The 72,089-nt window shown below is 30.2% G+C and overlaps 4 protein-coding genes across 11 annotated transcripts; 1 reads left to right on the top strand and 3 right to left on the bottom strand.

Annotated features, from left to right (window-relative positions):
• Window positions 1–3,752: 3,752 nt before the first annotated feature.
• LOC129290419 (uncharacterized) lies at window positions 3,753–7,979 on the top strand. 4 transcript variants are annotated; one of them, XM_054927191.1, is made up of 8 exons: window positions 3,753–3,892; window positions 3,999–4,227; window positions 4,481–4,877; window positions 5,653–5,787; window positions 5,967–6,126; window positions 6,515–6,668; window positions 6,747–6,863; window positions 7,587–7,979. In XM_054927191.1, the coding sequence occupies exons 1-8, from the start codon at window positions 3,759–3,761 to the stop codon at window positions 7,779–7,781; spliced, it is 1,521 nt and encodes a 506-aa protein (XP_054783166.1). In that variant the 5' UTR covers window positions 3,753–3,758; the 3' UTR covers window positions 7,782–7,979. The 4 variants fall into 4 exon arrangements, with proteins under 4 accessions (XP_054783166.1, XP_054783163.1, XP_054783155.1 ...); XM_054927188.1 differs by having other exon boundaries at window positions 3,996–4,227; window positions 4,484–4,877; XM_054927180.1 differs by having other exon boundaries at window positions 3,996–4,227.
• Window positions 7,980–11,768: 3,789 nt separating this feature from the next.
• On the bottom strand, window positions 11,769–13,092 carry LOC129309046 (caffeoylshikimate esterase-like). Its single transcript, XM_054950390.1, has one exon. It carries the CDS (start codon window positions 13,029–13,031, stop codon window positions 12,018–12,020), a length of 1,014 nt encoding a protein of 337 aa, XP_054806365.1. The 5' UTR covers window positions 13,032–13,092; the 3' UTR covers window positions 11,769–12,017.
• Window positions 13,093–34,343: 21,251 nt separating this feature from the next.
• LOC129315925 (aquaporin PIP2-2) lies at window positions 34,344–37,232 on the bottom strand. Its single transcript, XM_054960092.1, has 4 exons — window positions 36,787–37,232; window positions 36,165–36,460; window positions 34,738–34,878; window positions 34,344–34,617 (listed from the first exon to the last, which is right to left on the bottom strand). Exons 1-4 carry the CDS (start codon window positions 37,091–37,093, stop codon window positions 34,498–34,500), a joined length of 864 nt encoding a protein of 287 aa, XP_054816067.1. The 5' UTR covers window positions 37,094–37,232; the 3' UTR covers window positions 34,344–34,497.
• Window positions 37,233–62,126: 24,894 nt separating this feature from the next.
• Window positions 62,127–70,611, bottom strand: LOC129317312 (mRNA-decapping enzyme subunit 2). Of its 5 annotated transcripts, XR_008594973.1 has the most exons (11): window positions 70,457–70,611; window positions 70,249–70,353; window positions 69,647–69,798; window positions 68,775–68,902; window positions 67,307–67,402; window positions 66,784–66,936; window positions 65,892–65,995; window positions 65,736–65,803; window positions 62,984–63,170; window positions 62,811–62,912; window positions 62,127–62,371 (listed from the first exon to the last, which is right to left on the bottom strand). XR_008594973.1 is itself a non-coding variant. In XM_054961679.1 (10 exons), exons 1-9 carry the CDS (start codon window positions 70,588–70,590, stop codon window positions 62,986–62,988), a joined length of 1,125 nt encoding a protein of 374 aa, XP_054817654.1. In that variant the 5' UTR covers window positions 70,591–70,611; the 3' UTR covers window positions 62,127–62,371; window positions 62,984–62,985. The 5 variants fall into 5 exon arrangements, 3 of the variants coding, with proteins under 3 accessions (XP_054817654.1, XP_054817644.1, XP_054817638.1); XR_008594972.1 differs by having other exon boundaries at window positions 62,811–63,170; XM_054961679.1 differs by lacking the exon at window positions 62,811–62,912.
• Between the last annotated feature and the right edge of the window lie 1,478 nt (window positions 70,612–72,089).

The raw sequence follows: 72,089 nt of genomic DNA, 5'->3' as shown, positions 1-72,089 counted from the left end.
TTATTTGATTCTTCTTAACTCAAGAAATAATGATCAAGATACTGAAAATCTGCTTGCTCGTTAAATCAATCGAAATATTAGTTTGAGGATTAATTATTAAAATCATGATAGAATCGTGATTAGATCGGTTAGGAACAAGATATTTTATTAAATTAATCAAAACACTAATTTAACAGTTTAACAGTTTGCTAGTTTAATTAATTAGATTAATCTAATTTTAATACTATGGTAATAACATCAAGCATTTTTTTTTTAAAAAAAAAAAAGAAGAAGACGTGCCGATGATGCAAAGAAGGAAATGACTTTTGTGATTCAAATCCACTCGTAGAGAATAAGATAACATGGATAAAGTCCCAAGATGTGTATGTCATCCTATATTATTTAATATTTATAACCCTTAGTGACGATCATGTTGTCTTTTTCTTTAATTTCTTAATTAATTTAAGCTGGTTTGTGTGAAGAATAACATAAATAATTTTCAAGTTAAAAAACGAAAGACGTGAGAAACATTAAAAAGCGTGCACTAGTATAAAAAGAGTTTTTTTACACGGAATAAAATTAATTATCAAAACTGATTTTGTGACGTGTAGATAAAATCAATATAAAAAGCTTATTGATTTTTACAACAATTATATAATTGGTGTAGAAATTGATTATTCTACACCAATTGGTTAACTAGTTTAGATAAGTGTTTAAGAATGAAAATAAAGTTTGTTCTTCAAAAAAATTAATATCTACACCAATCGCACAACTACTTATATATATATATATATATATAATTAAGATTAAAATATATTTTTAACTTTCTAACTTTATAAAAGATTTTGCCTTGGTTATTTAGTTTTCTAAAGTGTATTTTTATGGTTAGTTTCATCATAAAAAAATTTTGCATCAAAATTTTAATTATTGACAAAACATTATTTAATGTTAACCTATTAAGTTTAATTTTTTAAAATAATAATAATTGACACAAAAAAATATTTATTTGAAACTAAGGATTAAATGAATAAAAATACATTTTATAAAATTAAGAGAAAAAAATTAAAATTTTATATAAAATTAAGGAATAAAAATATGGCTCATTTTTTAAATAGTGCTTCATATTTTTAGTCTTAGCATTTATGAGTCATAGTGCTTTATCTCTCAGTCAAGTTGTTATGCTGCGTCTTTTTATTTTCGTTATTCTTTTTTATTTACTATTTTGTGTGTTAATCTTAAGTTTGTATGTCTTGTTCGGTCCGTAGGTATCTTAGGATTTTATGTACTAGTCATTTTATTTTAATATTAATTTGACTTATGTTAAAAAAAAAGAGAGAGATAAAGGCCAGTTAAATGGATGTTTCCAAAAGCAATTAGTATTGGTTGGTTCTCATAGAACGTTGCGTAGCAAAGCGTAAAAGACGCAGTATCTCAAGCACGCGCTTGTGTAATGACAATATTAAATACCATATTATCATCATCATCTATATATTGTACAAAAATTCTTTTAAATAATAGTATTCATATTCATAATCTATGAATGACGAAACTCATTTTTCTTTCTTTCGTGTTTTTGTTTTGGGCCTAAACGAAACTCATTTTTCACACAAGACCCACATATATTAATGCAGATTAAAGCGTTCGTATGTAGTGTCATTCAATATAAAATTTCAAGTTGTATTGCTAGCAGGGGAGTTTATGGAACCTCACGGTCTGGTTCCAAAAAGTCATCCTTTTTTATTATGAATCAGGATGAATTGGATGTTCCGCCGTCCGACAATATCAGAAAAAGATATGAATAATAATATTTATTAAAATTTTAAATTATATAATTTATGAAATTTAAACTCAGAATAATATAATTATATAAGTTACAATAATTTAAAATTAATTATTGAATTACATCAATCACATCTATAAATATATAGTATATTATAATAGTAATTATAAGTGATCTTTAGGTTAAAAGACCAACAACAATTAGCACACCAAGCATAACATCGGATCATTATTTTTCTACTTTAGTTGAGATATGTCAAGCTAATTATTCTTTCAAAAATAAAGCAAAAAATATGATGTAAATAAAAGTTATTAAATAAATATATATAAAAATAAACTGTATTAATATAATTAATATATTATAAAAAATATATTATGTTTTTTACTCTATGTCATTAAAATTATTAATATAAAAAATTTAATTTTAAATAAGAATTGCATTTATTGAAATCATAATTGATATAATTAATATAAATAAAAATTATATTAATATAATTAATATATTTAATATATATTAATAAAAATATATATATATATATATATATGTAATATTCGGAACAGGACGGGATGTTTGATGATTATTTCGTGTCCCGTCTCGTCCAAAACATTTTCTCAACCTGTTTCGTAAAATCTCATCCTAATTATCTTCAAATTGGGATGAGATTTGTTTTGATATAATCAAAACAAAAATAAGGCATATCAAGATTGATAAAAACTGAACACTTCTAACTGCTGGGCATTGTTATGGGGGTAGATTTGAAATGAACAAGTGGTGGTCAAAATTAAAAGAAACTCAGAGAGGATAAGCAGGAGGACCAGTGGACCACCACAAATGGACTCGAGATGGCTTCTAGTTGAAGCATACTGCTTTTATTGGTGATCTTTTGCTGTCAGTCATTAATTGGGCTCAGTCTGATGAACTTTGATCTCGCTGTTGACGTGGCCCAAGAGTCCACTACTGCGGACAAGGCTTGATGTTGAAAAGCCCAATGTGTTTAGCCAGACCTTTAGTTGCCAGTTGTTAAGCCCACTTATAATAGGGCTTCATTGCCCAAATCCGCTTGATTCTTTTAGAATAATTTTTGGATTTAATGGATCTAATATAATAGGCAAAAGTTTGAATTTCTATTAAAAAATATGTTCACATTTAATATATGATAACACTTTCAATAAATTTATTTTTAATAAAAGGATATTTGTATGTAACCAAAAGAAAAAAAATTGAAATGCTTTTCACTAGGGGAACTTATTTAAAAAATATCGTTTTCCATTGGCAAAATTATTTTTTATTTTAGACTAATTTTTTTTTCATTTTGGTAATTAATAATTTAAATATCAATTTCTCTTTCTTCTGAGCTCTGATATCATATCCCAAGTATTGAGCCTAGAGTAATTTCATTAGCAGCTTGCAGAAATCATTTTTGAGGGTGTCTATTGTCAAGAATTTAATTGTTATGCATTCTTAAGAGGAGCTCAAGATTTCTAATTACATTTGAATAACCCCCTTGCCCATTGCTCCAAACGCTGTTGGAAATATCAATATCTCTTCATTTATGCACAAAAACATATAGATATAAGAGCATATTAAAAAAAAATTTGCTGACAAGAGAAGCTTATTGAAGTTCATTTTACTTTATGCTCTGATAAATATGAGAAAATAAAGGAGGAAAACTCAGATTTGCATCATAAAAATTTTTTGGGTCATGTACTATACAAAAAGTCACATGCTTCTTTTTCTTTATTTATTTACAGTAGTAGGTAATTTTGAAGCCACTGACAAAATATGTGGCATAAAATAAAATAAAGATTTTTTTTTAAAAAAAAAATATGGCATCGCCCGGTCATGAAATCCTTACAGGGAGGACAATCTTTTTCCGTTGACAAAGGAGCGCATGTCAGGGACCACCATTTCCAAAACATTTGGGGTCACATTATTTTATATTATAACTTGTTTTATTATAATAAAATATAATTCTTTGACTCCCTTCCTCTCTTTTCCCATGGATTCACATTATTTCATGCCATCTTCGCCTTGCTCCCTGCATCCTGGAATACATACACATCCAAATGCAAATTCAGCACCGGCAGTGCTAAACCCACCGAGAATCACACCAATTGGCTTGAAAATAAGCAAGTATGACCATTTCTCAAATCTAAACCTCTTCTTCCTTCTCTTATTTTCCCTTTACCTGTTTCACTTTCATTTCATGAGTTCTTACAATTCCTCCTCCTACCAGTAGCTACTTTAGTTGTTTATGCTATCACCACCACCAGAAGAAGCGAAAGTCATTGTTCAGGAAGGATCCTTTTGGTAGACAGACTAGGAAATGGGGTTATCATCAATTGGATAACAATCGAAGTGAGACAGGCGACAGCAAGAAGGGTAGCCTTGCTGGTGCTATTGCTCTTGTCATTGGGACTAGTATCGGTTCTGGAATCCTCGCACTTCCCCAGAAAGCTTCCCCAGCCGTACGCACTTCTTTCTTCTCCTTACTACACTTGAGCTACAAAAGAACAATTGTTTGTGCCAAAACCTTTTAAGACACGTAGATAGTTAGATGTAATACTCAGATAGTCAAATTCAGAAAACACGCTTACGCCAAATCAACCACAGACACTTCTTTTTTCAGTAAAATGTTGTGACTCTGTCTGCAAAGAATTTTGCCTTTTGCCCTTCTGATATCAGTTATTGAATGTTGGGGTGTTTAATGTATAATAAAAGCAGGGATTTGTTCCAAGTTCAGTATCAATAATAGTATGTTGGGCTTTTCTCCTCATTGAAGCACTTTTACTCGTTGAAATCAATGTGGCTATTCTGAGGAAGAGGAAGAGGAAGAGGAAGAGAGATGAGGAATTGGAGGTCATTTCTATTAGAACAATGGCCCAAGAAACACTTGGGGAATGGGGTGGCGCTTTGGCCACTGTCACTAATGTTGTATTGGGATATAGTTGCATGGCTGCTTATTGTTCCAAATCTGGAGATCTCCTTTTTCAATGGATTAATTTCCCAGCACCTGTCTCAGGCTGTCTATTCACTGCTCTCTTCACAATGCTCATCTCCATTGGGGGAACTCAAGCTACTGATCGAGTTAACCAATGGCTTACAGCTTCCATGATTGGTATATTCATATTAGAACTGTTTTTGTAATATAAGAACTTACATGGTAATATTTCCACACCCTTAGATTTGTCTACTGATATTCATCTGTCAGATAAAAAACACATCTCAAGATAAAAGTGAAAATTCATGGGTTAAAAACTCAACGTCTAGGAATATGTTGAAATAAATTATGGGTGGGGGTGCAGCTTAGAATAGCTTGTTGAGATTAATCCAGAAAGAGTTCTGTTTTGACTGAAAAGTACAAGCGCAACAGATTTATCGTGAGGATAATATGCCTGCAGATTGGCTTGCCAATTATAATCTTGTACAGGATTTTGGAGTAGTCAAACTTAGGGATCCTCCTCATGCACTCAAAGAACAATTATATAGGTGTTTCAATCCCACATTCTATTTTGATTCAATAAAGAGTTTGGGTTCTGTCCCCTTTTTTCATCCAAAAGAAAAAAGAGAAAAAAAGAAACTCAACTTCCTAAGAAGTTGAACTTTTCACAGCAACAACTTTTTCAAATATCAAAGTAACATGTTAATGCTGATACTTTCTTATTTCTTCATCGGCTGTTTTAATAACCTGGGTTTCTTATAGTTCTTTTACTTGTTTGGTGGTTTTAGTTATGTCGAGCTCCTGCACTGCAACCTACTCGCCCACGTAAAAGAATGTCCAATTATTAGTTTGATTGCTTTATTCATTATTCATCATTGAGAATGTTAACTAAAATGTCATTATGAGTAACACTTTCAATGTTTAACTATGTGTAGAATGATTCTGTAAACAGGTCTCTTATTGGCTATTGAAGTACTAGCAGTTGAGTTTGGTGGATGGTCTGGAATAGGCGGCAGTGACTGGGCAAAAGTACCAGCAGCGATGCCTGTCATTATCTTTTCTCTAGTGTATCATGATATAACACCTGGTAAAGATGAAAACTTTTAGTTTGGAATTTCATATGGACATAGTCACGAGAGAAAATACAGTGTTTAAGTGCAACTTGAAGTCTTGTGTTGTGTCTAATATGAATTTCAACAACAATGACTTTGTTTTTTAAGTACCCATGTTTCATGGCTTGAAATCCATACTTATATATCCTTGCAGTTCTTTGTGCTTATTTGGAAGGTGATTTGGATCGTATAAGAGCTTCAATATTTTTGGGTAGTCTAGTGCCACTGATGGCATTACTTATTTGGGATGCAATTGCCGTTGGTTTGGCAGCAGAAGTAGAACAAATAGTTGATCCTATTGAGCTGTTATTCAGGTATTCATCCCTTGCAGAATCATTTTGGAAGACTTAGTGCATGATATTAGTTGCAAGTAATGGTTAAAACCACATGTTGGTCCTCAAAAACTGATCCCACGTATGATTTTAAGGAGTTTGTCTGGCGTCAATTTAATACCTCTGTGAGAATGAGATTGAAACAGAATTATACTTGTGACTTTGTGAGTTGTGAATATTACTATAATACAAACAAATCCTTGAAGGATATCAAAGCTAAAAGGATGGTGCAACTCATTAGTCTTAAATAACAGGAGACAAGAAAAGGCACAGAATTTTTTCCCTTCGCACCCTTCTGGCATTTACTCTCCCGATATTCATTGCAGTGAAAAAAACATGAAATGATAAGTGATAAGTTTGAATGATTTAGGGTGAAATGGAGTGGTGTTTCAGTTCTGGTCGGGGCATTCTCACTTCTAGCAGTTGGGACTTCACTTATTGGTACCCTCCTCAGTTTCTCAGAGTTCTTCAAGGAGCAGCTTAAAAATCTAGTTTGGCTTTCTCCTCCAACACAGGAATTAAATGTAAATTCCATGCCTTTAATAACTTGATTAGATAGATAATCTCGTATGATTACTAAATGATTAGAGCTGTTTTGACAGGGTGGTTGGTGGGGAAGGAATAAAATGAGCATCGTGGCTATGACAATTGTAGTTGCTCCTTCTCTGTTTGTCTCAGCAACTTTTCCAGATGCATTCTCTGCTGCTACAGATATTGCTGTAAGTTGGGAAAGATGGTATTCCTTTGGGAACTAATCATCAAAATTTTCTTGAAATGAGATTGCTCTGAAAACTAAGAAGCATGCATGTACATTAAATTAAGCACAGGCGACATAAATATCATGACATGATGAAATATAGTGTTCTAGTTGATTGGAAAAGTTAAATCTATCTGGCACTTTTTGAACACACGATTTATTCTCTTGAAGCGTACATATTTTAAGCTTTGAAAGCAGAAAGCATATTTGCCCCCCCTGTATGAGGGACCCTTTTCAATTTGGTCATCCACAGGAAGAAGAAACTAAATCAGTCCTTAGCTGTAAAATAACTTCACTCAATTCAATCTTTATATTAACATTTCACTTCCAAAATTTGACAAAAGAAGTGATCATATGTACTATTACTGATAATACTGATACCGTGTAATCCGTAAGTGCACATACCTTCTATTATGGTGGCCTGCTGCAAAGTTTATGATATATATATATATATATATTGATATATCAATTACTTTAATATAGATAAGTTCTTTAATTAAAAAATAACTCTGCGCATTTACCAATTACAGATCACCATCAGCAGCTCATATCACTCACTCTATTAGTTTTGGGAGCAGAATTATTGTTGAAATACAATTAATTGTAGTCAAATTTTGTCACATTCCATAAAAGAGTTTCTATAATTTTTTTTTATATCGGTCACTGATAGTTGATGGTGAACTAGGGAGGCTACTGCATGACAGTGCTGTATGGAGTTCTTCCACCAGCAATGGCATGGACAATGCAGAAGAGGGAATATGAGGGTTCTGGTGCAAAATCATTATCAGAAGCTTGGCCAGCTCTTATTATGGTCTCTTTATTTGCTTGTGGCATTGTGGTGGATCAAATCCTGCAAGATACCCAAGCCCTGCACTTGTAAATTCCTTCACATTGTATATTTAACTCTCACTCTCTGAACAATATACTCTTGAGGACATTAGTTTCCATGTAGATCATTTTCTACATCCATTGCCTCACAAAATGTAACATTGTGAGATTAATGCCATTTTTGGTAGGTTGGAATTGTAGAGATGGAAATGGAATTGGGATAAAAATCTGAATAAAGTGATGTTTGGTAGATATGAATCATAATTCCTGAGAATCTTGATTCCATAAAAATAGGCTAAATTGGATTCTTTGTTTAAAGACATGGAATCAAGGGCAATTCCATATAATTGTGACTTTTAAGACACTTTTACCCTCATAAAAATTTTAAAAAGACAATTTTGCCCTAAAAACATATAACCCTAACCACACCCAGAAATGACCATTAGACGTGGCAGACCGAGCAAAGACGAGAGAGCAGTGGGAAGATCAACGACGAGAAGGACGACGGACGACGACCGATGCAATCTAGAAATTAAAATGTGAAAATTAATATTTTATTTATATACTAAACATATGATGAAATTAAAATGTTTTTTTGTAAAATATTTTACTTATATATAATATTTATCATCTATATAATATTTCATTTAATATATAAAATACATAAGGAAATTGAAACACAATTAAGGTTTTATTATGTTTTATTTTAATTTTTATATAGGGGTATTTTTGTCTTTTAAGTATAATTCTATTTTCATATCTTACGTACCAAACAAAAATAATGTAAGGATTTTATCTAATTTTTTTGACGTACCAAACATATTTTTATAATTCAATTCTATTTCAATTTTAATTTCAATTTCAATTTCAATTTCGATAACGATTTTATCAAAAACTATTTAATCATATCAAATGAGGCCTAAATTTCTAATAAGGGTGAGATTAATTTACTTGTAGTTCTGTGCTAAACTGAAGTACACCAAGCCTGAACTAGACAAACCATAAAGAATATTTTTCAATGTGGTATTGCTAAGAGAAAGATGGTAGCCAAACTTTAGAATAATACGTGTGCGTGTCTATTGCAAACATTAACTTTATACATCCTTGATACTTCACTTTAATATTGTCTCCTTTCATTGTTTTCGTTGAAATTTACGGATACACCCTTGATGGCAATCAGATTATTATGTCAAAACAATTAGTTGATTTGACAATATTTAGGTAATAATGAGTTAATCAAAACCTGAAATTAATAAATGATTGATTTTTGATTGAATTCCAAATATAAAAAATATTTCTCTGCAATTATGATGATTATTTCAATAAGTTATTTACTCCATAGTGAGGCATTTTAATGTTAATTAGATTTTTTTTTTCATTGTGGCCTTCCCTTCATTATAAATAGAGGAAGGTGGTTAGAGGAAGAACTTACTTTAAAGCAAATAAGTTATTTTCTTTTTTCTTTGATGCCTTTGTTATACATCATAGTTTGAACTCTAATAATCTAAACTCGTGTGGATAATCGGTTAAATTTTGTTATATCTAAATTTGATAAAACTCTGACTCAACTCTGTTATTTAGTATATTATTTTTGTTTAATATTTCTTCACTTTGCTCTCAAGCTTGCAATTAGGGGAGAGAAGTAGCATGGGTTTCGAGAAATTTGGAAAGTCACTAAATTGTAAGATTTGCTTCATATTTGATGTGCTACCGAAACACTTCCAAAGAAATGAAAGGATTCTCATGCCTTTATTATTCATCACAGAAACGTGGCATTTCAGATTTACATAGGCGTTTAATTTTTACCGTATTGTTTCAAGCTTTTATGTTTCTCATGATATTTTAGTTAGGCTTCTTTTGGGAAGGATTCTCCCTTGCTCCCTTCCTCCTGGTTTTTATCCTGCCCTCGCAAGGGTAGAATTTTTTTTTCTTTTATTACTCACATGTCCATGTGAGGGCAAAAGAGAACCTGCTCTCAGCTTCCTTTGTTTGTTTCATCAAAATATGATCTATTATTATTTTGAAATCATGGTGACTATAAAGAATAAACTTGACTCTAACGGCATTTGGAATCTTGGCTTCAAACAGAAACTAGGATATACCTCAAGCACCGAAGCTGAACTATTAGCAATACCTGCTGGCCTCCAACAATGGCGTGGGATACTCTCAAGTCCATATGTATTCTGACTCCCTTGAGTCCTTCAACCTCATTTTTCGAGATGGGAATCAACATCACCCATTATGGAATCTGATTCAAGAGATTCGACCCAAGATTGCTGATCTTCCAGACTTGAAGCTGTATCAAATCCAACGTGAGGCGATTTGTTGTGCAGATTTATAGCCAATAGTGCTCATAGGGCTACCAATGTTATTACTGTTTTTGATTATCATTCCTGAATGTGCTGCTCAATATCAGCATGACAGGGGGCATGCTCACTAACTGTCCCCTCTTTTGTAATCAAGCTTTGCTTGCCTTTCTCAATTCAAAAATAAATAAATAAACATAGAAATTTGCCATTTACTTTTTTTAAAAAAAAATAAATACTGAAGCCTACATTAACAACTATAAAGAACAAACTGGGAAATTTGCCTTTGCTAACAACATTCACGTCTAAACACATTCAAGTCTTTGACCTCACTTTCAGCTTCACCAGTCTTGTGGCCCCACAAACGAGAGTCACTAAAAGACAAATCTAACATAATTTTTCTTATTCTTTTAACTTAAAAAAATATTGTTTCAGACTTAGCAAAGAAAGGAAAAAAAAAAATAATATATATATATATATATAATCTAACTTTGATTACCCATTGAAAACACTTAATCGAAGTGGTTAATGTCCAATTTGAAATAAGGGAAGAATTTTTTATGAAAGTGAGAAATAATAAATATGATTATATGGTACTAAAAGTGAGATAAAATTTTATTCTAAGTGAGAGAGATGAAATTAAACATGTGTTTAGTTTTCAGTTTACATTTAATAAATATATATTTAAAAAATTTATTTATTTATTAAATTTAATAAAAATATATTTAAAATATAGTTTGAATATATTTTTGAGAGTTATCCAAATACATTTTAAGTTGTCATGAAGTTGGGTTCCTCAAAATTTTGGATTTTTATCAAGGTACGTAAAATTGGACTGGTCATTGAACCGGTCATGGCACTGGGTCACGGGTTAGTGGTTCAATTAGGGTTGAACCGGTGGCAAACCGGTCATAATTAAAATAATATAATTTAAATAAATAGACATTAATTATAAAAAACATTCAACCAAATACAACCACTCAAAAGTCTAATAATAATAAAATACAACACTTTAAATATCTATCATTATAATTACAACTCTTCAATCTCAAAAGTCTAGAGAAGAGATGGAGATAGAGCTAGAGAAGAGACGGAGATTGAGTTGGAAAAGAGACAGAGAGTCAGAGACTAAGCTGGAGAAGAGATGGAGATAGCAGAGACAGAGATAGAGCTGAAGAAGAGACGGAGATAGAGCTGGGACCTGGAAAAGAGACGCTGATTAGGTTAGGGCGAGAAAGGAGAGACACAGATGAAAAGCCGAACTAAATGCTGTTTGAAAATTTGGATTGAACTTAGCGTGCTCTACCTCTAATTTCTCATTTTTTGACTTTAGTTTCACTTTTTTTTTTGTTATCTTATTTCTGAACTAACCCAAAAAAATAATCCGGTTGACCCAGTCAACCCATCGGGTTAACCAGGTTATATCGGGTTGAACCCGGGTTGATGGGATTACACCGGTTCATTTCCTCACCGGTTTAGGAGTAAACCCAGACTAGATAAGGGATCGGGTCACCGGTTTTCGGGTTGACCCAGCTGGTTCGGTCCGGGTTTTAATATCATGATTTTTACACCCAAAAAAGCAAATTTCAGAATTTCACTGCCATTTCTCCGTCCCAATTCCGACTTACCAAACCAAGTATAAAGGATTGATTTACCTAATTCACCAAGTATTACCAGTCAAGTCAGGTTGAATTAGCATGCTTTCCCCGAGTCGCTCCAGGTCGTTATCAAAGTGAAGCGAAAATATCTGAGCCATTTTTGTTTTTTGTTTTTTTGGGTATACAATATCTGAGCATCTTTTTTTTAACTTCACACAAATGACATGAGCATCAACTGACAACTGTTACCCAATACTCTACTCAAGATACACACGTCTACAGGTGAGGTAAAGACACTGTTCAAAGATGACATGGCACATTTCTATTGGTTCTTCTTTATTCAGTTCCCAACTATCTACCTATACTGTTACTGAACGCGCGGAGCTAAGCGCTCCCATCAACGGCGGCGCGTTTTTTAGCTTTCTCACCAGAGGCGCGGCTGCGAAGCCACTCAATCATATCCCCAAACACCAATTCCACGTTTTCATCGGGTTCGCCTATCAACTGATGCCACATCCCCTCGTATATCTTCAGCGTCTTATCCTTACTAGCGGCGCGTGAGTGCAACTCCTTCACACAAGCCGGGTCGCATACTACGTCATCGCCGCCGTGCACTATCAGGAACGGCACCTCCACCTCCTCGTACCTCCCCTGCAGCTCTCGGCAAATCCTCAGCAACTCAAGCGCCGTCGCCGCGCGTGGTCTGTTCACCTTCCTATTCGGGCTCCCCATCGCCAGCTTCCTCTTCCACTCCACCTTGAACGACACGTCCGGGATCGAGCCTCGAGTGGGAACCACGTGCCACGTCGGAACTACTGCCGCCACGAGTGAGAGAAAGTGCTCGAGTGGCCACGGTGGCTTGAACTTTGCACTAATCCCGCACATGGCGCCATTGAGGATAACCCCGTCCCATGGCTTGGATGGTGCAGCGACCGAATCTGGACGGCGGAGGATGATTAGGAGTGCGATAGCGCCGCCTAGGGACTCGGAGTAGAGGAAGGAAGGGAGAGAAGAGTCGTAGCGGGAACGGAAGGAGTCGAAGAAAGAAATGCAGTCGTCGACGACAGGGTTAATGTCGGGGATGTGAGCGAAGAGGCCGTCGGAGAAGCCGTGGCCCTGGTGATCGATGGCGCAAGTGGCGAATCCGGCCTTGGTGAAGTGAACGGCGGTGAGCTGGACGAACCAGCTGGACTCGCCGGTGAAGCCATGGACGAGGGCGACGATCCCGAGGACGGGGGTGGGAGGGAGCGGGGTCCACCACTGGGTGAAGAGTTTGAGGCCCCGAGAGTTAGTGATGAACTCGGAGCCATGACTCACCGAGTGATGAGCATAGAACTCATCAGCGGTGAGGGAGCCGAAGGGGCTCTTCTCGTTGGCCTCCGCCACGGGGTGCACCATTGTCGCTGTTATGAGCGTTACGTACCGAAACCGGTGGGTTCTCTCCCATGCCTCCCTATCTGTACTGGGACTATATATCCTTTTTTCTTTCCTTCCCCATTTCCCTTGTCTTAATTTACAAACTATTTTTTAATTATTAATTGTCAAGATACATGAAATCTCAAAAACTTTGAGAGTATCATCATATCATATATATGTATGTCTGTATGTTAAAAATAAAAATTATAATTTTATTTTTCTTTAAATTATGTTAATAAAATTAATAAAAATATTTTTTATATTATATACCATGTATGTTTTATTAATATGACATGAAAAATTTTATTAATAATATAACGGAGTTAATTAATGATAGGGGAATTTGTTGAACAAAATTGAAGGTTAAATAAGTTAATTTTTAAATATTTAAAAGTGAGGGTTTTATATGCAATTGCATTAAAGTTTATGGAGTTTTATGATTTCAGGTATTATTAATAGCTAGATAATAGATTGTTTTATCTTATAATTGATATAAATATAAATAAAATTCTTGAAATATTGTTCTATTTTAAGAAGAATGAAAAGAGGGGGCAACACTTATTTTGTTTGTCAATTATAGATGAAGTTATCTTGAGATATTATTTATTTATTTGAGAATGATAGTACTAAAATGATAATAATTCTAAGAAGATAATATTAAATGTAGTTTATGGTGAGGTGTTTTCATAATTTGCAAGGAACCGTTGATGATTGTACTTGATGACAACACCAATAATAAAAGTTTAATGTATAACATGTTCTCAAGTTGGTTTCCTCAATTGAGGGAAGCCTATTCTGCCTCTTTATTGAGATAGAGGCAAACTTATATTGTTTAAATTTAATTTAAATAGTTTAAATTTAATATTTTTAAAATAAAAATATATTGAGATTGTAAAAATTTTTAATAAATAAGCTTATTAATATGATAGTTTAGACTTAAAATGAATGATTTAAATTTAATATTAAAATTTTTTAATAAGTTTATTGCTGTCTTCAAAATATATTTACACTGTCTATAATATATTTAAAAATTTAATTTAAATTTGTAATATTAAATTTGAACCATCCATATTAAATATGGACTGTCAGATTGATAAACTTATTTATTAAATTTTTTTTACAATTTTTATATATTTTTATTTTAAAATATAAATTAAAAACATTAAATATGAACCGTCTGAATTTATCTCTGTCTTATTGGAAAGGCAAAGGAAGCTTCTCTAAGTGGAGGAAAGTTAACTCCCTTGTTCTGCATTCTTAACTCATGTGAGAATTTTTTTTTTTAACTCCCAAGTAAGTTTTAACTTTAAATGTATTCATAGCATTTTAATCGAATTATCATGTCATGCAAAATATTTTAATATATTTATGGTTTGTTTAGATTAGTAAAAATTTAAATTTGAATTAAATCTTTCACTTGAATATATAAAAAATTTATGATTTTGAATTTGATTTAAATTTAAATTTAATTCAAATCATAATTCTCTTTTCATTTTAAATTCCTTCTACGCTCTAATAATTTAAAATTTTAGTTACTTTAAATATTTTTTTTCTTAGTTTTACTATTAATATTTCTTTAACTCTTGTATTTTTTATTAAAAATAAAAATAAACTTGTTATTTTATTTTTTTTATTTTTACAACATGTTATTAAATTTTTATTGTAATTTTTTTAACTCTCACCAAACGTTGATCACAAAAAGTACGAGTATTTAAATAAAAATAAATTTAAAAACTCACTAAATTTTTATAAAAAGTTAATGAATTTTAATTATTTTTAATTTTAGTGTAACATACTATAAGTAAATCATGAATGAGAGCATAAGAATATGATATTAAAACAAAATAATAATAATAATAATAATAATAATAATAATAATAATAATAATGGGAGGTTGGGACGGTGAAGAGTAGCTGAAATGTTTAAATGCCAAGAGCAGTTGTTGGCCCACGCAATGTCGCTTTCTCGTCACGGTGTCCACGTTATCTTACACCTCCTTGTGTTGGGTAAAACGTTAATTAATAAATAAATGGCTACTTTAAACCACATGACTATTAAACAAATTGTGCATTAAGCCTACAATAAATAAGTAACTTTTTTATATAAAGTGAGAGGATGAAAATACATCTCAATAAAAACATAAAATTTTTTAATGAAAAAATTAATTTTTTAATCCTCTAACTTTTAACTTACATATAATTCAATCACTTAATTATAACTCACAGCAATTCATTCTTTCAATTATAATTTGTCTATGACTCAACCCCTCAACTTTTGACTCATTTTTAATCCAAACCCTCAACTTTTGTTAGCTCCATTTTTTTATATTAATTTAGATCCCATATCAAAGAGTAAGAAGAGGATATTTTAGAGCAAAATATGAACATTTCTTTTATTCATTTTATTTGATTAGGAATTTTTTAAAAAAAATTAAAAAATAAAGACTAAGTTATAAGTGAGATAAAAGTTAAGGGATTGAATCACAATGAGTTATAATTAAGGGATTGAATTACAGTGAATTATAGTTGAAGGACTAGGTTACTGGTGAGTTAAACATTAAAGGATTAAAAAATTAAGAACCTATTTGGAAACCTATTCTGAGAACAGTTTTCTGTTCTCCAAAACAAAAGAGCAAAAAAATCTGTTTGGTAATGTGTTTTGAAAAAGTATTTTGGATAACAAAAAAACAAAATATTGTTCTGAAAAATAGAAAAATGAAAACAACTTTTAAATATTCTGTAATTATTGTTCTGAAAAGCAAGAGATAATAAAAAAATACCTATTTTTATTATTTTTTTATTCTCAGAACATGTTCTACAGAATTCTCAAAACAATAAAATAAAAACTGTTTTAAATAGTCCCTAATTTTTTTAATTTTATTTTATAAAAAAATTCAAGGATGTTAAAGTTCAAATATTAATAAATCCAACAAATCAAATTATAAAGATTTGATTAAAATAAAATAAACTATAAGGATGTAATTTAACATTGGAGGAAAATGTAAAGACCTGTGGATTAACTATCTCTTACCTTTTCTTTTGCCTTGCTTCATTGAATGATATTGTAATTTATATTTTGAGAGGAAAAATATAATTTCTAAACTTTTTTTATTTTTGGACCTGATATTTTCTAGACTTCGAACTTGCCACTTTTGTTTCCGTTGCATGTTATGAGCCACGCACAACTTTGGGGCTTTGGGCGACAAGTACGAGGATTTTTCTTCCCCTCTTTTTTTTCCACTGCAGGGATTATTGTTTTGTCAACTACTTACAAAGATTTGACCAAAATTTTTTAAAACATTTGCCATCGAGCAATTTTTTCGTTTTTTCTTATCTTGGCCAAAAGAATAATTTTTAATTAAAATTGTCTAATAATTTAGTAAATTTTAAAAACGAGAAAGAAAATCTTGATAATGAGATATTAAAATTTTTAACTGAAAACTATATCTATCACGCATTTATTAAAAACTGAATCAACGGCGATGAGTTGGCCCATATTGGAGATGACGGTGCCCACAGCAACTGGTAGAGAAAGAATTAAATTGGATAACGAGAGATCGCAATAATGCAAATTTTTTTTTTGTTTTTGGGTCATGAGAAATAATTCATTTTCTATTTGGGCCTGAATGATTTTATCCAGGCCCCGACGCTATCCAACAAAAATAAGCCACCTCACGACATTTAAAAACATTGTATTAAAAAATGCATCACTTTAATTATACAAATTCTTTTATTGACAAAAAATAACCAAAGATTTCCAATTCGAGGTAATTAAATTCTTGATGGGCTATATGTCCCCAAAAAAGTTCTTGCAAGTAACTGATTAGATTAGTCTAATATTGAGGGCAAAAGCAAAAAAAAAAAAAATCGTATTTAATAATAGGTAGTAAAAGAGGTTAAAACTTATAATCCCCCTTTACATACAAGATCTTAAGTTTAAGTTTATGTGAATATAAAAAATGATGTGCATGGAAGAATTACCCCAAACACGACACAACAATACTCAAATTTCAACATAGATTATAAAGACAATAAAAGTTAATTCAGTTGATACATATATTAGTAGATGATTTATAAGTATTTTTACAAAAAAAAAAAATTTGAATCCTAAGGAATGTTCTAGTGTTGACAAATTTTTGAAATTCAATTCACCTTAACTTTTCGGCCAACTTAATAAAAGGATTTGCATTTATAAGACATCTTGTTCCAATACCCAAAAAAAAAAAAAAAATTGTATCACAAGCCATGAAGATTTTAACTTCAGTCAAAGCATCAGTGTAGTGTCTTACTTGTATATCTGTTCAACTTCAAGGTCCTTCAAACAGACATTTCCCCACAGCAACTATTTTTTTCGCATCCTACAAAACTTTAGGTGGAAACATAACTTCAAAGAAATGATTTCACATCCAAATAATAGTAAGAACAACAACAACCAAATAGTAAGAACTTAGTGATAGATAAACACACACACGCACCCATGTGTCAACATCAAGATCGAGCTTGAGATCTTCTAATTAAGCATGGAAGGATGGTGCTGCCATTGGAAGTTGGAGCAGCTTGCCATATATAGACGGGTTTTTTCATTTATTAAATTAAAGTATATACCAGAGAAATGTCTCAAGTTACAGCGATATGATCAAACAGATTACAGATCCGACTCATTATTAAATACCATCAGATTATTAATGCCTCTTCTTCCTCATCAACACAATATGTTTTCTCATTACAACTTGATGATATCTACCAAAACTAATCCAGTCATGCTAATTAGAAGGTTGATTAAGTGGAAAGAAAAATGTCTTGTGTATATAACCTCACGTGATTACAAAAGAAGAAAAAAGAAGTTGACAAGAGAGATTAAACCACAGATGAAAATTTAAGACGAAATTAAAAAAATAACGAAGAAGTAAATAGTAGCTCAGTGGCATGCACGCAGATGAATGTGGAGATGAGAATCAGAGAAGGCTTGGAACGTCAGGGTGGATGAGGCCATAGCCGAGAGGAGAAGGAATCTGATTTGGAGGAGCAATATCGTCGAACACTTGGTGGGCGTCGGCGTCACAGTCACAGACTGCATCGGCGATGAAGGAGAGGATGGTGAAGAACCATGTGGCGATTGGTGCCATTTTCAACAATATTATCTGCCTCTCAGCCTCCTCAATGTTGTCTGATCGATCTCAATTTATAGATAAATCATGAATAGTGGGATTGATATACGGACTAAGGAGGGTTTATGGAGGATGACCGGAAGCGAAAAGTTTTATCCAAGTCTAATGTCTATCCTCTTTTTAATTTCGAAGAATGAAAAACAGGTAAACACATTAATGGTTATTTATTATTCCCTCCGTTTTAAGTTATGAGATATTTTTAGATAAAATTTTATATATCAATAAATTTCATTAATTACACTTAACAACCTTATCTTTTCAAAACAAAAATATAAACTCCTTAAAATATCTATCATTTAATATATTAAAAAGAAAAGTGATGTAAATTAATCATGGAGAGAGAAAAAGTAATATTAAAATTTATGCATTTAATGAAACTTAATTTATTTAAAATATTTTATATTTTAAGACAGAAAAATTCCTTCAAAAGTGCTCTATAATTTAAAATGAAAGGAGTATGAAAAAGGAGGAGGGGAATTAGAGGACATATTAACAACAAATTATAAGAATCTAAAATTAGGTTATATTGGCAAAGGTTCAACCATAATATTTATAAGGTTGTGGATTTATATCTCACTGCTAATAAGAGGATTTTATTGGTGAATAATATGTAAATATTTCTATATATAAGCACTATTTCAATTCAAATATAAGGTTGTGGATTTAAATTTCACTGCTAATATAAAAATTTTGTTAGTGAATAATATGTAAATACTTCTATATATAAGCACTATTTGAGTTCAAATACGTCTTAGTCCAAGTAAATCCATGACACCCAACTCGTCTGAATGTTTTTGCTAAAAAAATAAGAATCTAGTTAGGTTTGTGACACAAGTGAGAAATTTCTTGGGAAATGACTCTAGGAAAAAATATATAAAAAAATTAATCATTTGATTTTTATAGTTTTGATTCAATTATAACTCAATCCTTAACTTTAACTATTATAATTTATTTTTTATAATTTTAACTTGGTTATAACTAAATTCTTAAACTTTGACTTTTGTAACTCAATCTCATTTAAATATTAATTCCTATATTTTAAAAAATAAAAGAAAAAATATAATTTTGAATCACTACACTTGCCAAAGTTTTACTATAATTTTTTGTATTTTTTTTATATTTTAAGTCCCTACACTTTTATTTTATAATGTTTTAGGTCTCTTAGTGACTAGTGTTTTAGGTAGGGGTGAGCAAAACTAAATCGAAACCGAAAACCGAATTGAACCAAATTAAGTTTGGTCTGTTCGGTTCGGTTTATTCGGTTTAAAAGGACGGTTTGGTTTTTTTTAAAAAAATATTTTGTTTTGAATGGTTTGGTTTGGTTTGAAGATTATAAAACTGAATAAACCGAAGTAATCAAAATTAATCAGATACATTTATAAATAGTATAATTGATTTATATTATTAAAGATTATATTTTTTAAAATACTAATATCATATATTTATTGAAAGAGGGTGGGGAAAAAATGTAGCCCAGTTGACAGCCCAACCGAATATCAGTCTCTGCCACAGACCCACAGTGCCATTCTTTTTTTTAGCAAAAGCCACAGTGATCAAACATTGACATTTAGACGCGTCCCAGTAATACTCATCACTCCTCGCTCGATTGCTGTCAGTCTCAGAGACTCAGATCAGACTCTTATCTTAGTCATTTAGGTTTAGTTTTTGTCTCCCACTCGACCACTCCACAGTCTACACAAAGTCGCAACTCACGAACCCTAGCAAATAGCAATCTCTGTGACTCTGTATCTCCATCTTGCACTCGCTCGATTAGTGATCAGTCGATGTTAGATCCTTTACAGACAGCAGTTCGTCGGCTCCTCTCTTGATCTTGGCTTTAAGTCTCTTCTCTCTTTCAGCCCTACTCCACGAAGCACGAACCGTAGATCGCCTCAGGCTTCGTCTCTCTTAACCTCCATCACGCTCGATCTCAGCTCAGATCAACGTTCATCTCCCTTTGCCTCAGATCAGCATTCATCTCCTTTCATCTTTTCAAGTCCAGTTTGTCTAAGCTCAGGCTTCATCTCCCTTCTCAGATAAGGGCAACTCATGGACGCAAGGTATGGTTCCAACTAGCGACTTTCTTCATCTTATGCTGATCTCTTCTTCCTTCTCTAAAATATCTCTATTTTGAACTTTTGAGAAGTGTGTCTCAAGCTTTATTTTGTTTAATGGTTCAGATGTCTGCCTCCCGTGAAAGTGAAGGACAAACTATCACTCCAAATAGCCAAACACTAACTCCATCTTCAACATTTAATACTGAAGTGAGTTCAAGAAAAAGGAAGGCCATAAAGCCAAGGTCTGAAGTTTGGGAGCATTTTTATAAATATGTTAATGAGCACAGAAGAAACCAAAGGTAAGTGCAATTATTGTGAAAGGGATTTTTTCTGTGATCCAAAAAGGAATGGGACTACTGCACTTAAAAATTATATGGGTGTGTGTAAGAAACGGCATCCTCTTGAAGAAGGCATGCAAACCCACTTAAATTTTGGTATAGATGATAATGCTTCTATTCTTGCTAATTGAAAATTTGATCAAGAAGCAATTAGGAAATCTTTGGCAAATATGGTTATAACTGATGAACTTCCTTTCAAATTTATTGATGGGTTTGGGTTTAAACGCTTTATGGCTGCTGCTCAACCAAGATTTAAGGTTCCTTCTAGATGGATAGTGGCTCGTGATTGTTTTAAAATTTACATCGATGAAAAAATTAGATTCAAAGACCACTTGATTAGAAACAAATAAAGGGTTTGTCTAACAACTGACACTTGGACTTCTATTCAAAGAATCAATTACATGTGTATTACTGCTCATTTTATTAATGCTGACTGAAATTTGACTAAGAAGATTTTGAATTTTGTTCCAATATCTAGTTACAAGGAGAGGGATGTTGGAATAGAAATTGAGAAGTGTTTACTTGAATGGGAATTGATAGTGTTTACTATTACTATAGACAATGCTGCTTCTAATGATGTTGCTTTATTGTACTTGAAAAAAAAAATTTAATTGGGGCTTTTCTATCATGAAGTGTCAGTTTCTACACATGAGATGTGTTGCTCACATTGTAAATTTGATTGTTGTTGATGGGTTGAGATTAATAGAGAGTTCTATGAAGAGAGTTAGAGAGACTGTTTAGTTTGTTGGGCAATCTGCCCTTAGGATAAAAAAGTTTAAAGAGAGTTGTGAGGATGAGAAGATTCAAAGTAAGAGCCTTTTGATTCTAGATGTCTCTACTAGGTGGAACTTCACTTATTTAATGTTAGAGAGTGCTCAAAAATTTGAGGCAGCTTTTAAGAGGTTTAAGGACAAAGACCTTTACTTTCGCGTTGATCTTGAATAAGGGGAGGGTGCCTGATGCTGCTGATTAGAGGAATGTTAGAAGGATGGTGATGTTTTTGAGTCATTTTTATGATATAACCTTGCGTGTGTCTGGTGCTTTTTATGTTACATCCAATAGCTTGTTTTATGAGATTTACATGGTATATCGCCTTTTGGATGAATGGACAAAGTGTGATGATTTTGAGCTATCATTAATGGCTTTTAAAACGAAAGAAAAATATGACAAGTAAAGATGAACTAACTCATTTATATTGTTGCTGTTCTAGATCCTCGATATAAGTTGGAATGGGTTCAATTTGCTCTTTGTAAAATGTTTAATGATGAAGGTGAAAATTTGGCAAAGTAAGTGAAGGATGTTTTCATTGCTTTATATCATGAATACAAAGAACATGTCTCTCCCTCTAAGAAATCTAAAAAGGAGCAGCTTGTGGATGAAATCTAAGTTGATTTTACTGATGAAAATGACCCTACTAGGAAGGTTAGAAAGTTGCTTGAATCAGAAAAGAGAAAATTTTTAAGTGACCGCCCTGGTGGAAAAAGTAATAGGATTGAAGTTGATAAATATTTGAATGAGAAAATTGAATTAGATAGACCTAACTTTGATATTTTAGGCTGGTGGAAATTGAATGGTCCTAGATTTCCCATTCTTTCAAGGTTGGCAAGTGATGTTTTGACAATACCAATATCCACAGTTGCTTCAGAATCTACATTTAGCACTGGAAGACGTGTTTTGGATGCATTTAGGAGTTCTTTAACTCCTAAAGTTGTGCAAGCCCTTATTTGTGCTGAAGATTGGCTTCATCACTCCATTCTTGTGGTTGTGGAAGAGAAATTAGATGATATTCAAAGGATTGAAAGAGGTAAATATTTTATAATTTATGTATGTGCAATGTTACCTTTAAATTCATTTGCTTATGATTTAATTTAACTCCTAAATTGATTTATTTATAGATTTCGAAAGAATTGGATTAGAATCAGTAGTGGATATAGTTTGAACTCTTTAAAGTAACTCTTCATTATTGCTGTCCATGGAAATTGGTTCATGTAGTTGTGATCTTTGTTTCATTGTTGCTTTTTGTAGTTTTTCAACTTCTGGTGCTTGGTGGACTGTTGGTTCTTGTTGCTGTCTTCTTCTAGTCTTTTTGGTGGTTAGTTTTGTAATAAGCTTGTTCATTTTTTTAGTTCTATAATATTTTGGCCAAATGTTTAACTATTTTCTTTTATAATGTAGACTCGGGCAAAGATTTTGTGTCATTGGCAGCTGCCAAATTGTAACGATCTAATGGATTAGTTATTTTGGATTATGTTAAAACTCTTGAACTTATTTGTAGTTTTTTAAGGGATTATTGTTGTTATTTGGTGGATTATTTTGGATTGTTAAGAATTTTATATTAGGTAAATTATCAATTTATAAATTATATGTCTTTTGCTTTACTTCTTCAACTTATAGGTGTAGATCTGAATGACTGAATTTGATTAGTTTATTTTTTAACATTTCCAGATTTTACAGCCTCATAAGGTCTATTTAAAAATCCCTTAATTCCCCTTTTTAAGATTTGGTGTTTTAACTTATTTGTTAATTAGCATTTTTTTTAGATAAGCCCAAAATGCTTTCAAAAATAGGCCCAAAATGTTGCCAAAATTAAGCCCAAAGTGTTGTAAATAAGGCCCAGTAATCGAAATACAAAAACCAAACCGAACTACTAAACTTCGGTTCGGTTCACTTCAGTTTTTATAAACCTTTGATTCGGTTCAGTTGAATAAATTGATGAATTTTGGTTTTTTTGGTTCACTTAAATCAAAACCAAACAGAACCGTTAGAACCGATGCTCACTCCTAGTTTTAGGGACCTAAAATGTTGAGAATAATAGTATAGGGATATAGAACATCGAAAAAAATTACAAGACTAATAACAAAAGTCAAGCAAAGTGTAAGAACTCAAAGTTGTGTTTTTTCAAAATAAAATTATAAAAATTAAAATGATTTAGCAATTAAAAATTTAGTATTCAATTTTGACATAATTTAATTTTTTTAAATTTTTATATCTGAAAATATAGACCAATATTTAAATTGTTAAAACTGCAAGAATTGCGTTATGAAAGTTAAAGTTCAGGGATTAAGTTACAATTGAATTAAAAGTATAAAAACTGAGTTATATAAGTTAAATTTAAAAATTAAGTTACAATTGAATTAAAATTATAATAATTAAATAATTAATTTATCCAAAATAGATGCAATCCAAAAGAATGAAAGATGCTTTAGTTATTGAGGAATTAAGAGACTATAAGTCTGATGTTCTTGGCAAGTTATATCTATTGATGGATTAATTTAAGCAAAAATAAAATTTTTAGTTCTTTAAATTTTCTTGTGTACTATATTCTTCTCCTAAAAAAATTATGTATGATTTTGAGATTTTAAAGACTTATGATTAATAAACATTAAATTTTAAGCCCAAATTTATAATTGAGACAAATTTAAAAAATCAAAAGATTTATTATTATTTTTATTTAAAAACCAGGCATCGTAAAATTCAAGTAGAAAATAAAACTTTATATAATTTTTTCATCTAATCTAAATAGGAAGTGTTGGTCAAGGGGATATCAGATCTTTACTTGAATGTACAAAAATGATTTCATGATATTACCCCCTTAAGAGAAACCTCGTCATTGAATCGTGTTTTATATTGGCGAAGTGATAAATAAATAATTGGTGCATATCAGCACATGGTCCACTTGCTTTCTGTATGATTTTTCGTAGTGGCCAAGATCATGTTTATCCTAACTTTTTCCGTTTTTTTTTTTTCAAAAAAAAAAAAGTGATATAACATATTTTTTTATTGCTCATAAAAATTCTCCTATCAAAATAGATTCTGTTTGAAGTATAATCAATTATTAAATATGAGTATCTTTTTTAGAAAGAATTAAAGCCTTAATCCTTCAAGTTATGAGAAACTATTCTTTTTTAATAAACTCAACCCCTCTTGATAAAATGGTATAACATATCACAAACTAATAATAAAACTTTTGATATTTTAAGTTTTTTTTTTAAATTGTCAATTTGTATTCTAAAATGTCACTACTACAAAATACCTCCTTACTTGATGATTATTTTATAAATTATTTGACGGTTTTTAACCATCAATTAATGGGGCATCATATATTTATTTGACAGTTAAAACTGTCAAATATTTTAAATATTACTTGACGGTTATTTTTAAGAACCGTCAAGTAATCATTTAAACATTGGCAGCATAGGTGTATTGTAGGAATATACTTGACAGTTATTTTAAAATAACCATCAAATATTAAATATTTGATGGTTATTTTAAAATAACTATCAAGTATGTATACTTATTTGATTGTTATAATGAAAAAATTGTTAAATATGTTTTGGCAAATTTTGTGTTACATATTATCAAATACTTGACAATTATTTTACAATAATTATCAAATAAATATAAATACTTAACTATTATTTTAAAATAATCGTCAAGTAAATTTATACTTGACGTTTCTTTTTAAATAATTATCAAGTATTTATAATGTGTTTTTTTAAAAGTTGGGGGGTTGCTTTTCAAGCAGCCCAAGCAACCCCTTGCAAATACATATCAATCAAATATATATACCAACTAACTTGTTGTTTTATCAAAGACTCTAATAAGGTAGGAGTTAGCTACAAATTTAATATCAGAATCTTTTAAATATTTATGGGTGATAAAATATTTGAAAGACCTTAGTGTCCTCCCAACCTTTTGTAGAACAAATCTTTCATGCTCTCGTCAACGTCAAATCCTAACTGTAAAATAAAATAAACAACATATCAAATGCATCAATTTTAAAAATAATTTATACTAAAATATACTTAGTAAAATGTAACTTATTATTACAGTATCCCAAACAAGAGCCTTCGTGGCCTCATCTACTTTGCGCCATAATTTTACTGTGATAGACACAATAGTCTTTTCTACCATCCTAATATAACTTATAAATTTTAAGAATTTAATTGCTTGCCCTTTCTTGCTCCATTGCACAATAATTTTTTTTTTCAAGCACTCTGAATGTGTTTTCAAAAACGTTCAAATTGTAGAAATGTGAAAATGAATGATTTTGAAGTGTGAATTTAAAAGGACATACTTGACGGTTATTTCATAATAACTATCAAGTATTCCTTACTTGATGCTTGTTATTAAATAACTGTCAAATAAAATGTAGACATGCTTGACAATTATTAATAAACAAGTGTCAATTAATTAATTTTTTATATTTTTTATTTAAATTATATATTTAATGCTTGTTTACAAATAACCATCAAGTATACAAAAATATACTTGACTGTTATTAGTAAACAAGCATCAAATATATTTATAAAAAAATTAAATTTGAGATGAAGATATATTTGACGGTTACGTTAATATAACCGTCAAATATATACTAAATACTTGATGATTCTTTTAAAACAATATTAACGTATTTAGTGTCTTTTTTATTTATTATTTTACTAAATATAGGGCGTTATATTAAGCTTATCTTGTTTTAGTGTGTAATATTTTATCAATCGAATTTTCAAGGTTTTATAATTTTATATATAATTAGTGCTTATAGTTTGAACTTCAAAGATATATATAATCCCTTAACAGTTAGACACAAATTTGGTGTAATCTTTTAATTTAAGGATGACAATGTCTTTATGAATTAAAAAAAAATTGATACGGTGAGATTATACAAAAATACGAAATTAAATAGGAAATTTGATGGAGTTAGTTAAAAATTAAAAATAAAAAACTAAATTGATAATGAAAACAAATTTAAGACATCAAAATTTTCATCACGCATCCACATGCAAATTTTATAGGGAGAGTTTTAATTAAGGACTACAGTAGATAAATAATTTCATATGAATCCAAAAAATTCTAAAATTTTAGTTCAATTCAAGAGCAAAAAATCAAAATAATTTTAATGATAAAAAGATTAAAATACCTTTCACTTATTATGTAAAATTACTAGTTATTAATTTTCTTATTGTACTTGTTAATTTACCAATATCACTTGTAAATTACATTCGTTTGTCAAACATCAGTAACATTAGTTATTAATTTACTAACGTTAGTTGTAAATTACAAGACCTATTAGTAATTTATAATTAATGTTACCTGTTAGTAATTTACAACTGATGTTAATAAATTAATAAGTAAAGTTAATAATTTAACAATCGATGCTACTGCTTATAATTAAAAAATTAATGTTAAATCTTATATAATTATTAACATATCAACTCATATAATTTACAACTTATATTCATAAATTAATAAGTGATTAGAAAAATTAATAATTACTAATTTTACATAATAAGTGAAGGGTATTTTGACCATCAATTTTTTTTTGACTTTTCTCCTTTGAACTAATTGAAATTTCAAAAAAAATTTTGAACCCTCTTAAAATTAATTCTTTGCAATGGTCTTTAACTGAAATCCTACCAATTTTATACCTTTATTTTTTACTGTTTTAAACACGCGAACAGTGTAATTATCCTACATATATTGCCACTCATCAACATTACGTGAAGCGATATTTTTTAAAATTATATATATATATATATATATATTCAAGAGTATAATAAGTTAATACGATTGGGAAGCCAACAAACGTAACAAAAAATAATTGACGCATGAGAAGTTGTTGCCTTCTTTATCTTTGATTACGGCTGTCTGTTTAGTAATTAAACTTTAAAATATGACCAAGAGATGGCATTGCATTAATTTCTTTAGTCGGAAAAGGGTTCAAGCCATGTGAAGAAGTTTTGTGATATAAGGCGAAATTATTCAATAGGCTTAGTATATTAGTATTTATCCATTTTCATATTATTTTTATAGTTTTTTAAATTGTAAAATCAAATCTTAAATTATCTACAAGACCTCATACTCAGTAAAAAAAAAAACTTAATGACTGGTTATATAAAATATAAACAAGTAATAAATTCTTAATAAAAATATATAATTAACAGTAATACTTAACAGAAAAAATAATGATTTATTATATAGAGTATAATTAAACATTTATTGGGATATAAAGCGACGACTTTAGTGTCACACTCGGCCCTGGGCTCAAAGAGACCCATTTTAAAATGTGAAACTAAAATAGGTTCTATAGTATATGTTTGTATTATACGAAACTCAGATCGAATTATTGATGACTCAGTATTTTTATATTTTATATTGATTTATAATTGTAACTTATGTTGACCGCAAGTGAGAAGCATATTAGTTCAACGCAGACCATTTTAAATATTGCATCATTAAACATTTGAGAGAGCTATTTTCAACTAAGTTTGCAATGCTTAAATTTTAGTAAATAGCCATATCAAAATTTTGCGTCATCGAACAAAAACAATCTTCAAATTTCAAAATCTACAATTTAACCATATCATAACTCCAAAGTCCTTTTTTTAAAAAAAAACAAAACTTTATGGGTTGAACCCAAACATTAAATAGACAAAAGAAATACATGCGGTGGACATTCTTCAGTTGTAGGGAATCCAAAATAGAAAAGTGTATGTATATAAATTTAGAACTAAAACATTTTTCTTTGGTTACATATATATATATATATATATATTCCTATTGAAAATAATTATGTTATTGCATGATCAGGCATTAAATATTAACATACTTTTCAATATGAATTTGAATTTTAATTCATTATGTTATGAGGGACTAATCACTTATATTAGACCCAATCTTGATAGGTAGAACTAAAATATTTTAAACTATGCCAAAGAAAAATAGATTAAAGACAAGGAGGAGGAGGCAGCTTGCAATATGTACAATTAACAAGATGGCAATAACTAAAGTGCACCGGTTCTGGACAAATGACAGTGAGGCTGTGAGCTGCGATTCATGAAGTCATGTCATCAACAAGAGAGCTATGGATCTGCTAGCTATATCTCTGCAATTTAAAGTGAATTGCAATGGAGGATTCTACCAAATTCTGCAGACTAGAGGATCAGAGAAGGGGTGGAAGATCTGGATGGATCAAGCCATATGTTGGAGAGAACAAGCTATGACGAGTAATTTCGTCGAACACCTGGTGGGTGTGCCAGAAAGTGTTGGAGATCAAGCACAAGAACATGAACAAGTACGTAGTGATTGGTGCCATTATGCTCATCCCACTTTCACATCCACGGTTTCAATATCTTCCTCTCTTTATATATTGCTCTTCTATGCTTCTTATCTCCAGTGCTGATCCACAAAGTAGAATACAACAAATGAATTGTGTGCCTTTAACCAGAAGCAATAATTGATGTTCGTCACTGTTGTTGCAAGACCTAATCATGAATAATTGAGAGCAAGAGCTGAAAGGAAAAGTTTAAGAACATGCAATGTGCTTTTGCGTTTGGCTGTATCAAACGAGAAGGAAGGTTCCTGGGAAGTCGCGACGTGCGTGAAAGAGATAGTGATGTAAACCCATGTGATTTATGGGCATGGACCGTAATAACAGGAAAGTGTGTGCCACAAGAAATTGGGTGTAGCCGGAAAAAAAAAAAATCTTTATTGTGATGAGATAAGTTTTGAATTGGATTATTTTGAATAAAATGATACATGTGTATTGGAAAAAAAAAAAAAAGCAATGTGAGTGCGTCCAGAGGGCAAATGATGGTTCCGTCCTCGAGGAGTGCAAGTCTCATCTTCATTGTTTGCTTTAATGGCCACAATTAATGATGGAATCGGATCCCACCAAAGAGACGCAACTTCGCTCTTAGATATTTATTGCCTAACAAACAAAAAATACCCATTTTTTGTGAAACAAAAAAACAATTGGGTGACGTGGGTCATCAGAACTTATTGAGATAAGGACATGCTTCATGGCTTATAAAAATATGAAAAAAAAAAATAATCTTGTTTCTTAACTTCTTTTTTTTGAATTATCCATTGATTAGTTGTTAAATTTTGACTTACAATAATTTAATTCTTGTAATTTCTTACTCCTTCCGTTTCTATATATAAAATATTTTTAACCGAATTTCATATATTAATAAAAATTTATTATTTAGTTAAACTCATATAAAAACACAATGATTTTTCAATTTTATCCATAATAATATCATAATTAATATTATAATGGTGGTAGAAAAAACATATAATTAATGATTTATTTCATTTTCTAAGGAAAGGGTAAAATTGTCTAATTATTCAAAAATATCATCATCACTTCTTATATTCAGAGACAAAATAAACTTCTAAAAAATACCTTATATATAGAGATGGAAGGAGTAACTTGGAATAATTTAACCCTTACGGCTTTTTCTAAGTTGACGAAACATAGTTCTTTTATTCCTTAACTCATATTTAATCAAAATTCAGATATTAATTAAGTTGATAATTAAAAAAGTTTACGGACTAAAAGGTATATTTTTAAAAAATATTTACTCCCTCTATTAAAAAATATAAGATATTTTTTGAAAGGTTGAATGTTTAAAAATGTAAAGCATTTTTAGTTTTTCAAGGTGTAATCATTTTTTTTTCAAAATGCTCTTATTGATAATAACTTTATAATTATTATAGGGTGTTTAATAGAGATAAATATGAAAAGATATAGTTAGTTTAAAAATAGATAGTTAATTTATTTAGGGATGAGATTCAATTACAAATACTTTACATTTTTAAACGGAGGGAGTATAAATTATCCCTCAATAACATCCTTACATTAGTAGTGAAATTCAAATGCAAGTTATTATTCATTAGTAACTAAACCAATTTTTGGTTACTTGTAGCTTTACTAGCTTTCACTTACTCACATAGGGATTACAGTTGGATAAGTTTGGTACTACATCTAAACTTCATAGGTGAGGATGTATGCATACATATATATATATATATATATATACACACATATATATATAAGGTTTTTTTTTGGTGAACTATTTATAAGGTTATTTTTAAAAGATTATATAAAATAGCAAGAAAAGAAAAATAATGAAATGATATTAATTTCATCATCATCATGTTTGGTAGTTAAAATATTATAAATAATTGTCCTTTGCCAACTTAATGCATATAGAATTAGTAATAAATTGATAACAATATGATAAAATATAAATTTCAATCCATGAATTTTTCTTATTTATTGATTCAATACCTAAACTTTGAATTAGAACAACTTAGACCCAATTTTTTTTTATTCAGAACATTTTTAACCTTGGTACAACTCATTCTTTATAATTCCTTACCTCAATAAATTATAAAAATTGAGTTATACTGAATTAAAGTTTAAAAATTAAATTAATAATTAAAAGAAAATTTAGAAACTAAAAATTATATATCTATCCTAAAATTTTGCTGAGTTTTCTTATATTGGGTTTCAAAGAGGCCATCTTTCTAAATTGAGAAGCCCATACGCTCAAACAAGCCCATTTGCAAACATAAAAATGTAATCTATCTGCAATTACTTCTCCAAATTCCCAGGCCTGGCATTGCTTAACTCTATTAAAACTCAGTTTTTATATCCCAAAAAAAAAATGGACCCCTAAAATAGATAGAAAAAGAATACATAGTGAGATTTTTTTTTTTCAATGTCTCAAAATCTATCTAAATCACTCGTTTTAATGTAAATTTACGTTTATACATCCATGCGTTGTGTGTGTGTGTGTGTGTGTGTGTGTGTGTTGGGGGGGGGGTTGCAGTGATGTCTATAATTGACATGTAATTTTTTTTTTTTTACAATTTGGATCCCTTGTATTCACAAAAGAAATACATAGATGTATTTGATAATAAATGAAAAAAAATATATGGTGGGTATGAGGTGAAATTGAATGCTCATTCCCAGCCACAATATAAAATGTTTTTTAAAACTTCTATTTGATCCAAAAGATAGATATTGGAAAGGTCTTATATATTTTCAATCATACCCTTACTTTATTATATTCTACTCAAGTACTTCTCCGATCTTATTTATAAGTCATTTTTACCAATCTCATTAATATCGATACAACAAAAGTATAAGGAATAAAAGTAAATAAAATTTCAAACATAACTTTTAAATAAAAAGAAAAAAGTAAACAACTCATGTAATATTAGTTTTATGTCTCTCTCGCACTTTTTAATGGTAATTTGAAAATTTTAATTTAAAATAAAATAATTCCATCAGCTAATGACTTATAAAATTAACTATATTGTGCTTCTAGAAAGCACCTAATGTACAAGACCTGGCAAAGTAATTAATAAAATTGTTTTAAATAAATTAAATATTATATTTATTTATTTAAAAATACAATTGAAAATATGAAATTTTTTTTAAAAAAATCAATATTTTAACTAAATTTTAAATGTATAAATTAGTTAATAATTATTTATATTGTGGTTTGAAGTGAGTAATTGATATCCCTTTTTGGCAAATGTGGTTTTATAAAACCTTGAATGGATTGCTTTTGTAAAGCCCATGATTTGGCTTTTGTTTTTTCCTCAAATCTCTAATCTATAATACTTCTGTGGCTGTATTTGTTTTTAACTTACTTATAACATATTCTACTAAAATTAATAAAAACCTTAAAGCTTATTAAAATTATTTAGGAATTTAATAAATTTTCAATATCATTATATTAAGTTTGCATACTTTAGTAATGTAATTTTTCTCACGACATTAATAAAAAATAAAACAAAAACTTTGTGATGACAAATTAATAACATGACTTATAAATATGATTTGAAAAATCCTTATCTCCACCTTGTAAATAGTATCTTAGGAGTGAGTTACTCCATCTAATCTCTATTATAAGACAAATTCTAGAAAAAAAATAGATAGACTTTATTATAAGACACATGACCCTTGTTTGAAGTCATTAACTATGAAATTTTATTTCATTTTCAAACAACGTTAATGAATGAATCTCCTCTCCTTAATTTCAATCATTATGAGGCCTTTTATAGTAATATTACCTCTATTTTAAATTATAAGATATTTTTGGAAGAGCTTCAACAAAAATAAAATTTCATTAATAATATTTAAAAAAATATAACTTTTAATCTTTGCACTTTCCTAGTGTTTTACTATAGATACTTGCATTTTTTTTCCAGTATTTTAAGTTTTTATACTTTTATTTTTAGTGTTCTTAAAAAAAAGTATAAGAACCCATAACAAAATACGAGTAAAGTATAGAGATAAAAAATTATGTTTTCTCATAATATTTTTTTCAATATTACCTTTGCCCTTGTATTCTTTCTTTAGTATTCTTTCACATATGAAGTGTTAAATAAAGGGTATTCTTATATGTTTATATTTTTTTCTTTTAAAAAAATTATAAAATGTATTTAATAATACATATTAGTATGTATAATGTTATTTGAAAATATTTTATAAATTGAGACAGAATAACGCGAGGAACTATATACCTTTGCAGGGCTCTATGAAGCCGTTTCAACTGGGGGAATCGTGGAGTTAGAAAGCAAGTCTCTCTCGAGTCATGATAGTGACTAAAATAAGTGGTGCTTGTAAGGTGAGATTGCTAAGAAATTGCTTGAGAGAGAATGAAATTGAACCTGCCTTGTAAACATGGCATCAAAACTAACCCACTCCGTGCCTCTTAATATAACCTAAATAATTAAACGGTCCATACAACTTGACTTGTTAAAACGGCACGCTTTGAAAGTGATACAGAATCTACCATTTCCCAAGAAAGAAAATGCCACAAACAAACACAAAATGTGACATTCTTTTAATAAAAAGGGATTAGGTACCTTTAATGCGGGGTTTTAATTGATTAAATTATTACTATGATGCACGCAAGCTAGTACAAATTGGACTAAAGTTATCTTTAATTACGGAAATTAGTGAGAAAAGTAACCACGTGCTCCACAGAATCATTCTCTCTCTGTTTTGTTGTGGCCAGGTACTATTGTTCCACATGGTTTAGCTCCAGCATCAAACGATGCGGTTTAAAAGTTGTAGCGTGTGTGTGTGTGAGAGAGAGAGAGAGAGAGAGTTGTAAAAGAAAGTAGTTTGGCACTAGGCAATATGGAGAGACTCCTCTCCTATACAATATAGAGGGGACGGATGAGTTAGGTCTGCACAAGATTAAGACATTATTGTTCAAAGAATACTTATTTACAAATCACCCATCAAAAAAATCTCACATCATAATGAGATTTAATTATTGACTGTGATTCATTGGCCAATTTTTTCCTAACTAAACTAAGCTATTTTTTTCCTTGATAATTAAATTTAGATAATAATTTTATGTATAAGTCAACAATCATATTTATTATATAAGTATATGTATATTATATATTATTAATTTTTATTACAAATTTACACTTTCGATGCTGATTTATTTGTTGACAAGAAAAATACATTATTAAAATGTATATATATTTAATAGAAACAAAATTAAAAACTTATTAATAAAGAAGATTAATGAATTCTAAGATTTTACTTAGATAAGAAAAGTTATTCATAAATAAATTTGGAAGATGAAACTTAATTTCAGAGTGCGTTGATGACCACTGGCTTAAGTAAACATGTTATGTTACGTATACTTAACGTATGGCTTAAGTAGACAAAATATGGAAGCTTGAGTTTAGTTATTCAATTAAATTTATGCCAAATCAAATGATATTGAGATGAGATGAGGTGTAACATATTATAACATTGAAAGTTGAAGATAATAAATTGTGTATTGAGCACTAATTTAAAGAGAATTAGGGGGGCAATTATCCAAATAAGACATAATGATAAACACATAATTAAAATATTTTATTTCTCCCCCATAAATCATATAATGAGTACAGACAAGAGAAAGAAGGAAAAAGAAGAACACTTAAGAAGAAGATTCAAAAGGAAAATGCTTAAAAAGACATGAGGGTATTACAAAAGGCTCCCTCAGTCACATGGAACAACTCATTCATCCCTTGAAGCACCTCGTTCCATTTGAACCATCAACACTACCAACACAGATTTAAACAGAGGGATTGCTCCTGAACGATCCAAGAGCCTTAGCTGCTCCTGCCCTTAAGATGAACTGGTGGTAGAATGCTGCAATGGCTGCCCCAATGAATGGTCCCACCCAGAAGATCCACTGCGCCAACATAAGCAACACAAGTTTAGATATAAAGTTGCAGTCTTTTTCTACTTTACATCACTGACATAGCAGTTTTTAAGGTAAAAAAAAGAATTATGGGAAATCACAAATACTCACATGATCATCCCAGGGTTTCTTTTGGTTGAAGATAACAGCAGCTCCAAGACTCCTGGCCGGGTTGATGCCGGTGCCAGTGACTGGGATGGTGGCCAAGTGAACCATGAACACAGCAAACCCAATGGGAAGTGGAGCCAAAACCTTCAAGACAGAATAAAGATTAATAAGTAACCAACTTGATAAATTTTATTCACAAGGAAAGTTTGTAGCAGACAGTTAAAAGAGCAGGTGAAAAAACAATGAACAAGTGGGAGGGGTTCACAAGCAAGTGCGGGACATGTATACATGTGAGGCTCATGATTCCCACTTCTTTATTATTATATTATTTAAGAGAATCTGATAAAGTAATTGGAGGTGAATACAGAACACCAAGCTGATATTGACAAAAATGAAGGTGATACTGGAAGTGGAAGGTTGGAGAAAATGACATAGGCTATATCACGGACAGAATTATGACCACTTTACTTTTGGACCTCAAACACTTCAACTTTGCTTTCAAGGTATAAAGGAAAACAAAAGCATGAAAGATAATAACTAAAGTAGGATCCATTATGCTCATAACATGAAAAGACATTAGATAATCTTCTTTATTCATGTGCCAGCCATGATAGGATCCAAGCACCACCACAAACTCACATAAGCCGTTGGACCCATGTTTATCGAGCGCATGGTGCTATTAACTATCATGCTTCTGGTAATTTTTGTATAGGAAAGTGATAGCAGTACTACCCCAGGTGAATCAAATGCTCGTCCACAGACAAAATATGATCCCTCATGATCAAAGAAATTGAACTAGATAGAGAAACAAGCAACAAAGTGAATTTCAAAGGATTTTCAGCTATATCGCAATTCTACCAGTTTAAGATTTTTCTCTCTCTTTTTTCTTTTTTACAGGAGCAACCAATATATTCATCTTTCTGACTCTCTTTAGGTTCCATTATCAGAGAATTTTTATCAGTTGATGACTTTATAAAGAACATACACTATTTTCTCTTTTATGTCTCTGTTTCTACTAGTTTCCACCCATCAGCAGTTACATATCTTCGAAACTATATATTTCTAAGTCCGATCTATTCATAATCTCTGCAATAACTAGAAGCGGATCAATGTTACTATTAAAACGAATATAAAAAGAGACTTTAGGGCTTTCTGGATATCAGAATTCACAATCAGATCAAAGTTGTAAATTCCCAAAAGTTACATAATTCAAAGAGCATGTATCTAGTATTTATCATCTTAGCATATATTCTTTCTTCCCTTCAACCAATGCTTCATTCAGCACAACTTTTCAGGCCGTCATATCTTTTGTTGCACAGTACATGGTTCAAACGGTATTCTTCGGCTAACTTCATATCATATCAATTAATGAAAAACCCACAAAAGCACAAAAAGAACTCATCTCAGCAATAGCAAGATAAAATACTTACAGGCACATGGGAGTCTCTAGCGTTCCTCTTGGGATCAGTTGCAGAGAACACAGTGTATACCAAAACAAAGGTTCCGATGATCTCAGCGCCTAAACCGGTGCCGGTACTGTAGCCATCGTTCAGAGAATTGGCCCCACCACCGTACCTGGTGTAGTGAGCCTTTTGGAAGGCCTTCACTAACCCAACTCCACAGATGGCACCCAAGCACTGAGCCACCATGTACAAGATGGCTCTGATCAGTGACACCTTGCGAGCCAAGAAGAGCCCAAATGTCACTGCTGGGTTGATGTGACCTCCTGCAATTGAACCATAAATTTCAGAACTTGAAACTTTATTCACCATAATAAAACCTACATGGCTTAGTGGGTGTTCTCTTATGACTCAGAAAATAAGGCAGAAACAGAGGATCTTTATTTTGAAGCTCAAGAAAGACCTTTGAGGATGATCACCAAACCTTTTAAAAAGAAACCCAGAAAATTTTTTAGGATCCCAGTAAGGTATATTGGATAAAAGCAAACAGAGTTTTCAGAACTGAACTGTAAAACACGGTAGGAATACAAGGCCCCATATGAAGAGAAACCCAAAACAGTAAGCTTGAGAATAAGCCAAACTCTTGACCAACCTGAGATTCCAGCGGTGCAGTAAACAAGGATGAAGATCATGCCACCGAAGGCCCAAGCAATGCCGAGAATGCCAACGCCACCACAGACATCGCCGTTGGCTTTGGTATCGGACTGGAACTTGTAGCCAATCACAGTAAGAACGGTAATGTAAAGGAAAAGCAAAGTGGCTATGAATTCAGCGATCAAAGCCCTGTAAAAGGACCACTTGCCGAGCTCCTCCGCGTCAATTAGCGGTGCTGGAGGAGGGTCATGGTAGTCCTTGGTGGAGTAAGACCCACGCTCTGCAACCTCAACGTCCTTAGCCATAATAAGACTTGAGAAGCTCAAACCCCAGAGGAATCACGAAGAAAGTTTGGAAATTTAGAGAGAAAGAGAGGGAAAGCTAGAGAGTTTGAGAGTGAACGTAGAGAATGGGTTGCAGAAATAAGAGAGGATGAAGGGGGGTATATATGGTGGAACTGAGGCTTGTGTCTGTCTTGCTTGTCTCGTGATAACAGTGTTAAAAAGAAGAGAGAAATTATTCAGCGATTTAGAAATTTAGTGGAAAATGGAAGTGATCAACCAACGGCGTTGGTTTCGCTTTCCCAATCACCGACCTCCACCTTCACCTGTGGACTTTAGTACCACCTCCCACGCTCTTCTTTTCATCTTTTTGCGTTTTCTGAGGAGTTACTTCACAATTTCATCCCAATTTATAAGTTTTTTTTTTTAATGAAATCATACATACTAATAAAATTACTAAATACAAATTTTCATCTTTAACTTTTTAATAAATTTTTAAAACTATTCTTCATTAATAAAAGAGAAAAATTTTTATTAAAGGAATGAAATAATGAGTAATAATATTATAATAATATCCTTAATATTTTTTTTAAATGTCTTATATTTTAAAGTATCAAATCAATTTTAAAAATGTTTTATAAAAGACCCCTGATAACATGGGGAGCATTAAATAATTTATATTTTAACATAACATAACTGTATTTAATTTTTTTGACCACATAACTGTATTTAATTGAAGTACCCTTATATTAAATACCCAATACTCACTTTCATTGATGAAGGATAAATAGTACGAAAATAATTAAGATCTTTCGGAAATTTTAATGTGACAAATATTTTAAAATAGAGAGAGTAGCAACTTTATAACATGTTTCAGCAGATTTGATCAAAATATAATTTTTCTTTGGATTACATAAAAATTGACAAATGAATTAGTATTTTTTTTTTCAAATACTTTTTTTGAATTAAGAATGTTATGACTTGCTATATGTTTTCACACACACACATAACTAATTGTATTAATGTATTGGTTGTAATGTATAAAAATAATTATAATTTACAAGATTTTGAAATTAATTTTTAGACATGTGGGCCTTTTGACGTAATTTCTCCTATTTTATCCCCCTTCTCGTGTTAATATTTTCTGACCATAGCTCTAACATTACCGTTAGATGGTTGGTGAATAGTAATAATAATAATATAATGAATAAAAAGGTTGTAGTTGGAAAGATAGGTTGAACTCCATTCTTCTTCCAACTTCTGCGACTTTTGAGAATTGGTTTAGCTTACAAGATTCCAAATTTCAATTAATGCAATTGGTGGAATATTTCTTACTTCCTCGTTAAACCAAATTAGAATATTGAGACCACACTTGTATAATTCAAAATAATATTATTCACCTCTTTTCAAAAGATATAAAAAAAATCCATTTCTTTTTTTTTCCTAGAATAAGAAACCAATGGTCCATGTTTTTGTAAAATAAGTAACAATAAAATTGTCGCTTTTGCTTCTCAATTTGTTCAAAGGGGAGGGAAGGGCTTGGATTAAAAGAAACAAATTGTACACCTCATTTATTTTTGACATGATTTTACCGTCACCATTGGACTTTGACCTGTCAGCTAACCACAATTTACACGCTTTATATATATATATATATATATATTCCATAACACATACGCCATATAATTTCGATGTACACGCATCACACACACACACACACACACACACACACAACACAAGCTTTTTGAATAACTGATGTACTACCTTCGATTTATTTTGTTGATCATCGTTTAGAGGAATAAAGTGGTTAACTTTATAAATTATTAAATTAATAATAATATTTTATTTTAAATAAAATATTTAAATTACTCTTAAAAAGTAAGAGAGAGAGAAAAAAAATACTATATAATTTATTTATTTTTTTAAATTTATATTTATAATTTTATTAAATTTTAGTTTTTATATTTTTGTTGTATTAATATTAATAAGGTTGATAGAAATAATTTATAAATAGAATTAAGAAGGCAGGATTTCAGAAGAAACATGAACAAAAGTGAAAACGTGGCAAGCATACATTAAAAGAGACGAAAAACTACTTTGAATTACTCATTCAGATATATGCGAATATTTTTCTGTCGTGTGATGGTGATTTGCAAGATAGCATTGTTACATTGAGAATCAAGTTCTACAACATTCACACAAACTATAATCCAAAGGATTAAAATATGTAAGTATTTTTAAGGTAGTGTTTACTTAATTGGGTTTTAAATTAGTAATTAATGCATGCTTTATTAAAAAAATTAAGTTTTATAGCAATCACTATATATAATTAGCATGCGACTGCACATTCGATCAAGAAACGAAGTACGTTAACACGTGACTGATGCGTCCAAGTTCAATCGACTCAAGTCATTTAAAATTACAACTACACGCACATTAAATGAACCTACACTGTAGTATTTTCCAAAATGTGAACATACAGATCGATCCAAACCACACATCAAGCAATTGGATAAATACCCTTCTGGATAACATGTATACATATCGGGACGATGAACTTTAGCCTCGAAATTCGAGAAACTAATGTGTGTATGTGCGTGTCTGGGTGTTTCAAGGATTACGTATGTATGGGTTCTTGTATCAAAACCAGCGTGTGCCATGCTGCCTTTAAAACAAATTTGTATTTAAACATTGCCTTAGACTTGTGTTATTTGGTCCCTACAAATTTATTTGGTCCCAATAGAGCATGACCAAATGATTATTGAATTGTTGATTCCACTGATAAGAAAGTTATGTTAGTTTATCAAGGATATCAAATTTGAATTCTAAGAATACAGTAGTCTTGATGGTAGAGTTTCTATTCAAAATGATGAAACTAACACTCGATGGGCGACAAGTCCACGATGCTAGATGTTCTGTGAAATAAATTAGAGTAGGACCAAGTGGAGATGAAATTCAAAGTTTTGACAAAGTGACTATTCACAAGACTGACACTCTTCGTAGTCGCACCAGGAAATTGTAACGTTATGTGAGACATTTATTGGCCTTTGATTAGACCTGGTCTCTCCAAATAGAATTACACAGGGACGTAATATAATAATTAACTTATGATGATATACATACAGGTCACAAATGTAATGGATGGCTGATTAATTAATTTGTATTTTAAATAATCATAACATCATAATAATATAAAAAATATTAATTTTGAGGATAATCAGTTTTTTTTTTTTATTGGTCACACACGTAGCAGGGGAGAGACTTATTATTCTTTTTGGTCAAAAGTCATTTGTGGGATCCTTCCCTAAATACAAACGTGCAGCACGCGGTTAATGCAATTTACTTGCGTTTCTTTCACTGCTGGAGGTCTGGTGCCGTCCATACGTGTCTTCATGTGATTGGCTCATGAGGATAGCTCCAATCTTTGATGAGAAGCGGACCCATTAAGTGACCGACACGTGGGGAGTGCTCAGCCACGAACCTTTTTTGGACGCTTTTGTTTCGGGAAACACGAAAAGTAGTGGCCGGAGAGGGCTTGGCGGTCCGACCATGTGGGTCCCATTGCCATATGGGATCCGCCGTTGCACAGTGGCGCTCATCCCATTGGCCCATAACGGTACAAAATGATGATCTGGCCCTCAAAACGCAAACATAAATTATTACTCAATAAAGAGAAGATTAATTATTTAATCCCACTAATTTTGAGTCAATTAAAATTTATTTTTTAAATTTTGATTAAATAAAATTAAATTTATATAATTTTATTTATTTAAAATATTAATCATTATATTATTAAAAAATTAGAAAAAAATTAAATTATTTTTATTTTAAATAACTAAATTTGTAAGAACTAAAACATAAAGTTGCACAAAGTTAACATTTAATGACTGAATTACAGCTAAATCAAATTATAAAAATTAAGTTGTTTCTAGTTCAAGTTCAAGGACTTACATTTGAGGCAAAAGCATGGCATTAAATGATTAATTTTCTCATATCTTTTCACGCAATATATATTTAGAAAATATAATAAATTAAATAATATAATAATAAAAATACATTATTATAATAAACATACATCTTAATTTTTTAATTCACAAAATTTTATCTTTAATTTTTTAAAAATAATAATTATTGGAAGGTTGAACTAGATGGATGAGTAGTGCCGACTAAGCAATGTTTGTTTTTCCTGGTTTCTTTTTTCCAAATTATGGACAAAAAGTCGACTTCTTTAAAGGAAATAAAGAGAGAAGACAACAGCGGCCATGGAGATTATGATCACAAACTCCTTTAGTTGTGGGTGGATGAAATAATGAAATATTCATATGATTACATCTGCAATGATAACTACTTCCGTCAACATTATCATCACACAAGCACTTTTATATATCCAAATACACATGCATCCAGCAATTATTTTAACCATATAAATTCTAAAAAATCATTTAGAATTGCAATCCTTTCTTTTTTGACCCCAATAAATCAAATATTGATATTAAAATACACATGCAATATTCATTAATATATATATATATATATATATATTATGAATAGATCCCCCACTATATCTATGCTAAGGGTAATAAATTTATTAGTCTTTTCTACTTTTATCTTGCACTTGACTTCTCATGATATAATATATATATATATATATATATTCATTTTGATCAGAAGCTAGGCCAATTGCCTAAATTTATATGAACATTCAAGAAACATAATATGTGAAATTAAACTGAATTAGTGATAAGAGAGACATTACGAGAAATGGTCTAGGTCACTTGCAGTGCTCAAATATAAAATATGTACTGTTGCTATTTGAAATGAAAATTTCAATAATAGAGACAAAAACATTTCATATATATACTACAATATAAAGACTCACATCAACTTATATGTTTTTTTTCCCCTTTCCACAGAGCACTTCATATCCACAGTGTGCATGCCTCACATCAAGTTAAAAAAAACTTAACAAGTTCCATACTAATTTGGATAGATCAAGAACCTTCGGGATTCTAACTTTGCCATTAAGGTTGCTAGCATCTCTAGAACTCGGGTTTCAAATCTCTAATTAAGTATATAACAATCCTATTAATTGAAGTAAGTGTTGAGTGGTAGATAAACCTATTAGTTAAATAGTCTCTAATTGTGAGCTTTACCCACCACCATATTATTAGTGACAGAATTGAAAAATTATTATCATTTAATGAGATTTTAAATAAATAACAAATTTTTATTAATATTTGTGATTCAAAATAATGAGTAATAGTTAGCCGTTAGATGTGGGGCCAGGGGCGGTGTTGACAACTGTACAAGCCGCAACAATCACATGATGCCAAGGCGTGCCAATTTTCTTCACTTGCCTTCTCCGACCTTCCCTCCCGAATTTTCTGACGAAAGTTCATGAATCTCCAGCTAACTCTCATCTCACACACACACGTAATGGTCACGAGCTAGTAATTTCCATCACCCATGAAGCTAACTAGCTAGGTAAGTATTTAATTTTAATACTCAATTCAATGCATGGGAGAATAGATCTATGTCCTCTATCTTTTTCATGTAAAAAAAAATTAGTTGAGTTTAATCTAACAACCTATTATATAAGATTAAAACGTGTTTCTGAGTTTAAGTAGTACTTATGAAGAACTTACTGATTACCCATATCATCAATAACATTCTCATATTAATAATGAAATTTAAACTCATAACTTTAATCATGTAAATTATAGATCAAATCTTTATTCATTAAACTATATTTATTGATTTAGGTTGTTTGTTTTCAATGCATAAGCAGTGAATTGTGAACATTAATGGACACATACAAATTGATCGTTAATGTATAAAAGTACAAAAAAGGTAGATGCGAAAGATGTTGAAGTTTCTGGAATGAAAGGGAATTAATGCCATGGACATATAATTACGTAAAACAAGAGACATAATGATTCTGTGCTTGACATATGTATATATCATACTCTATCTAAATTGACAATATGGCTGGAAGAAGAATAGTTAGCAGCAAAAAATGTGTAGTATTATTCTAAGACAATGATGTGCCACCAAAATATAAATAATAATTAAATTAATTAAAGCTTATTCCTTGTTTTGAAGGTTTTGGAATCCTCCTGCCTTTTTCCCGCTGTCTTTATTCTAATCATAAGCTCATTAATACATACTATTAAAATTTTTGGAAGCAGTCTATCTCCGTCGATCTTTCCAAATTGTGATTGATTAATTTAAATAATTTGATGCTTGGTCTCAAATAGTTTCTTGTCATTTTTTGGCGTGCGCTTTATTTTTGATGTTGCATGAGATTCATGGAAACATTTGAAAAGCACAAGTAACCTATCTTTCTCCTATTTATTTATTTTTTTTTACGATTTACTACTATTTGCTAAAAGACACCATATTTTTAATTAAGAAACAAACAGGCGCGTTAATTTGATGCTAGAGAAAATTGGCCATAAGAATCAAAAAGCTTAAATGTTTGCGTGTAAATCCCAAACGCAAAAATAAAGCCATAGCAAGGAACATGGTCCTTAAGAGATAATATGTTTTTCAACAAAAATACCAAAATACCCTTCATTCTTTTGCGCTTGTCTCCGAGATAAAGACTATTGAAGATTCATGACTTAAACAAACAAGTCCAAAAAAGCAAAAGGAAAGGTATTTATTATTTTCTCTGAAAATATATTACCGTTCCATGATCATGGTTCCTGTAAATTTCATTTCTGCATTTGAGACCATGCCTAAATAGTTGGACCTTGTCACTTCACTCGTGGCCAATTTTTCCAGTGATGCTATCAAAGCTAGCTGGTGGTGGATTTTTTTTTAGAAAAGAAATATTTATTTATATGATCAACATTTTTTGGTACACTGTATGATCAACATCTTTTTTGCCAGATTATATGATCATTAATATTTTAAAGAAATGATCGGTCACAATACGTTTACTTTTTATATTGTCAGAATTATCTTCAGATTTTGTCCCTAATAATGATTTGTTTTTCCAAAAAAACTAAGATCACTAGAAAATATTATCTAAATGATTTTTTTAAAAGAAGAATTCATGGATTCACAGTGCATGCAAGAACATTAGTTTGTGTTAGGATTAAAAAATTTATAAATAAGATCAAGATTTGGCTAAAGATAGGAGAAAAGTCTATAATTGTAGCGTGATTTATAATTAAATATTATTTTAAAAATTAATTAGATAAATTAAAATTTATTTAAATGATTTAATTTAAAAGTGCGAAAAAAGTTGACATGAGTTTTATTATCTATTTTTTCTAACTAATTTGATATTTTTTAAAAAATTATAAAATTAAAATTACATTTTTTAAAAAGGTAGACTTAAAATTTCTAAAATAAATTAATTATTTAAAAATCATAATTTTTAAAAAGAGTAAGAATGAAATGATAAATTATAGTCTATATATAATTAAAATTTAAGAAATAGTCAAATTTGATCTTCTTAAAAATATTAAACATTAAATTTAAATTTTTTTAAAAATATTATATACAAAGTTTAGTATTATTTATAAATTATAAAAATTTTAAATAAATTAATAAATTATAAAAATATTAAGTTAATAAATCTTAAACATGATTATGATTTGAGGAGGATTTGGAGTTCACTGAAGAATAGCTCTGCAAATGGCGCACAAGTGGCTCTCGAGCATGGTTCAAAGAAGAAATAAGGTTGCTGTTATGGGTGAGCACACCAGAAGACTGGTCTTTATTGTTGTTGCTTTCTTACGTTGCGAGCAAAATGGAAGCAACAAAGAAGAAAGAGCTGGCAAGAAAATGGACAACAAGCAGTGACAAGGACAACCACTAAAGAAAGATCTATGAGCACTATTTCACTCACGGGGGTCAAGACAACAAGAAACCATGATTTGTGCAGACGAGAAGGAGGCTAAGAGCTCTCGTAAGCAGCTAAAGAGTGAAGGCAGGGCAAACATATCAAGCGAAGGAGATGAATGAAGAGAGAGAAATTAAATGCTCCCAACATACTCCTCCGTTTCTATTTGTAGGGGGAAAAAGTTTTATCACACAATTTAAAAAAAAAATAGTTAACAATATTAATTATATTTAAAAATAAAAAATTAAATTACAATATCTTTTATTAATTGTGTTAATTAATTATTTAATTATTTTTTAGAACTGTGAATGATAAAATTATGAGGGATAATTTAATAAGTTTGTATTAAATACTTATTAAAAAATAAAATTTTATTTATATAAAAAATAAGTTAAAAATAATAGTTTCTTTTAAATGAAAACAAAGAGAGTGCCTTTGAATACTCGAGGGAAAGGTCCCTCAAGTATCTTAAGTGAAAATGCTCGTTTATCCTCGGATGCTGTTCACTTTTTTTTTTTTCAAACCCAAACAAGATTGAATGAGCGTTCAACATTTCAATTGAGGTTCAGGCTACCCCAATGCAGGTTGGGACCTAATCCAAACATACCCTTTAGTTGATATCAATTGAAAATATTATGTCAAGTGTTTTTTTTTTTTTGAGAAAAATAATTCATTGAAGATTGGTAGTTGTTGTCATTGTAAACTTATGCAACATTAAAAATGGGTGAACGACTACATCTTTATATCATCCAGAGACCAGATTAAATACCTTGAATTTAATTATAAATTAATTAAGAACTAACATATATATTACAATTTCTTGCCCTATATAGAAATAATCAAATAAAAATAGTCACGTATATAGAGAATTTGCTAAGTAGAGAAGTCAATTTATAAGTCTTTCTCAGGATATATGTTTATATCAAAAGAAGGGACTAGTCCACTTAGTCCTGTGAAAAGAATTAGCTCTTCATAATCAGGGACAAATCCATAAATTGTCACATAGGGCCAAAATGAAACATTACAAGAAAGCAAGGGTGCTAAAATTAATTTTTGCGTATTTTACAAATGAAAACTAATATATTTAAAAATAAAGTTTGTAACATGGAGGTGCTTGCCCTCCTTATATCCATCCCTCGTAACTTGATAAATCAAAATATATATTTTTATTGGAAATATATATATTTAGTGCCCGACTTTTTGACCTCAAATATAATTATTCTTAATAGACAGATACCGGAATGAAAGCCAGAAAAAAAGAAGAAGAAGGAAAGAAGGGTAAGATAGAGGGTGGGTTAGGTGAGTGCTGGGTATGAAGATAATAAAGGGATGATTTGAAGTAGGAAATGAATGTTGTGTTGGTGTCTGCACGCCAGCTCAATCCAACAAGATTACAACCAGGAGAGGCCAACAATATGATGAAATACACGCATTTAGACGCCACACAAATGATGAATTGGATTCATTTGAAAGGAAGATAGATAGGTTTGGTTGCATAGGTCAAAACTAAAAGGAGCGACAATAATAATATGTTGGGCTTGTTGGTTTGAATATAACGTTTGTGGCCAGTGATATTGATCGAACAAGAATCTGGAGGTGCCGACGAATCTGGGATCGATCGCAAACAAGACAGTCTTCGGTCTAATTAAACGTTTCCGTACGTAAACCCACTTCCCCTGCTACTCATTTCTCATTTCTCCTACATTACCTTCCTCATTTTTTCCTTGATAATTTGAAAAAATTATTAGTCTCGCATAAAAAATAAATAAGTCCCTCTAATTTGTAAAAAATAGAGTCAAGTTTCTTGGAGCCTGGCTATAATTTATCATGTGTCTGACAAGATCACATTATTGCTCCGTTCAAGTTCGGACCAGCTCAGTTGTAAATTCAGATGACCAGCTGTTAATAACCATGTATATAATTGTAAATAACAGGAATATACATGTGTAAAGTTGAATTGTGTCTTGTAAAAACACTTCATGATCCTTTAAGAGCTCATTCTCTTACATTTACAACTCGTCTTCATGAATTTACAATTAAAATTTCATAATTTATAATTGAATAAATCTAAAATTTAAGATTACAGTATGACCCTTTTGCATTTGTAACAAATTACAATCAAGTCTTAAAATATTTGAGTCAAATTTGTGGAACTCATTTATAAATAAATCATTTATTGGGACTTTTATGTAATTTTTCATCTACTAATAATAAATTTTGAAAACTACATTTATAAAATTATTTTATTTTAAATTAAGTATTTATTAAAATAAAAATTATTTAAATTTTACAAATAAATTGAATTAAATTCAGACCTAGTCAAAATAAATACTCCCTCCATTAAAAAATGTAAGACATTTTTAATCGAATCTCACCCTCAATAAAATAGTTACCTACTTTCTAACTAATTCTATCTTTTTATATTTATTTTTATTAAACACTCTATAATAAATATAAAATTATTATTAATAGAGGTATTTTAAAAAAATAATTATTATACTTTAAAAAATTAAAAATATTTTATATTTTTAAATATTTAATTTTTTAAAAATATTTTATATTTTTAAACTGAGTATAAACAATCTAGATTGAAAGTAAGCAAAAGGAGCTGGGGATGGCCCAGGGGATATGATTCTGTCATTTCATGTGCCTAACGTCTTGTCGCTATTTATGTCAAAGATAAATTCTGTAGTACGATATTCAAGTGTACAATGTCGACCGGGTTACGTTTGTACATCTTGCATACCTAGTTTCTTGTTAGCACTGGACTTACTGGTCATGGGTTCGAATCTCGTAGCTTTTATCAAAATTTTGTCAGTGAATGATTCATAAAAATCTTTGTTCTTTGAACAATATTTGTTCCTGTGGACCGATTTGTCTTGATTTGTTAAAAAACATTATGTATATAAAATTCTTCATACAATTGATTAAGTACTCTCCCGTGCGCTGGTTGGTGATTGATTGGGCGTCCTCAATGGCAGATTTTGTGCCAAAGGATTCCAACTTTTATTTGACTACACACACTCACAAACACGCATGAGTGTTGACGTAGCAAAATATTATATTTGGAGTGACTAAACTTCAATTGATAACTTTTAATTAATTAATTAATTAATTAATTAAGGTTTTGCCGAAGAATTTGTGGCCGAATTCTTTGGAGTGAAGGCTGAGGAACCATGTTTTGGATATGCCATCATGCTTTAAGCATTGAATTTCATTTCTAATTGTTTTATTTCTTTTCTTTTTTATTTTTTAGCACAGTTGATGTGAAAAGAAGCACCTTAACTGCATATTTAGATATTTAGTGCAAGTAAAAATATTATCTGAATAAAAGATAAATATATTTAAAAAGAAAATGAGATAGATACACCTCTCTTTTTTTAGATAACATTTTTTACCTTCTAAACATTTATATCTATAATATTAAGTAAACATGGTCACATTGCATTGTAGATCTGCGGTGCAATGCAACTTTTTAAAAAACAATTAAAAACATATTTTAGTTTTTAATAAAATATACCTATATATTATAGTATTTGGTATTAGAAGGATCTACAAACTACAATATCTATTTGACTTAATTATATGATTTTATATAGTAAATTGTTTTAAAATATAATATAGTTAAATTTTAAAATTATGATATAATAAATGAGAATAAAAAAATAATAAAATCCTCATAATTAAAAAAGATGGATGTGGAATCTACAATTAAAAAAATAGGAATGAATATTTTGAAATTGACAATATGTGAATTTCATACAATTTACTTCTTTGTACAAAAAGAGAGATAACCTACCTACTCTTGAGTTTGAATTTATGTAAAGACATAGAGTTATTTCTAATTGAATATGATAATGCTTAAATTTGATCCAATCAAATAGCTATATAAACAAATAAATATATATAATATTTTATGTTTTATAAAACAAATAATAAATGTAAAAAAATTTAAAAAAGAGAGAAAAGCTTCATAGAAAATAATATAGAGAAAATGGTAATCAAATCCCCTTGAATCATATAAATGACAATTTGATCATTCAAAATACCATAATCTCAATAAAGTCCCTAGAAATCTATTTGTTAATAAATTTTAAATGAAAAGACTATTTAACTCTCATTGAAAATAACAAGCCCCAATAATAGCTTTTGTCTAAGGAATCACAACCTTTATTCTATAAATCACAAGAGTTCAATAAAAAATTATAATTTATCAAGTGTAATTTTTATTATTAAAAAATAAGTCTCAATCACAATTTTTATTTAAAGAATAATAACTTTTATTCGATGAATCATATAAGTTGAATAAGAAATTATAATTTATCAAGTATAATTTCTATTATTAAAAAATAAATTCTCAAAATAACAAATTCCATTCATAATTTTTGTTCAAAGAATTATAACTTTTATTCAAAAAATACAAGAATTAAGAAATCACTTGTCAATAAGGGTAAAATGATCTTTTCATTTTAAAATCTATTAAAAAAGAAGTCTATAGAGATTTTATTGAAATTATGATATTTAGAGAAACTAACTTGTCATTTATATAATTTGGAGACATTTTATTGTCATTTTTTCAATAATTTATCTCAATTTAGAGAATTTTTCCAAAACAAAAATAAATGATGAATATGAAACCTATAGTAAAAAAATGCAAAACTTGAAATAAAATTAAAAATTAAAATTACAGAAATTCTAAAATGGTAGGCATGCATATTTCTAAAATTTTATTTTGTACATAATTAAATTTTTTAAAAAATTATTTGATGCTTATATTTCAACATATAAAAAGTAATAAATTGTACAATAAAAAAAATGTATATACTTACATTGTGTAGAGGTAGAAGAGTAATAAACCATAAAATAATAAATTGCTACCATAGTAACTTTTAACATAGAGTTAAGTAAGGGTTTTCAAAACCAATTTAAATTGATTACATCAAACCGAATCAAGTCAAACCAATATAAATCAACCAAAGTATATTATAAATGAGATTTGGCTTAGTTTTTTGTAACATCCTGATTTTAAAAAATGATAATAATAAGAATTTATATTATTTGAGATTACTTAGAAATAATAATATGGTTAAAAATTTAATTATAAATTAAAAACTTAGATTTAAAATTATATAAGAAATATTTTGTTAAGATATAATTTTAAGATTTAAAATAAAAAAATTATGTGTGTGTGTGAGTTAAAAAAAATTTAAAAAATAGTTGAAATAAAAAAAAAAAAGAGAGGCACTGTTGAAGTTTTACATCGATTAGATGTGGGAAGGTGAGGGACCTCCTCACATATAAAAGGAGGAGGCACAGGCGAGGAGGAGCAGAAGGAAGAAAAAGAAAAGTTTATGCAATTGTGAAAATTGCAACTAAGGGCCCAAGATGTAATTTAGAGAAAATTGTAAGTAATGACCTAAAAGTTTAAATAATTAAATTCAGACCTATAGTTTTTTTAATATAATTTTGGGACCCACAATCCCATTTTTATATTATTTTTCTCTCTTCCTCTCACGTTGCTTGGCGTCTTCTTGCAAGGGAGATTATTGTCTTTTTCTTCAGGTATGTTCTAACTTTCCTATTTAGATTGGCATTTAAAAATTTATTTAATTACAAAATTAATTTTATAGTTATTTTCTAAATAATATTAGCTTTCTAGTGATATGATTATTTTGTAAGATAGAGTAAATATTCTGATTAAGATTTTTCTATAGGATAGTTAATTTGATGATATGATAGATTAAAAATATAGGTTAAAGCTCTTAGGGATATAATAAATATTATAGAATATTTTCTTGTGGTTAAAACTCATGTTTAAAAATTTTTGAGTTAAACTCTAGATCTATATGGTTGAATTTATGTAGAATCTGAGATGTAGGGATGAACCTCTAATTATTAAATATTTATTTAAGTATGAATAGATATTTTTGAGGATATAGAAAGGTGATTTGAGGCTTCAGGATAATTTTAAAATTTTTAATTTATTTTTAGACGAATTTTTAGAATATAAAAGGATGAAATTATGATACTAGAAGTGATTTGAGGCTTAAAAATAGTTTATTAGGGTACGAGAATTTTAGAAAAGAATTTGAAAAGTTAAATGAGGCATAAATTTGAAATTAGTGTTAATATGGATTATAAATCTAAGACTTTTAACTCTTTAAATTAGAGTTATTTATTAATTTTAATGTAAAATTAATATATAGTATTGTGAAATAATTATGTAGATTATATTGACAAAGATAGTGATGAAAAAGGAGTTGTGAAGGGGAACTTGTTATTCAAGACACAAGGTAACCATTATTAATGTGTTGTGATGGGTGTGTTTGTGAATGGTTATGTGTTGTTTTTATTGTTTGGAAAAATTATGAATTATTGAAAATAAATACTGTATATACTTGTTTGAAATTATTGTCAAGTGGGTTAAAAAATTTATTTTTGTTTATCATGATGAGACATTATTGTTCGGATATATTCCTGTTTGGATATTTGAATGATGCATGACTTGTCAGGGTATTTTAATGTATGGTGTTAATGAGAATTTCTGTTTGATTAATTATTACCACGTGGTAAGCCCTCATTGGACCCAATGAGTGGCGTGTCGCTTGGTCCAACTCACCTTTGGCCGGGTGATTTGGCGTCCGAGCATAGTGAAAGGAGGATATAAGGTGCAGTCATGCAAATTAAATACTTGTTCGGTTTGTTTGAAAATATTATTCAGTTAAATGTTTTGTGTGCCCACTTAGCAATCGCATGATTAGTTACAACTGCATGTATCATTACATATTAATTTTTAGTTACTGGGACTTTTAAGTCTCATTCCCCGTGGTTAATATTTTACAGGAGCGAGTCCGGCCGAGAAAGCACCAGAGGTGTAACTGTGATGTATGAGACACCATCTTTTACGTTGCCTCTTATTTTGGATTATACAATTTATCTTGTGCCAACTTAGGACATATTTTCTTTATGAAGCATGTAAACTCTAATCTTTTTTATTAAAAGTATTTATATGATCTGATTTGAATATCATGCCATGAGGATTATGTCTGTCCCTCATGATTTTAATTATTTTTTTTGGATATTTTAAGACTTGTGTTATGTCTTGGATGTATCATGGTAAGAAAATTTTCTACCACGATAATGGTTTTAATAATTTGCGAAAAATCAGTTTGTAAATTTGAGGGTGTTACATTTTTCTTTTAGCAAAACCGATTAGTTCGGTTTGGTTTAAATTTTTATTTATAAAAACTTGAATCAAACTAGAGCAAATCTTACTATATTTATTGTATATATTTTGTAATTTTGTTAAAGTTCCTTCCCCTCTTTCAAGTTTCGTTATTTGTAAATTATAAGTAAAAGTAAGTTATAATTATGTAAATATTATTTACAATTATTTAATATAATTTTTTTAATTTTATAATCAAGTGTTTTGAAGATAATACATTAATTTTTAATAATTAAATATACAAATCAATTGTTAAAAAATATTCTTTTATGCTTAAAAGATTTTTTCATTGCAAATAATAATTATTAGTTAAAGTTACTAGTGACCATGAATCTATATCAGTGACTAAGAAGAATATCTTATTTAAAAAGTTTAAACTTGATGCAAATCTAAATTAAATTAATTAGAGAAAAAACTAAGCAAGTCTTAGACTATAGTGAATTGATTGGTTTGGTTTGCTCTGATTTTTTCTTAAAACCAAGCCAAATTGAACTTGTGAATACCTTTAGATCAATCAAGAAACAATTTTTTTGATCTTATGGACTTAAACTTATATTGCCCTTTTATCTTGAAAGTAACCATTTTTTTAAGTTGGCCAGGTCCTTATTAATTCATCTCAAAGTTGGACTTGGAAGCCTGTTCTTTATTTATTTTTTAATTTTAATTTTTTTAAATTAAGTTTCACATTATAATGTTACATATTCATTATCTAAGACACAAATTATAATGCTCTAGGTTCAAACTAATTAATATAAATCACAATTTTAAAATACAAAAGCATGTTTCAAGTCTAAATTTAATCCCAAATTTTAAAATATCTAAATTTACAGGTTTAAAATGAATGTGAGATTAAATGGGTCACCAAGCTTGAGCCCAAATTTTTTTAGGGTTTAAATGAGTCATGTTCATAAATCTTTTTATATAAAAATTCCTCAATTTTTAAAACATGAGTATAAAAAAAAAACATAAACAAATCGCTTGACAAGCTCGGCCTATATTCTCAATTATAATCATTTTTCAAGCTGATCCTTATTAATTGAGCTCAGAAGTGGGTTTGGAAGACTGTTCTTTGTTTGTTTTTAAAATTTTAATTGCTTAAAAATTAAGTTTCACATTTTAATATTACATATTCATTATGTAAAATGCAAATTATAATGTTCTAAAATTCAAAATAATTAATATAGATAATAATTTTAAAATACAAACACATATTCTAAAGTCTAAATTTATTTCATCCAAAATTTTAAAATACCTCAATTTCACCTGCTTAAAATAAATTTGAGCTTAAACAAGTCAATTTAAAAGGGTAAGACTTATCAGAATTTTTATATAAAAATTTCTTAATCTTTCAAAGGTCAAGTCGGAAAAAACAAGTATAAAAAGGTAACTCAATAGATTTAGTCTATTTTATCTGCTCTACTAATGCACTCCATCCATGGGATAATAAATTTTACCATAGAATACACTGTTTAATTTTTTTTAATGCACACATACAAGGTAACAGATGATAAAATATAAAATTTAACAAATTATTATATAAATAATTGTGATTTAAAATTTTTAGGTAATTTTACTTCTTTATGTTGTATTTTGTTTATTCTTCTTATCATGTTTATAAGATAAAGAGAGGGTATATTCACATTAAAAAAAGATTTACAAGTACATAACAAACAATCTTACAAGGGAACTTAACTATATATGGTTATCTCAAATCCTCATCTGAAGAGAGGGAGAGGGGGGAGAGAGTAATGGAAGCTTATTTTCTTCCAAAATTTGGACAATCCCAATACTTTATTACTTCTCATTTTAATTACACTAAATTATTAGTTTCTAATCATAATTGAACCCAACTAATGTTGTTGGGGGGAATCATATATAATTATCGTAGTCCAAATATCAATTATGTTAATTATAGAATATCCAGATCATTAATAATTTTTTGTTATACAAACACCCCTTATTAGTCATTAACCATGTTGAACGAAAACAATAAAGCCATTTAAGAAACAAAAGATAATTAAAATATGTTAATAGGTAAACAGTTTAATTAAGGATAAATCTGAAACATAATTATAATTTGAAACAAATTTAAGAAGTTAATTAAGGCACTGTAATATCATTAATTAGTAACTCTTTTTTAAATATCTCTGGTGACTTGTATATATATTTTAAAATCGAAGGTAGTGCTATTATTTAGCATATTAATGAAATGGAATATAGTTTATGCTCTCCTATTAGTCTCGAAAATATCAGTATCACTTTCAAATTGTACATCATGATTCATTATGGTCGGTGTTATTACTAAGTACTTACATAGACTTTTTTTGTTTTTTTAAAAGGACTGTGGAGTTTGGGCCCCACATTATAGTGGTTTTAAAATTTGGTGGTTAATTAAATGAAAATTAATTAATGTCACTCAATAATTTTGAAGCATAAAAAGGTTTTATGAAGCAGTTGTACTTCTGAATTGGTAATGAATTATAGGACGACGTAGCCTGCCCTATATATAAAAATATTAATGGTGAAGCCGTCCAAAGTCACGTTCCATGACTTAGACTTTCACTTAGCACCAAAAATTAATACAATTTAATTGGCAAAACCTTTCTCTTATTAAAACGGAGAAAATTTACATCACCATCCCACACAAAGAGCAATTTGAAAGTTGAAAACTTAGCCAAAAAATTTCTCTCCGCCAAGTTGATAACAATGCTTTTATATGTGGCGCTGTTACTTTATGTGTTTGAAGACAAATTGAACAATAAATAACGTATCCATCCAATTCAGTAACAAACGTTGATCTCAGTTGAAACAACTATATATATATATATATATATATAATCTCCCAAGCATAAGATTTTGAGTTTCAATCCATATATATACAAAAGATGTATTTTATAAGAATTATTGTTGTTTAAGCCTGACAATGCTCAAATCCAACCATTCAATATTTAGAAAAGTATTTTTGTCTTTGAAAATTATTTTTTAATAAATAATTAATGTGATTTTTAAATTAGTATTTTAACAAGTGATTTCTAACCATAATGTCCTTTATAGTTTTAACAAGTAGCATTAGTGAATTATCAAGTTAAGATTTTAACAAATCATCAAAATTGAATATGTAAATGGTACTATTAACAAGTTTCACTAGTGAATTAAACAAGTATAATTCATAAAATAATAAATTAAATTATGGTTTTAACAAGTTACCAAGTTTGAATATATAGAGGATATTGTTAAGTTTTGCCAGTAAATTAATAAATATTAATAGTGAATTAATAAGTAAAGTTAAGGTTTTGACAAATTATTGAGATTGAATATGTAGATGATATTGTTAATAAGTTTCACTAGTACTGAATTAATAAGTAATATTAATGAAATAATAAATAACACTACTTGTGAATAATTAAAAAAAAAGGACATTATAGTCATTTTTCTCTTAAAACATATTTGCAATTCAGTCACTTGATTTGAAATTCCCCCTTCTATCAAACTTCAATATAATTAAACACTTTTGGTTGCTTTAATAAAATATTCAAAGTAGATAAGATAAGAATTTTAGAAAATTGTTGCGATAGCCATTCTTTTTGACAATATTTTTTTTATCTATTTTTATTTTTATGATAGTGCTGCATTCTTTTTCCTTGTTCTGTCAACCATAATGCGGCACGATCACAAATAATACATAGAATAAAACTTTTTAATGCTTGTGGTGCAAACAAGCTTTACACTTCAAAGATGCGATCGAGAATTTCAAGAACCATATTACAAAAGACACATTCTTAAATAATTTTCAGATGTTTTTTCATAAAAAATAAATAAAAATACCTATAAAATTATGTATTAATAAAATTTTTACATCAATATCGAGATCTAAACCAATATTCTCATAAGATACAACTCATATCTTATTTGCTAAATCAATTTTTATTGTCAATTATTTTTATGTAGTGTGTTGTTGTTGTTGTTGAGATAGATTTTCTCATTAAGATTCATTTAGATTGTAGACTTATAAATCTTTATAAATGCATAATTGAATAACGGCGAGTAGAGATAAATAGAGTATAACTCATATGTTCAACAACTAAATATGTGTGTGTCTAAAATTTAAAGTTTAAAACATTTATAAGTGAAAAGCTAAAGTTTAGTTGTACTAATTCTCATATGTTGTACTAGTAGGAATTACTGTGTTTGGTTTTATGAAATGTATGCTACAACATCTCACATAATTAACAAATTGTTTAGAGATTCATTAAACAATTTAGCTGTAACTCTTACCCCTTAAGTGTTTAATGAACTTCTAAATAATCTTTTAAATATGTGAGATATTACATTAATGAACTTCAATTGTAAAAAAAAAGGAAAATTACGTATGAGTCTAGTAAAACAAATTTATTTATAAACAAGTCTCATAAAATTTAAAAATTACAATTAAAACTTTTAAGACTTGAATTTAATTTAAAATTGAGGTGTAAAAATAATAATATATTAATATATACACTCATTAATAATGTTAGTCATCATTTATCAAATACACACACTAGTATATAAAAGCTACTTAGGTCAGCTCAAATAGATATACTTAGTAGCCCAACCAATTTGTTTCCGTATAAATACAGAAGAATATTTAAGTACCAACATTGTAATGAAAAATATATATATATATATATATAAATTAATATTTAAGAGATTGAAAGAGATTAAATTATAAAAGTAAAGTTTAAGAATTAATTTATGATTAAATTAAAATTTTAAAAATTGAGTTATAATCCAGTCAAAATTATAAAAATTAAAAAAATTAATTTTTTTTAAAAAACTATTGCTTTTATATGTTACACGACATACGGAAGTGAATAGTGCACGACAAACTTTCATTGAATGACATGGGCGTGAAATCTTGACTTTTGCAACACAAATGATTCTAATACCATCTTCGGATCGCAAAAGCCACCGATCTAAAAGTAACAGGGTGCTGATTAAACATACGTTCATGATTCAAGAACCCTATTTCAACTTCCAATTGTGTGTGTGAGTATGACCGTTTTTTTTTTTTTTTGGTTGGACAAAGTGAGCATCAGTGTTTGATATTATTTTAATAAAAAGTATTCCTCCGTTGTTTATTATAAAATACTTTTTTTAAAAAAATGAATAATTTATTATAAATCACTTGATATCGTGTTAATTCCCATAGCCCCTTGGCTTAAAAGCATCCATACCCTCTTGGGAAAAAAAAAAGTTATGGGTTTTATACTCCATGTGATAAAGGGTCAAGTGCATGTGAGAATGGTGAGTGTTTGTGTTCTTTTCTTTGGAAGAAACGGTCATCCTTCTTATGGGAAAATGGTTGATATGTAGGCGTGTATGAGGATGTTAGCATTTGTTTCATTAAAAAAAATATAATATTAATTTTAAATTTTTAATATTACTCCTATTTAAAATTATTAATTATGAAAAAAATATAATACAAATTTAAAATTATCTATTTAAATTCGGGTAAAAATAGAAGTTTATTTTACTTTCAATCAAAATTAATGATTTAACTATTTTTTTTAAAATTCGATAAAAATCATTAAAAATGTCTTATAATATAAAGTAATCAAGAGACAAAACATATAGGGCATTTGGTCAGACTAAACAGGAGCAATATCACTTTTTAATAAAAATAAAAATTAAATTGATTTAAAATAATCTATCAATCAAAATCAGACAATAGTCCTTATTTCTATTTGCATTTTTTTACACAAGTCCTTGCAATTAACGAAACATGCCCTTTGGTTAACATAATCTTCTGAGACGAAGTTACTTTTTAAGAGACAATACATGTTAAATTCCAGCAAGCAATAAGTTTATTAATTTCAAACTGAAACTAAATGAGCCTTCCATTTAAGAATCAAATCGTTAATTTGCCTGAATAGTATTTACTCGATTAAGAAATTAATGCGAAGACTGGAAGGAATTGATGTGGCACGCACAAGTAATGACAACAAGGGCTTTGTTTAAACTTGAGAAGCGCCTATGGCAGGTTTCTGTTAAGGTAAGCACTCAAGAGGAACTCATTTGGTTCCAGAAAGCAAGAAGCAAATTAATGGCTTCAATGGGGTGACAAGAATTCAAGCTTTTTCCATGCCTCCGCTGTGCTTAAAGGGAAGAAGAAAAAAGTGCCAGCCCTTCAAAATGATTCAGGGAGCAGGTTTATGGATAAGGAAGAACGAAAAGAGTGTGGCTAGGCAAATTTTCAAAGACCTGTATATTAGGGACGCGAAGATTGACACCCTTAATTTTTCATTTCCCCCTGTTAGCTCTGCTGATTTAGAGATGGTGCATGGACTTGTTGATGATATTGAGATAAAAAATGTGGCTTTTTCCAAAATCATTGGGACTCGGTAGTCAAATATGTGAATTGGTTAAAGAGGTGTTTGGCGACCCGCATAGAGTGAGAGATATGAATTAGATGCACCTAATTCTCATCCCTAAGATTGATCACCCTTCCTTTACCAAGGAGTTTAGGCTGATATCTTTGTGTAATATTAGCTTCAAAATCATTAGCAAGATTTTAGCCAATAGACTTAAAACCTATTCTAGGGAAGATTACTCAAAATGAACAATTTAACTTTTTGGAAGGTCACCGAGGAAGGGACAATGTGATAACTACTTAGGGAGCCATACATAGCATGTGCGACAAGAGAAGTAAGAAGTCCTATATGGCTATCACAATTGACGTGGAAAAAGCATGTGATCGGCTTGATTGGCAATTTATGGAGAGTACCTTAAACAATATGGGTCTCCAATATGAATTTATCAAATATTGCTATGGCTTGTTTGTCATCAACCGTTATGAAAGTCATCTAGAATGGTGAAGACTCACAGCACTCTCCTCATCAAGAGGAGTTAGAGAAGAGGACCCTCTCAGCCCTTATATCTTTTTGCTGTGCATAGAACACCTTGGCCATCTCATAAGGGCTCAGTGTGAAGAGCCAAAATGGAAGCCATTGAGATTCTCCAACTCAGGCCCGACCATATCTTTTTTTTTTTTTTTTTTGCAGATAATCTCTTTTTTTGTTGAGGCTATTATGGAACAGATGGAAGTAATCAAACAAGTTATGGCTACCTTCTATAATATTTCTAGGCATAAGATTAATTTGAGTATGGTCTAAAATGTTCTACTCTACGAATGTTCATCTTAATAGGGAATTGAAACTTAGCCAGGCTTTAGGAATTTGACTCACTTCAGATCTGGGCAAATCCTTAGAAGTGCCTCTCCTTCATTCTAAAGCCATAAAGAGGACTTATGACCATATTGTTCTTGAATGCAACTATCTTAATTTGGCTGGAAGAATAATTCTAATTAAAGTGGTGCTCTCTGCTTTGGCATCTTATCTTATGCAAACTACTCTTCTTCTTAAAGGGTTGCTTCATGATATTGAGAAGATTACCCAATGCTTCCTTTGGAGTCAGGAAATTGATAGAAGCAAGTGCATCTTATTGCATGGGATGCTGTCAAAGAAGACATAGTGAATGATGGTTTGGGAATCAAGGATCTATATAGACAAAATAGGGCTTTCGAAATGAAGCTATGCTAGGGCTTAATCACGAAACCCAATACTTTTTGGGTGAAGTTTTTAGGGCCAAATATCGATACAGAAAATACAGAATGCCTAAAGTCAACAAGAGAACTAGCCCTTCTTACATTTGGAAAGCCATGAACACAGTGTGGGAGTATTTCAACAAGGGTACAGGGAAGGAGATTAAGAATGGCTTTCATACTCAATTTTGGTGGGATCTTTGGATTCAACTTGACTAGCCTCTAATAGCCTATACTGATAAGAATGTTTATGATATTAACCATAAAGTTTAGTGAGGGATTTTGTTCTTCCTAGTAGTTAATGGAATCATGATTTCTTTCCTAGGTGGGTGGTTAGAAAAGTGCGCTCTTAATGCCCCTTATGCTAATGAAGATGATGTGTTTTGTTGGAGATATGCCAATGATGGTAGCTTTAGTATTGAATTGGCATATAGTTCACTTAACGTCCTTAGCTGATAGTCTAATGGCTTCTTGTAGAAACAACTTTGGCATTAGCCCATCCAAGAAAAAGTGAAATTCTTCTTGCAAGTAATTTATGAGAGACTTCTCGCTAACTCCTTAATAGCCTGGAGAGGTTTTACACATAGTGCGAAGTATTCTTTTGAGTGTAATAGTAAGGAAAATATTCTCCATATTTTGAGACTGTTGTGTGGCAAAAGTAAGTGTGGAAACTTGTTATTTCTTCTAACCAGTATACCTCTTTCTTTGCTTTTAACAACTTGTAGGTTTGGATTTGGGAAGGCATAGGGAGACATTGAGGGAAACATCCTTTAATCGCAGGCCATGGATCAAAACTTTCTACATTATATGCTAGATTCTTTGGAAAAGCAGATGCAGTAGAATCTTTGAAGGCCATGTCAATATAGCAAACCAAATTCTCCATTCAACCCCCTTCAGCTTGACTGAGGACACGAGCAATAGACATTATAAGCATTATGTGCTTAAGGAAACCCAAGACAATAACCATTTTTGGACCAAGCCTAGGCACTAGTTTGTTTATGTTGATGTCAATACCTTAGTCAAATATCCTAAGCAAATAGCTTGTGGCGGAGTGATTCATGATCATGGAAGTCATTGGATTTTGAGTTTTAACTGTAAGTTGAATCCTACTACTATCTCAACGATGAAAATCATTAGAGTTGATAATTCGAGCAGGCTGAACTTATTTTAATTCAAGTCGAATTTATTTGAATCGAGTTTAAAGTATCTTACGTTTTTTAAAAAACTCATATAGTTAAACCCGACCCTAACACCTTCAAGCTTCGGGCTTATTTAGGTCGACCTGAATATTCAAAACTTTTTAAAAATATTTTTTCTTTATTTTTGAACCAATTTTAATTTTTAAATAATTTTGTTAAGAATAAAATATTATTTTAACTTTAAAAAAATAAAATAAAAAATAATAACTTGTCAACTTTGTACTTAAATAACTCTATTACTACATTGTTATATTATATGTAATTTATTTATGAATGTTTCCTTTACTTGTAAATTAATATCTTAGTTATTTAAATATTGCTTTTATCATGATCATATATAAATATTTTATATATTTTAATTACTATCAAGTTGATCTCAATTTAATCATAGTTAGAACATTAACTTAAAATCATTACCCCAATTATTTTCAAATTTGTTAATAACTTTTGGATAAATTGTACTTTTTCATTTTTAAGAATATGAGAAAAATAGCCATTATTATATTATATAAAAATTATTTAATTATGAGTAAAATACTATTTTTTAAAATTATTTTTTATTTAACTTTTTATATTATTTAACCCCTACATAGTAAGGGTATTTATTCTTAATTTTTAACCAAGTTTGATGTGGACAATAACCCAATAATTATTCAAAAATATTTTTATATTTATTATGTTTATCTAGTAGTAGAGTTGAGAATTTGTACATGCCCGAATCTTATTTTTAATTTTATTTTTACTTTCAAATTAATTATATTATTTTATAAAAAATAAAATATATTTTTTTTCAATATACAAATTATGTATATATTAATTTTAAATACAAAAATTAATATTTAAATATATTTTAAACATTATTTTGAGATACTTTATTAAATAAAAATGATGAAAATATAAAGATTTTTATTTTTTTTTAAAAAAATAACTATAGTAACATTTAAATATATGGTTTTTAAATAAAAAATAACCTAAAACTTAAAGAATTAATTAATATTTATTATATTATATATATATTTTTAAAAAATATTTTTTATTTAGGTATTTAAGTAAGTCGGACCCTATCAAGCTTGGCCCGAATTTTTTCTAACCTATTCAGGATGGCATGAATGGGCCCGAACATTACCCATTTGATTTGACCTAAATTACTGCCTTTAGAAATCATGTTAACACGAGATTAAGGATTTGTAAGCAATGTGAATTCAACAAAATTAAGCTTTCCATTGATTCCCTTGCGGCCATTAACATCGTGTTTCCAGATAGCAGGAGGAATCACCCTTATGGTAATATTATTAATTTAACTAGAGATCTCATATATCAAGATTGAGAGTTATAAGTCAACTACAACTGTAGAGAAAGCCTGGAATGACTGAATGTACATATCAATTGGCAAAACTTGGTCGTTCTTCCAGGTATGACGCCGAAACATACTTGGTCGTCCCACCTGAGTGCAGTCAGAAATTAGCACATGATTTTGCTAATACTGCTTGACTTTTTTAGTTTTTATTTTGTTTCAAGCTTAGCTTCTCCTCTTATTCAAACAAAAAAGGGAAATAATTTTGGGGTGAATGGACAGGATCATCCAATGAAATCATATTACAGAATGTGATTCTACCTAAGCTAGTTATGTCAGCGAAGCATTCATAGATGATGTGGAGTAAACAGTAGTAAACTAGCATAATATTACAAAAAGCGTAATATATTTGCTTGCAAATAAGAAAGCAAGTGCTAATAAGACGGTAGTAACAAAATTTAAAAAAAAAAAAAAAGCAAGTTCATTATTTTTGTGAGATGCACTTGACCTTCTGTTAACAAAAGTGGTAATAAGAAAGAGGGTCTAACTTCTACAGCTTTGCAAGTAATTAACAGCGCAAACTACTTACACCAAGGCTTCCTGTACATAATGTACAAATAACTCCGACCAAACAAGTTGAGATACATCAAGTACAGCTACCTAATCCGGATGAAGAGTGATTAATATCAACCTGATATGCAAGTGAAAAGGTGAAAATCAATCAGTTATGTGAACTTTACAGGTAGGCTTATGGGTCCAGACCTTCAAGAAGAAAAGCCAGCTTCCATTGCCCGCAAGATTGGACCAGTATCAAATCTGAAGTTCCTAAAGCTCTTGCCAGGCCCCGTGTCAAGAGTGTGAGAATCAGGCTCAGGTATTACTGGTTGGCTGTCCATTGTCATTGAGCTACTTCCATTGGAACTGTTCTTCGCTTTCCAGATGCAAATTCCTTTGACAAAAAGCAGCAGCTTTTAGTAATCACCCACTGGTAAGTACTGGACATAAAGATCAGGGAACAATCTACTATGATATCTAGAGCAAGAATCTCACTCTAATAAAATCTTAATAGCCAAAGGTGGGAGAATCCCTAGCATGAAGAAAGAATTATTTATTTCTCATTGTGACTAAACTTTGTGTCTGCTAGTCCATTTATAATGCTGAACATCACTTAAAAATAATTATTAAACATCAGCAAAATCTCCAAATATCTCTTAACTAACACAAACAGATTTGAACGTTGGTGAACCCCTCCAACGGTCATAAAGGTCCATTTATTTAGCTAACAGACTCATAGAATGAACATAAACAATTCAGCAACAAACAATCAGCAAATAAAAGAAAATATGATTAAATAAGACTAATTCAAATGTTCAGTCCTCTGAAAATGCTACATAACAGGAATCAACCTCAGCTACTTTCCTCTTTTTCGTCTCTGTATGTTATTAGTAGGGCACTATGCTGAGTTGGTCTCTTATTACGACTACTATGAAGACTAGCCATTGAAAATTATCCAAACAGGAAATTATTACAATACTAAATATAAACAGGTAACATCACGTCATCACCGGAGGTTTTCCTTTCATTGTAACAGGTAAATTTGAGCAGCAATCTAGCCAAGTGAAGCTCATGATTGGATATCACACTGCCAATCTCATATCTATATCTAAAGATAGATGCGCAAAACTTTGGTGCACGAAAATTTTCATGGCACATCATTTGATGTGTAACTCATAAAAGAAATATTAAAGATGAGTTAGTTAGTAGTTAGATAGTTGGGTGGTTAGGTTTTGTTAGAATGAGAGCGTAAGGGAGGCCCTATATAAAGGGTCCTATATGACTCAATTTATGCTTAATGTGAAAAACCCAAAAACATATTCAGTTCTCTATCTACCTCCATTTCCTTTTTCTCTCTCCTCTCTCATCACTCATCTTTCTTTCCTATTTCTCCTCTGTTTTATTATGTTTCTCTCTTCTCTCTTCATCTCCTTCTATCATATTAGTAGTATCCAGAGCCTATCTTTCCTACCTTATATGCCCATAATCCGCTCCCCGACAGCATTAAAGATGGCAGATCAAACCGACGAACATTTACGTACCATTGAAACTCAGATAGAGGCATTCATGGCTCAAATAGTTCAACTTGTGCATACAGTGGATAAGACATGCACCACTCAAGGCTCCAACAACAATAGAGGAGTTGGCCAACATAGGCAAAGACAAGACCAGCAAGAATACCAACCTCAAACAAGATTCACCAAGATGGAATTTCCAAAATTTCAGAGAGGGGATATTCTTGGGTGGCTTATTAAGTGTGAACAATATTTTCAGGTTGTTGACACCCCCGAAGCATGGAAGGTCATGAAGGCCAGTATTCACTTAGATGAGAAAACCTTCTAATGGCACCAAGCACTTATGCTGCAAGCTTGACCTAACAGAAGACTATTTAGAGCAAAGTTATCTTCAGGGCTTACAAGAAATGCTTGCTGGGGCTGTTAGGTTATTAAAGCCCACTACACTACAAAATGCCATAAGCTTGGCTCATTTACAGGAAATTCACGTTCAGGAGTCAGGCAAAGAATTTAATGTGGTCGACAAGAGTAAAGGGGACAGATCACACTAGTATGGTCTTCTCAACCCTTCGACAAACATATCACACGGATTGAGTAAATGGAGAGATGCGAAAACAGTAGCTGTTAATGGGTTTCATTTTTTAAGGGTAAGGCTAATCTTTCACCTGAATACCATTCTTTTTCATCAGCAAACGGATCTGCTTCCTCTGTTGTGTCACGGCAAGTTATTTTTCAAACCCTAATTCAAAAATCTTAAAGAAATTAAACCAAGAGGAGGGTGACATATTTGGTCAAAGAATCTTTGTTTCTACTGTCACAAACCTAAGGGTCATAGATGTTCACCAACTCAGAAAGTCCAGATACAACTCATTGAGCTAGAGCCTGAATCTGAAGAAGCTACTGGGCAGGTGGTACACTTTCAAAGAAGTCATAGTGATGGCAAAGGGGCTTCTGGATAAAGGACAGCTGGATTCTGTTTTTTCTGTGTCAACCCTTGAGGTCAAGGTTCTCCCCCCCCCCCAAAAAAAAAAAGGGGGGGAAACCTTTTTACCAGCGTAAAAGATTAGTTAGATAGTTGAGTGGTTAGGTTTTGTTAGAATGAGAGCGTAAGGGAGGGCCTATATAAAAGGTCCTATATGACTCAGGTTATGCTTAATGTGAAAAACCCAAAAAATATGTTCAGTTCTCTTCCTACCTCTGCTTCCTTTTTCTCTTTTCTCTCTCATGACTCATCTTTCTTTCCTATTTCTCCTCTGTTTTATTGTGTTTCTCCTTCTCTCTTCATGTCCTTCTACCATATCATCATTGATCCAGTTAAAGGAAAAACGTAGTCCAGTCCAGTGATATCAAGGAGTTCCAATAAGAACTTTCATTCTAACTAGAAGTATGCTGTCACCAAGATACCTGGTACAACCTACCAAACATTTCCGAGAAAATAGACTCACCTTTAAGAGGCAAATCAGGCCTTGGTGGTATTGGAGGTGGATGCTCTGAAATCCAAGTGTTCAATGATCTGCACATTTAGGAACGGAATCTTTTCACTCTAACAAGAGAAAGGGTGATCACCAAAAATAATCAAAACTATATTTAGTTGCACTCACCCAAGGAAAGGGGCTACCATGTAAAGCTTGAGGCCAGTGATCCCACGAGAAATCACTTCATCACTTGCTGGCTGAACTTCATCAAGCCGATGCCATGCAATTTCCTGCATATAGATAACAAATAATACTCTCAGCATTTGATCACCTACCGATTTTAAATCCCTTTCAGGGTAAATCACATTCCCATGAGGATAAATTCATGACTCTAGACCTAAGAACTGAGAAAAGCAATCATGTAATAACCTTTTTGAAACATGGGACATATCCAATGAAAAAGAAGGGCAAGAATCAAATAATGCTGGTAAAAACTAAATACAGATTTAAGCATTAAAATTTAAAAGTTAACAGACAGTGCCCGTTTACTGATTTTACTTAGCAAAAATTGAAATGCTATGGTCTCATTCACAAATAGTTGCAATAATTATCATACAATATGCAGTCAATAAAATTAATAATTACAAAATCAAATGCAACATAAGTGTCTTTATTTGGGTTACATCGAAGTAAACTGTAAACAGAGCCAACATTACTTATTTATTTTTTACCTTTCTTAACACAAATATTTTGAGGCTTAAAACAAATCTCCCAACCAGCCTTCAAGGTAGAACTTGGGGCATTAGGAAAAAAGGGGGGGGGGGGGGGAGGGGGACCCCCTCATAAATCAAGAATTTAACTTCACAAAAATTTACATGGAAATATATACATATGCTCCCAATTTAAGAAGTATGTTAATCAAATTAAATCGGGCCATATTCCAATAAATATAAACAATATATACGAGAGTTGTAGAAAATATAAATTTGGAACTCCTGTGTTATAAATTAATAATAGTTCAATGTAAATCAACATGGAAACTTCTAAAATAAATCCATTTACGAAAAGAATCACATACACTGATCTCTTTTTTTGTAAGTGGAGCAAAAGGTGTATCATCCTTCACACCAGCAATGATGTAAAGCCGCACTCTTTGTTGTCCAAAAATAACTTCAATGTATTCCTCTTTTTTAAGAAGTTTTGAAACATCAAAACCAGTTTCTTCCATGACCTGCATTCACCACAAACAAGTATTGCAGAGCTAAAGCAAGACTCCAGGTCGAGCAGAGTAGCCAGTTCATACAGCTTGTAGTTTTCCCTCAATAATACTAGGAGTTATTTTAAGATCTTGACCTTATCATCCCACATATCATAGTATCTTGGATACCAGATTTGGATAAGTATTTTATATGCTTTTATGAGATAATATGGTGGCATATGAGATAAAACCTCCTAAATGTGTTATAAAGGGTTAATAACTTGATATTATTCCTATGCCCAAAGAAACAGTCGGTGATCCAATCCATTGAGCAAATAGAAAGAGGGAAACACAGACAGACAGACAGACAGACAGACAAACAGAGAGCTCCACAGAAGCTTACTTCTCTAATGGCACATGCATGGTCTTCTTCATCTTTGCTCTTTTTGCCACGAGGAAAACTCCAGCTTGAACCTTTCCATCCTTTCACTAGCAGGCACTGCGGATAGCAGACATGTAAGAAATATGACCCAACCAGCCAATAAATGAATGTGACAAAAATATTACCAGTTCCTCTAAGTCCACACAAAAAGGAACTTGAAACAAGAGCAAGTGAAAAATTGTAATACACTGAAGCTTAGGCTTCTCCAATGTGTCTTTTCAGAAATAAGGTTGCATCATGATCAAACAGTTAAAATTCCAAAGGGAACATTTAGTGAATGTGCCTTCAGAGAGCAAAACAAATGAAGGAATTTCAAAATGTAATTGGAACACTGTACTTCCATCTAAATAACAACCTAGTTTTGCTGACTATTAAAAAAATTTGTCTGACAAATAACAATTTTATAATTTTTATTCAGCATTTTCACCAAGATTCAAAATTCTCAGTCCGATAAAATGATCTAAAGGATTTGTCCCATGATGAATACCTCAAAATGAAAAAAAGTCATTTGGTGCTGCCAGTGTAAGCTATGGGAAAACTACTGAACCAGTCATCATCTATTATTATTTCCAAATGACCTAGAAGTTATGGGAATCAGTTCTTTTATCCTCTACATTGTTGTCAATAGACATCAAGCCAGCTACTGTTCTTGCTCTCTGTTAGAAACAGACCTTCAGATTTACGTACTCCGATAATGAATTGAAATAATTATTGATAACCAGTTATCATTCCCACCATAACCTTTAACCATTTGTGGCAGACACCTGTGCTAGCTACATGTGTAGTATAGCAATTTACTCAAATATATTTTCAAACATTGTGACTGTGGGCATGAAATCTTAATGTTTAGGAAACAAAAGCATAGCATGCTGTTTCTTTCAAAAAAAAGGTACAAGTGAAGAATTGAATTAATACTCAACGGACATAATGAAAAAGCATAACAGACAAGTGAAGAATCGAATCAATACTTGATGGACTAAAGAAAGGAGGAAAAGAGAATTCATCTTCCCTGTGAAGGATTGCCCCAAATCACTTTGACACACTGTAATTTCAGAAAGACTAATCGTTTTTCTCATTCTTTATAATTGACTATAGACTATAGACGATAGCAATGGGAAACTATGCTAGTTAAGTCTAATAATTTTGAAATAGCCATAATTGCATATTACTGGTTGGATCATCCTAATTGGTAACAGTGATATGAAAAAAAGTTATTTGGAACTCTTAAACGCAAAACTCTGAACACAAAAACCATAGTTACCAATTAGGAATACCAGAAAAGGTACAAGAACCAAGTAGCACAATTTTGTTGCAAGGTGGCAAAATACCATAATAAAGGTAAGTGGGGGGGCTTGAAAATAAACTTATCTTACAAAAGAAAAACATATAACCAGTATCACTGCCAGCATGAATTCCTAAACCAGCTTACCCTTTCATATGTTTCATCTAGAATTATTGCACCCGTAACTGGGACTCGAACCTTGTAAGAAGTAAAGTCCTTGAATATATCATCTATATGAGCTACATAAGGCTTCAAAACATCACAACTATTAAACACTACTATCTGTTAAGGAAAACAGGATAGAATCATTAAATGCTTGAATACTATGCTTTAGTATTAGTATCAAATTCTCAGACAACTATGCTTTAGTATCTTCCCAATACAACAAATATTATACAGAAAATTTTCTTTCTGTCTCCAGCAATTTTGTGTGTCCACAGGCAAGCAGTAGGTAAGGCAGAACATAAGCTCAATCCTCAACATTAGAAAAACCAACATGTTCATTACATTCTTATGAAAAAATTGCAAATGTATCATTGCAAACCAATCTGGTTCAACAATGACCCATTGCATATGTATCATTGTGGTCTTAAATTTTGGGCTTTTGGCAATTAATCCACTTGAACTTTGTAACGCATGAAACACCTCTTCCAACTAAAATCACAAAATTCCATAGAATTAACAAAAATGGCAATAGCATAAATCATTTTTTTTTCCTTTTGGGAGGAGAAAAAAGATTACTCAAAAACATAGTTGTTAGATTAAAAAATTTGGGAAAGGATCTAAAGAAAACATTCTCTAAACATCCAATGTTTTGAATCTCTGCTTATATTCTTCCATCTTCCAGCAATGACTAGACTAAAGAAAATAGTATACATAATTCTTTCCACATACTAACTTAGAAAAGGAAAATAAAACATAGCACGAAAGAGAAGTTTATAAATTTGATGTACAGTTACCAAATATAAATAGGTGTGACAGAGAGGACCAAAAACCAAAAGAAAAATATTACAGGATACATAAAGAAGTAAACTCCTTCAGGTTGAATGACTTCAGAGATGGATTATTTTCTACAGAGTTATCTTCATAAAACCAATGCGCATACTCCACAAGAAACAAGATCCTTTCAAATGATTGGAGGTCTTCCTTTGGCACATTTAACACAAATCGACTGCAACAAATAAAGCATATAAGAGACACTTAAAAAATAGTTAAAAAATGACTGATATAGAAGGAAAAAATTCACCCATAAAACAGGGTAAGGAAAATAATGCAACTGAATACAAATGATGCAGAATTATAACTGCTACACACATAATGAATGTTCCACGGCAAGCATTGAGAAAATTGACAAACAAAGGGCCAATCTTAACTTTACAAATTCGACTTGCATCGTCAGTATTTATCACACAAGGCTATCAATCAAGGGCATACGCGACGATCAATCAGATGGGATCAAACAGTAGAATGAGAATAAAATTGACGTCAAGAAAAAAAAATTGGACAAACCCCAAGAAGAGCTTCCAATGTTCAATAACCTTTTGCCCTCATCTTCCACAAAAGGAAAAGGAGTTATAAAAAAATATAGAAAGAAGGAAAGAAAGAAACTACAATGACAGACCTGCAGAGATCATCGAGAAGTTCCTGAGGTGGAAGACCGTTCTTGGATGGAGCACTCGAGGTGCGGGAAAGATTTGACATGACTTCCGATTGTAGAATTCGAACCCTAAAACACAGATTTCAAGGGGCAAGAAAAGAACGCCAAAAGGGTAAGCTTACTTTCTTTCTATCTCTTTCGTTCTTCTGCTAAGCGAAAAACGGAGCCTAACCTATAAGCAGAGCAGCAAAAATGGCATGCTCGAGGAATGAAATCACTGACTAGCTTCTCAGCGTCTTCAATATTAAGCCGGGAATGTTCGAAAAGTATCGTTTTTGATTCCGTTATCATGTCAGTCGGTCGCATCGCTTGAATGCGAAAGCACAGAATTTTATCAAAAAAAGAAATGCACAGAATTAAAAATTCGAAAAAAAAAACTACTACACGAATTTTACAAAGAACTAAGAATTAGACACTAACGAATCTGTATCACTTAAGTTAATCAGTTAGAAAATAAAATTTTTATTAAATTAAAAATAAATACACATAAAATAAAGTAAGGCCAAAGAATATATTCAAAGTATGATTAGTAATTTAAGAGCACTCTTTTATTATTTTGCAATTCAATTTCTCTTAATTATTGAGTTTAATTTAACTTTAGAATTAATACTCTAATTTATATTTATATATTCATCAATTACAAAAACTCATGATTTAATTATATTATGATGTCTTATGTAAATATTTCATTAATTATATACAAACCTTAAAAGATTATTTAGGATTTTTGAATATATGACTATTTCAAACGTAAATTTAAGTCTAAACTTAGGTTGTTTAACAAACAATCTAATTGCTTATTAAAATTTTTTTAAAAAAATATCCTCTTATAATTTTTTATTTAACTTTATATTTTATAATACAATTTACTATTTTATACCTATACAAAATACAAGCAAAAAACAAAATGTTGTATAAAATACTTAATATTCAAAATATTTTTTTATCATTCTTACTATTCATTAAATTGCAGATGGGCGGTAGCAATTTAAGAGATAAAAATATTTCAAAGATAAAAATAAAAAATAATTTATTTTTGTACACTCAAAATAATATATTTTGTTAATTTACACAAATTAAAATTTAAATAATAATTTATGTTATAGGAAAAATTGTCTTGACCGTACATATTAAAGTTTTGACCATAGATGTTCATTGTGATGTTATTAGAAGTTGAAAAATTATTGTGATATTATCTTGTACATATAAAAAATTCAATCAACTCATGATAAATATTTTGCCTATCATTTTTACTACAAGCCACACATAATCTTTCAACGTGCAATTTGTTTAAAAAATAAGCCAATATGTAACCCATATAAATTTATTTTATTTTATAATTTATTATCTTGTATATTTTAATAATAAAATTAAAAATTATTTTATACAAAATTTGTTATTTCATGTGAATTAAGATTTGAAATAATTAAAATTATCCATCAAATTATACACATATTTTTTTATAATTTATATAAATTAAGTTTGTAATTTCATTACAATAAAACATTCTATTTTATGATTTACTATTTAAATTTATATTTTATAACATAATTAATTATCTTTAACAAATGCAAAATACGAGCAACAAATAATAAATAACCCTTGCCAAAAATAGTAGGTCTTATATTATTATTTTTTTATGAATCTTACATTCACAAATATTTTTTATTATAGATCCCACACCTACTTTTGATGGGTCCAAGTGAGATTTTAGTTTACAAGATTTTTTTAAAATATATCAGTACTGTTCATTCAAGTGTAGATGAACAGTAACCGTATATATTTTACATTGATATATTGATTTA

This window comes from Prosopis cineraria, unplaced genomic scaffold, assembly GCF_029017545.1.
Source record: "Prosopis cineraria cultivar Desert tree isolate PC_DT_omini unplaced genomic scaffold, ASM2901754v1 PC1, whole genome shotgun sequence".
In the NCBI taxonomy this organism is placed as follows: Eukaryota; Viridiplantae; Streptophyta; class Magnoliopsida; order Fabales; family Fabaceae; genus Prosopis; species Prosopis cineraria.
The sequence above is the reverse complement of the archived record's forward strand: the minus strand, read 5'-3'. Positions and strand labels throughout refer to the sequence as shown.

Bases quoted from the DNA above. Each gene is read 5' to 3' on its own strand.
- LOC129290419 (XM_054927180.1), top strand. From the start codon at position 3,759: ATGGATTCACATTATTTCATGCCATCTTCGCCTTGCTCCCTGCATCCT. The intron at 4,878-5,652 runs GTATATTCATAT...TTCTGTAAACAG, and splicing joins GCTTACAGCTTCCATGATTG to GTCTCTTATTGGCTATTGAA. The intron at 6,864-7,586 runs GTAAGTTGGGAA...ATGGTGAACTAG, and splicing joins CTGCTGCTACAGATATTGCT to GGAGGCTACTGCATGACAGT.
- LOC129309046 (XM_054950390.1), bottom strand. From the start codon at position 13,031: ATGGTGCACCCCGTGGCGGAGGCCAACGAGAAGAGCCCCTTCGGCTCC.
- LOC129315925 (XM_054960092.1), bottom strand. From the start codon at position 37,093: ATGGCTAAGGACGTTGAGGTTGCAGAGCGTGGGTCTTACTCCACCAAG. The intron at 34,879-36,164 runs GTAAGTATTTTA...TCTGTCTTGAAG, and splicing joins CTAGAGACTCCCATGTGCCT to GTTTTGGCTCCACTTCCCAT. The intron at 34,618-34,737 runs GTGAGTATTTGT...ATGTTGGCGCAG, and splicing joins AGAAACCCTGGGATGATCAT to TGGATCTTCTGGGTGGGACC.
- LOC129317312 (XM_054961679.1), bottom strand. From the start codon at position 70,590: ATGCGACCGACTGACATGATAACGGAATCAAAAACGATACTTTTCGAA. The intron at 66,937-67,306 runs GTAAGCTTCTGT...TGGTGAATGCAG, and splicing joins ATGCATGTGCCATTAGAGAA to GTCATGGAAGAAACTGGTTT. The intron at 63,171-65,735 runs GTGAGTCTATTT...TTTTTGTCAAAG, and splicing joins GCCTGATTTGCCTCTTAAAG to GAATTTGCATCTGGAAAGCG.